This window comes from Malus domestica, chromosome 17 (genome assembly GCF_042453785.1).
Source record: "Malus domestica chromosome 17, GDT2T_hap1".
NCBI classification, from domain to species: Eukaryota; Viridiplantae; Streptophyta; class Magnoliopsida; order Rosales; family Rosaceae; genus Malus; species Malus domestica.
In genome coordinates this window covers 16,444,932-16,517,020 of record NC_091677.1, presented here as the reverse complement: position 1 = coordinate 16,517,020, position 72,089 = coordinate 16,444,932, and the positions used below count along the sequence as shown (strand labels likewise).

General features: G+C 37.2%; 3 protein-coding genes and 2 long non-coding RNA genes across 5 annotated transcripts; 4 read left to right on the top strand and 1 right to left on the bottom strand.

The window, feature by feature from the left end:
* Nucleotides 1-26,636: 26,636 nt before the first annotated feature.
* LOC139193394 (BAG family molecular chaperone regulator 5, mitochondrial-like) lies at nucleotides 26,637-29,195 on the top strand. The gene is made up of 2 exons (XM_070816392.1): nucleotides 26,637-27,312; nucleotides 29,134-29,195. The coding sequence occupies exons 1-2, from the start codon at nucleotides 26,637-26,639 to the stop codon at nucleotides 29,193-29,195; spliced, it is 738 nt and encodes a 245-aa protein (XP_070672493.1).
* Nucleotides 29,196-35,159: 5,964 nt separating this feature from the next.
* LOC103405376 (protein DEEPER ROOTING 1) lies at nucleotides 35,160-38,677 on the top strand. Its single transcript, XM_029097480.2, has 6 exons — nucleotides 35,160-35,368; nucleotides 35,532-35,607; nucleotides 37,186-37,712; nucleotides 37,895-38,072; nucleotides 38,202-38,262; nucleotides 38,367-38,677. Exons 1-5 carry the CDS (start codon nucleotides 35,363-35,365, stop codon nucleotides 38,219-38,221), a joined length of 807 nt encoding a protein of 268 aa, XP_028953313.2. The 5' UTR covers nucleotides 35,160-35,362; the 3' UTR covers nucleotides 38,222-38,262; nucleotides 38,367-38,677.
* A 4,705-nt stretch (nucleotides 38,678-43,382) lies between these two features.
* On the bottom strand, nucleotides 43,383-43,862 carry LOC139193393 (uncharacterized). Its single transcript, XM_070816391.1, has one exon. The coding sequence runs from the start codon at nucleotides 43,860-43,862 to the stop codon at nucleotides 43,383-43,385; it is 480 nt and encodes a 159-aa protein (XP_070672492.1).
* A 10,589-nt stretch (nucleotides 43,863-54,451) lies between these two features.
* LOC114822714 (uncharacterized) lies at nucleotides 54,452-55,955 on the top strand. Its single transcript, XR_003770896.2, has 2 exons — nucleotides 54,452-54,817; nucleotides 55,746-55,955. It is a non-coding gene; the product is annotated as an uncharacterized lncRNA (long non-coding RNA).
* Nucleotides 55,956-63,880: 7,925 nt separating this feature from the next.
* LOC139193667 (uncharacterized) lies at nucleotides 63,881-65,453 on the top strand. The gene is made up of 2 exons (XR_011578027.1): nucleotides 63,881-64,194; nucleotides 64,284-65,453. It is a non-coding gene; the product is annotated as an uncharacterized lncRNA (long non-coding RNA).
* Nucleotides 65,454-72,089: the final 6,636 nt, after the last annotated feature.

The following is a 72,089-nucleotide window of genomic DNA, read 5'->3' as shown; positions in this document are numbered from 1 at the left end:
CACCTGCTTGCGCGAGTGGTAATTGATTCCCTTGTAATTTAATTTAATTTATTTTTTTAAAAAATTGATTTTATAATTTGTTTAATTTAAACGAATTAAAAATTTTTAAGAGTTAAAAGAAGCAAACCACACACAACTAGAGGTGGAAAAAAAACCCAAGAAAACTGAAATCGAACCAGAACCGAAAAAACCGAAACATTCGATACATGAAACCGAACCATAACGGAAACATTTGGTACGAGAATCAGTATGAAATTTTGGTTATTTTGGTAGGATCAAACTGAACCAAATATTATATATGTATATAATTTAATTTAAATATGTAATATAATATAGGATTTTTATCCAAAATGGTCATTGAGATTTGCATAACACATCACTTTGGTCCCTGAGATTGAAAATCAATAGAAATGGTCCCTGAGATTGTCCACCATCCATTATTTTGGTCATTCCATTAAAAACTCCGTTAAGTGTTCCGGAGCTATTGGTCTGAAGTTTGGGCAATTTTCAAAGCTTTGTAACTCAATCGTTTTTTAACCAAATTTGGCCCATAATATATTAAAATGAAGATAGGAAAGTGTAGAACAAGATTATGACATTTGTAAGCCCAATGGTTTCAGGAGATGGCCGAAAAATAGCCTGAAATGTGACTGGTCCGCAGGAAAACTAGAAAACTCGCTGGAAACTGGGTAAACTTTAAACATTCACAACTTCTTCAATACTCAACGAAATCGAGTGATTCAAAAACAAAAATCATACTTCTCGATGAGAAGAAGAGAATGGTACCTTTCTCAAAGGCTAAAGCGCTGTGGTTTGGCCAAAAAAACGGCTCGAAAGTGGCTATCTTGGTCATTGAGTTAGCCACTTTTGAGTCGTTTTCCGGTCAAAACATGGTGAGTTAGCCATCAAGAAAGGTATCATTATCTTTTTCTTGTTGAGAAGTATGATTTTCATTTTTGAATGTTTAAAGTTTACCCAGTTTCTGGCGAGTTTTCCAGTTTTCCCCCGGACCGGTCACCTTTCAGGCTATTTTCCGGCCATCTTTGGCAACCATTGGGCTTCCAAATAGGTATAATCTTATTCTACACTTTTCTATCTTCATTTTGATATATTATGGGTTGAATTTGGTTAAGAAACGATTGAGTTACGAAGCTTTGAAAATTGCCCAAACTTCCGGCCAAGAGCTTCGGGACACTTAACAGAGTTTTTAACGAAAGGACCAAAAGAATGGATGGTGGACAATCTCATGGACCATTTCTATTAATTTGCAACCTCAGGGACCAAAGTGATGTGTTATACAAATCTCAAAGACTATTTTGGCTAAAAGGCCTATAATATATAAGATTCTAAATTATTACAACTGTCGAATTGGTTGAGATTTAATCTCAACTATAACAACCCGTTCCTAATTTTACGGTTCTTATAATTTTAAAGGAGTGATTTTACCAAAATTCCCCTAGGAGCAAAACTCTTCTAATTTCATTTTCTTCTCTCCCTCGCTCATCTCTCTTACTCTTCTTTCCCTCCTTTGTCGTTGCACACACACACCCACACACCCACACACCTAAAACAACAACAAGACAGCACCACCACCGTCCCTTGTACTCCCTGTTAGTCCTTGAACGAGGAAATAAGAGGAAAAACCCTTGAAAGTCCCCTCCCTACATTGCACAATGCGGTTATTGTGCAAGAATTTCTCTAGCAAATTCTCGTCGTTTTCGATGAAGGTAAGCCTTGAACTTGGTCCATATCATTGTAGATCGTGTCTAGGTTTACTATTAGTAATTTTTTGGGTGGTTTTGGTGATCTAGGAACACGGAAAGCACTAGGGAAGTTATTGTGCAATTTCTAGAAAAACTCAAATCGTGGCCATTTGGCCACTTTCAAGTTACTTTTCCAGCCAGCTTTGACCTCTGTTGGATCTTGAAAGGGTATAGATCTCTTCTCCACATTTCTAGCTTTATGTAGGATCTTTAATCACTTGATTTGGACTTGTATCGAGCTCTTGAAGTTGGAGGAAAAATTTCCAGAATCGTGAAGAAGGCGAGTGCAGCGTATACGCGGGTGCGTGGTGCTCCAGTGCTTGGCGCGTGGAGCACAAGCGCCTCCATCGGAGGATGGCGGCGTTGATGACTTTTTTGACTGACTTTCCGGTGACTCAACTCAGCGAGTGCGGTGGTGCATGCCTTCTTGGGCCGTTGTCTTGTGACAGCACGTGGCGGCACATGCGGCGGCACATAAGGGAACCTAAGGTTCCTCTTTAGGTTTTTTGGCATCCCGAATCCGAATTCGATGTTAGTTTTCTCAAATTCAATGGTCTTATTAATGTTTCACTAATTCGTCCTTTGATGTGCTTAGGTGCGTTTGTTGGTGGCGACCATTCTTCTCTAGTTTGAATTGCTCGTTGGCGACAGAGTATCTGTGAGTGGACCCCTTCTCAATTGCATATTTTTTTCATAAAATATTAGGTTTGCATTCATTCTACATTTCATGAATTAATTACGTTTTATGATACATTTCACAGATTTTGAGATTTATGATTTATAAAGAATTTATGATTCATCTTATTTGTTTTATGAAAGATTTACGATTGACTAGTTTAAAGTTTATGAAATTTATGTTCATGGAAATCATGTTTATGGAATTGCTTATGATTTCGGATGTTGAGGTTTTGAATTCTAAGCTTGGTATGAGATTTTAAATTACGTTTTGTGTGCTTAATTAATGGGTATTCATACAACACATACACACAACATGAGTATGTATATGTCTATGGTCATATGACACAGTTGATGAGTAGTGAGATATTTATGACATACTCCCAGCTTCACTGGTGAAACCAGTGTCAGATAGCTTCACTAGTCATGGCTAATGTTGGTGTGTTATGTACCTTTTCTTCTCTAGCGTAACCTAGAGTTGTATAGCTTCACCTTCAGGTGATGGAGCTTACCATATTTCTTCACTGGCGTAACCAAGTGTCGTATAGCTTCACCCTCGGGTGATCGATATGCCTTCGGGTGACTATGATACCTGTAGTTGAGTACATCATTGTTTTGATTTACGAGATCCTTTGGATTTGCCTTCGGGCGTTTTCGATACCACTTTTAGATATGGTTTTATTGTCTATGAACATTTTGGCACATTAGAGTTTATAGAAAAACCTATTATGTAGTATTATATGTGTTTTCAAAATAAGGGGGTTAGTATGTTCGAAAGAAAATTGGTTTTCTTATTACTATTATTATTTATATTAAATTGGTCCACTCACGCTTTGTTTTGCGCCCCCTTCAAGATTTAGAATTGAGGTGTACAATCCCCACATCGAGGCACTCTCGTATCAGTATGTTCGAGTCCTCTTGATGTGGGACCTACTTTCTTTGTAATCTCATTTATTTCATAATATTCCTTCTGCACTTTTTTTGATTAGTTGTATACTCTGAACATGTTCCCGTATTTGCATTTTCCATTATATTTAAATTTACATATTTTATTTATGTTCGTTCTTTCTTTTTAATATGCATGCATGTTAAAATGGCTTCGTTACCCTCATGTGTCGGCCAGCATATGCCCATCCTGGTGTTTAAGAGATAGGTTGATTGGAGCGTGTCATCAACCATTGATGCAAAATCAACGTCTTTGTCTCTCGACCTCGCCTCATTCATTTCCTCTCTCTGTTCTCTGGACTCTTCCACCCACCTGATTCTAGACCTTTACTGCTCCCTAATTCTTCGTCTCTGAAGCTCTCCTCCTCCCTTATTCTTCACATCTGTCAGTCCATGGCGCCATGGGTGTTCTCCATGGCCAAGGCGTATTTGTGTCTCGTGAAGCTATGCTTGAAGCGAATGCCTGTGACTGATGACGATCTTGCCTCTTGGGTTTAAGGAGCTAATCCTAGTTTTATGTGATGGGTTTAGGACCAGTAGGCTCGTTGTCATGGCTAGCAAGTGCAGGTACTTTGCTAATTTCTTAATTAGTTTCAGATCATTTTCTTAATTAAGTTTTAGAATGCATTCCTGATCCCGAACCAACAAATAAAAATAATTTCAGTATTATTGAATTTCAAAAATACTAAATTTTGATTCAGTTTCGGTATTCAACCTTATTTCCCAAAGCATTTTGCAAAGGGTTTCGATTCAGTATTCAAACTGACAATTAAGATTCCAGATCACAAACTGAAGCAGCCTTACCCATAACGCTGGTGGGTTATTTTGAAATTTTTAATTCAAAATCTTTTCAATTCAAAATTTTACTATAATTACTATTTTACCCTTGGTAGTTAAATTCTCATTTTACAAATGCTTAATTAGAGAGGGCATTTTTTTGGTAATGAATGTTTCACCAAATTGCCATTCTCTCTTTATCTATAGAGATAAAAACAGGTTTAAATGTGTATGGTAGGTTGTCTTGAAGAATAAACTCATAAAATATAAAAAATGAAAAAATTGTTGTAGACCTATTTTACTAATGGAAAAGAAAGTGAGAAGGCCGACATCAGAGAGAGAGAGAGAGAGAGAAAGAGAGAGAGAGAGAGAGAGAGAGAGAGAGAGAGAGTAAGTGGATAGAGTAAGTCGAGAGAGTTTGAGGATTTTATGGTGTGATTTCTCACCCTATTGTGCTTTTATTTTTAGTGATAGGACTAGATAATCTTGCTCTCCAAATTACACAAGTACAACAAGGAAACATCTAAAAGATCTCATAGAGAATCCTACATATAATCTACTAGGATTTACACAGTAACACTCTTAATGATATTATGATTGCAACACTCTACCTTGAGTGTGTAAATACTCAAATAGATGGCACATCAGGTCTTCATGTGATGACGTAGAAATAGTTGATGAAGTTGTCGGCACTGTGAGCGAATACGAGTTTCAAAAGAAACGAAAGAATGCATAACTAATAAAACTCACAAAACTTGGCTATGGTAAAATCTAAGGTAGGATAAAACCCATAGTTTAAGGAGAAAAATGAGAAGTTGCATTAAGCCAAAACTAAATGCGTTCATGATGCAAGTAGAAAGCACACAAGAGTATATTTGACTAGCCCATGATAGTTGCCTCATTAAAATCTCGTTAAGTAGGAAAAGCCCTATTGGGAAAAATACTACTTATCGTAAAGAAAAAGAGTACATTAAGATTAAGTAAGTATACTTCTGAATACTGCCCCTGACTTTGACAAAACTTCCAAATGAGAACTACAAGAATTGATAATCAAACAATTTACGCTTACCAATTCCTTGGACAAGCTTATCAAAAGTAAACTTCGGCAATGACTTTGTAAATAGGTCAGAAAGGTTGTCTTGAGATTAGATTTTCTTGACTTCAATCTCCTGATGCTCTTGATGATGATGTAAGAAAAATAATTTCAGCGCAATATACTTGATGTTGTCTAATTTGATGTATCCTTTTTTGATTTGGTCGATACAGGTAGGGACGGACAACGATTATGGTGGGGGTAACCGTGGTTATTTACCTATAACTGTTTAATCTCTTACCTACATAACTGTTTACTCATTGGGTAATTGCATAAACGGTTATACACATACTCATAACCGTTTATAAACGGTTAATCATACCCATAACTGCGTATCCATTTAACCGTAATCGCACACCTGTTTACCTTTTTTTTTCTTTACCTATTTACCCATTTTTTACCCATCTACATGTCAATATATCAATTCCCTTCCAACCACCATATGTTTAACTTTAGCATGCAATGAATGTTAAATAAACTCGAACTTAGATTTAGTAAGATTCCGACCTAAAAATTTATTAATTTAGGTTTTTTTTTTAATTTTATTTTTATTATTTTTTACATATATTAAAATAAGCTTAATCTATGTTTACTACCCTAAAGTTTCGTGGTTTTCAACATTTAGTATATGAAGTTTTTTTTTGTCCCAGAATCATACCTAAATGTTAATTTTGGGACAGTTTCATATATCTGTTAGTCAAACTATTAATTCTCCCATTAAGTGATGACGTGGTGCCCATGTGGACAATTATTGGGCACCACGTGTCATTAAAAAATATTAAAATAATTAATTAAATAAAAGTTAAAAAAAAAAAAAACAGAACCATATCGTCTTCCCCACCTCGACCCCCTCCCTTCTCTGCACCTACCTAACCTCTGCACATCCATCCTAACCCCTACCCTCATCTTCCTCCTCCTTATCCTGCACCGAAACCCCATTTCTCCATTTCCCTTCCTACCTCCTCCAACGAAAACCAACTGGAACTGGGAATGTGCACGACGTCGGCATTGGACCAGATTCATCTCTACGTTCTCCATCTTGGTCTTAGAGCCCATCCCTCTCTCGCTCCGCTCCTCCATTTCCTTTCCCAATCACCTCGCCGATCCGACACACAGCTTGTAAAACACACCCTCACGGCCTTATGATAGGAGCATATATATGCGACTTAGTTAGCTTGTTTTCTTGCATTTTCATAGCTAGTTTCTGTTTATTATAGTGATTTAAGCTATTTTCGTGTGTTTTTAGGTTCAAATGACAAAGTGGGCAAGAAAGGGCAATTTGGAGCAGTTTTAGGCCAAGAATGGATATCATATGAATGGAGCAAGGTGAATGGACATTTTTGAAGTTTAAGTCGGAAGGAATAGGGTTGTACTTGTCTTTGTGGTGACATGAATACTACTTCTGCCCCTGTTCCGTTCGTTCGTGCTGATCCGTCAAAGAACATTGTCCATGTCGGGAAGATGTTGATGTAAAACACCTCATCGTTAGGCAAGTCGTCTGAGATTTTCCAATTGGCTGGGATTGGATGATCGGCAAAGAAGTCTGCCAGTGCTTGTCCATTGACGAGTTTAGCTGGGACGTAGATAATCTCATATTGATTGAGAAGCAACGCCCATTTAGCTAGTCGCCCTGTCAGAATGGGTTTGGACACAACGTACTTGATGGGGTCAGCCTTAGCAACCAAATGGATGGTGTAAGCATGCATGTAGTGTCTTAGCTTTTGAACGGCAAAGACTAGAGTAAGGCACATCTTCTCGATCGGTGAGTAGTTAAGCTCGGCACCAGTAAGAGTTCTACTTAGGTAGTAGAGTGCTCTTTCCTTTTAGTCTGCATTTTCTTGTGCTAAGAGTGCTCCAATAGAACCCTCTTGTGCGGCAATGTATAGGATAAGTGGTTTTCCAGGCATGGGCGCTCCTAAGACAAGTGGGCTTGCCAGGTACATTTTTATGCTTTCGAAGGTATTGCAACATACGTCATCCTATATGAATGAAGTGTCCTTCTTCATGAGTCAACTGAAGGGTTGAAAACGTCTAGCGAGGTTGAAAATGGAGCGTTTGATGAAGGCTAGCCGCCCTTGTAGACTTTTCAGCTCATGTAGATTCCTTGGCTCAGGTATACTTTGAATGGCCTTAATCTTCAATTGGTCCACTTTAATGCCACATTGCTTGACAATGAAGCTGAGGAACTTCCCAAAGGTGACGCCAAATGCACACTTCAACGGGTTCATCTTGAGGTTGTAGTACCATAATTTGTTGAACACCATTCGTAAATCCTTAAAATGATCGAATCTCTTTTTTGTCTTAACAACTACGTCGTTTACATAACATTAAACATTTTTGTGTAGCATGTTGTTAAAGATCTTTTGCATTGCACATTGATATTTAGCCCCAGCGTTCTTCAAGCCAAATGGCATTACTTTGTAGTAGTATATACCTTTTTGGAGTACGGAAGGCTGTTAGTTCCTCATCTTTAGGAGTCATGCGAATTTGATTTTATCCATAAGAGTCATCCATGAATGATAGTGCCTCGTGGCCAGTGGTTGTATCCACCATGATTTCGAGGTCGCAGAAATCTACGCAAACACGTATTTATCCAGATTTCTTAAGGACAATGATGATGTTGAAGATCAATTAGCTTGTCAATGTCGGCCTTAATTTGGGGGATGAGTTCGGATCGATAACGTCTTTGAGTTTGCTTTATAGGTCGTGTTCCAGGCTTGACTGTAAGACGATGCACGGTGATGGTAGGGTCATGGTTGGGCATTTCTTTGTAGGTCCAAGCAAAGACGTCTTTTTACCCCATTAGTAGTTGGTAGTACTTTTTGATCTCGTTTGCATTTAGAAGTGTACTTACGAAGATAGGCTTTGGTTTTTCGCTTGTACCTGAGTTGAACAATTTGAGATCATCAACCGTGGCTTGCCCCCTCATCCTTGAACTGTGGTGGCGTATCAGTGACGTTTTCCTCGGGGATCTCGTCTTCTTTGTCTTTTTAGATTATGATGTGGAAGATGTCTTGGACCTCATCTTCAGTGTCGTTCTTTTGGGCTTGTTGGCATGAAGATTGGCTAGTGTGGATGATGATACACCTCTTTACCTTCAATTGTCCTTTTGTGTCAACTTCCAAGGTTGTTTGGCACTTCATCCTTGAAAGAATCAAGTTTTGAACGTCGTCCTTTGTTGCTAAACCATTGAGCTGTTTTTCTTTTGACGTTGTCTTCCCCTTTCTTAAAGGCTGCTTGGTTTCTTCAAGTCTTTCCAAGGACGATAGTCGTGGAGGAAAGCTAACCGTGTTGATTTGTTTCTTAGGCTTTGACAACCTTTCGAAAACAGAGCTTTGGCGTGTTGGTGTGTTAAGTCTCTTGAAGATGGAAGTTCGGTCTTGACCACCAATGCGATTAAGTGTTGAAATTCTAGGTTTTGAACAATTTAGCCTATTAAAGACTGATGTTTGAGGGGCGGGTTTAGGCTCCTCTTGATTTTGTTCAACATTCACGCTGATGTGTTGAACGCTAACGTTTTTCGCTTTGCTTGAAATCTTTACGGGTGTAATTGGGGTGAAGCGAAGGCCAGCTTTGTTGTTGCCAACTTCGTAACCATGCTCCTTCAACTTCTTTTGAGGCTTGGTAAGGTTGCGTTCTTTGTCGTTGATTGTGTTTGCATTCTTCTTTCTAAGATTTGAAGATGAGGCGAATTTATACCCAGCCTTTGACATATATTTGTAGGTGTTTGGGTCGAAACCTTATTCGGTTCTCTTGGTTGGAAGAATGCTCGTTTTTGCTTCCTTTGGCAAGGATTTTACGAAACATTGCGGTGATTTTGAAATTTTAGCATCACCTAGCTATATTAGAGGTAAAACTGAGTTTGTCTTGAGCAGCTTTACATCGTCCTTGTGCAGCTATGTGTTAGCTTTGCTTGTTCCAGTTTCGAACGGGGATTGCCCATTCTTTCTTCTTAATACTATGATGTATCGGAAGATGGGTGTGTTTGGTCCTTTTGAGGGCGTCACACTCTCTTTGGTTGTTGTGGGTTTAGTAGTCTCATCGTATTTTTTGCTTGAAGATGGCACGGCTTCCCCTTCTTGTTTTTTGGGTACAGCTTGCCACTCTTGTTTCTCAGGTGCAGCTTTGCATGTGGATTTGATTTCCTTTGGAAGAGCTTTGGGCACCATGTCTTCATCCATGTAGAACTTGGCATCCACAAAGTGTGATTCGGCTTCAATGAAGGGCTTGGTGTCGCCTTATATCACATTTACTCCTTCTCGGTAGAACTTTAATCATTGATGAAGGGTTGACGACACTACTCCATTCTCGTGGATCCAAGGCCTTCCTAAGAGCAAGCTGTAGGAAGTTCTTACATTAATCACGTGGAATAAAATGCTTGATTTGAGTTCACCAATGGTCATCTCCACTCGGATTATGCCCATTGCCCTTTGTCCTTCTTGGTTAAAACCTTAGATTAGGAGGCAACATCTGCATAGTTCATCCACCTTGATGCCGATTATGGTCATTGTTAACTCTGGCATGATGTTTATGGCCGACCCACCATCCACAAGTATGCGGTTGATTTTGTTCTCTCTCATGTACCCAGAGACGAAAAGAGGACGGTTGTGAGGCTTTGACCTTAGTAGCAAGTCTTTGATAGTGAATTTGATTGTGTCATGGGGGGCACAATATATGGCATATTCATGTGGCCGAAGCTTCAAGCCTTCGTCCTTGCTTTCTTGCACCTCGTGGTCGTCGGGACTCGTCAATACCACTACTAGTGCTTTTCGCATCTCCTTAGGCAATCGTAATGCTTCCTCGATGTTAAAGTGTGTTGGTAGGCTTTCTTCGAGCATGAGGGTATTCTCTTCCTTGATGACGATAACTTTGCTTTTTGAAGGCTCTTCTATCTCCACTTCAACCATTTGACAGGCAGCGATAGTGCGCTGTTGGAAGAAGTCATTTGGGAAGTACTCGTGCAAAGAGACTGGAATGTGTGACTCTTGCTTTATAGGTTCCCCTATGTACGTTGGCTTAACAGCTCTTACGTTTCTTTTGGGCTTCCTATAGTTGCGGTGGCTATGTTTTCTCCCTTGTTTCACCTTTGGCATTCTGGCTTGTGGTCTTAGCTTCCTTGTCCTTTTGTAGGTCACCAATGTCTATCATTTTTCATCATCGGTAGGCGTATTTTGGTCGCTTGCCCCTAGTGATGGTTGTAAGGAAGGTGCCGTGTAGGTTGAGCATGGACGTGAGTGGTCATGCGTCACATGGAGAGGCACGAGATCGAAGGATCCAAACACAATCCCCATAGTGTGTGTTGCGACCCTGTTTTCAAGGTCGAGTTCAATTTGCCCTTGTTGTGCCAACTTCATGATGAGCTTCTTGAGGATGAAACACTTGCCAACAGGATGACTCATGATACGATGATACTTGCAGTACCTAAGATCGTTAACGCGATTCATCTCTTCGAGGCACTTGCATTCAGGTAACTCAATTACCTTCTTTTCCAACAAGTCGTCTAACATTGCAACCATGTCAGAGTCAGGAAAATGATACGTCTTCTACTCCAGTTCCCTTAAGGTGTTTTTGTACCTATCTTGGGTGCGAGAATGCTCACCTTTCATCTCCTTTATTTTACTTTTGGAGGAGATCTTGATGGGTGCAACAGAGGATTTGATGGGGTAGTATGGATGGCAAAAGCTTCATTGGCGAGCTTTTTCCTAGTCTTGTCTACCTTTGAAGCAAACACCTTATCCTTTTTTAAGTCGATGATCAGCTCTTTCTTCCCATGATTGGCAATACTCAACTCCATGTCATTGGATTGAGTTGCCAATTCTTCAAAAGTTCTTGGTTTTATGCCTTGGAGGATGTAATGTAGCCCCCAGTGCATGCCTTGAATGCACATCTCAATGGCGGAGGTTTCAAAAAGCCAATCTTTGCAATCCATACTTAATGAACGCCGTCTATTAATGTAGTTGATAACAGGTTCATCATTCCACTGCTTCGTACTTGTCAGCTCCAGCATGCTTATGGTGCGACGAGTGCTATAAAAGGAGTTGAGGAATTCCTTTTCAAGCTGATCCCAGCTGTTGTTGGACTCGGGCTTGAGGTCGGTGTACCAGTCAAAGACGTTACCTTTTAGCGAGCGCATGAACTGTTAAACGAGGTAGTCTCCTTCCGTCTGAGCATTATTGCAGGTTTCAATGAAATAGGTAATATGTTGTTTAGGATTGTCTTTTCCATCGAATTGCAAGAATTTGGGTGGTTGATAACCCCTTGTCATCCTTAAGGCATCAATCCTTTTAGAGTATGGCTTTGAGCATAGCACGGAATCATACGAGCTTCCTTCATATTGAGCATTGATCGTGCTTGTGATCATCTCTTGTAACTGTTAGATAGAGAGAGATCCCATGAGTGTCGTAGCTCGATCCATCTCTAGCTTCTCCTCAGCTTTGTCCTTCAGAGGCTCCTCATTTTTGTCAGTTTCCTCTTTTAGTGAATTAACCTTCGGGTTAGCTTTCTCGTCGTGTTGCGCCTTCAAACAGTTGATGAGTGTAGTAATTTGCAAGTCATTTTCCTCTACTGTCCTTGTCAGCCTTGTGGTTGCTTCGCTTATTTGTGCCAACTACTATTCTATTGAAGTCGCACCAGTAGTCATAACCTGCATGGCTACGGGATATGAGCTGCTGCTTGAGTCGGCATCAGAAATTAATGACTCGGAGTACCTCATCTAGCTTTCTTCCATTGGCACCCTTAGCAAGGCCAAGGTGAGCACGAGCTCGTACCTCGGGTGCTCTTGCTTCTTCGACAAAGTTGATGTAGGGGTGGAAGGCACGACAAAGAGAGCTCTTGCCTTGCTATGGGTTGTGAAGCCCAAAGTGCCACCACTTGCAGCAATGATGTTCTTGTTCTTCGTGTTGGTTGGGGAATAGCTTGATCCTTTCTTGATGCCATGTGTGTTTCTCGTGGATTTGAAGACAGAGATGAAAGGCAAAGATGTCCCACTAGGCATGCCAAATTTGTAAACACGAAAATTCTGTAACGAATGAAACGAGAACACATGTACAAAGTAGATTTGCATTGATGAATTTGTACGGTTACAATCTCTGTTTACAATTTTCCTCTATTTAGTCTTCAAATTTGATGTAAATGCATAGGTTGTTGATCCAAGGGTCGCGATGACTTGATCTCTAACAAACGATTGAACGATCGCTTCAAGTTTTGAGGTTGAAACAATGCGTGGATAGTCTTCACCTCTAGGTTTGTGTATAACCCACGACAAAGGTGATGTTGATGTGGGATTTTGTTGATTCAAGGGTCTTAGCAACTTGATCTTGAATTGAACGTCATTACAAGTTCTAAGCTTGCAACAAAGTCTTAAAAGAATCGACACAAGTGCTTGTTGATTCTTCGAGGGAATGCTTCAGCTTTGGTAGAAAGAAAGCTTCGGCTTTGGTTGTACGTTCTTCGAAGAGAGTTTTGGCAGTATATTAGTCCTTAAAGATTTGGCAGAGTTCTCCTTTAGTGCGAATTTCAGCCCTTCAATGTAGAAATTGTCGATCTTTATGCTTGTTTGAGGACCTTGTATTTATAGACTTCTCAAAGCTTGCCTTTGGATGGATTTGACTTTGATTTGTGTCATGATTCGTCCATGGAAGAATTTAGGCCTGTTTTGTATCTTAATTTCAGCCACTTTCCCTTACCTTGGCTGAATTATAAGGCATGTTACCTATTTTGTGAGCAATCTTCAATTCTTGCTTGTTTTATGAAGATGCTTAGCTTTCTTTCCGGTTTTGGGAGCAACTTGGACCCCTTGCCGATTTTAAGAGGGATTTTCTCCCTTTTGCCGACTTTTGGGAACGTTTTGTACTTCCTTTGCTTTATTTGTGCCACATGTCTTTGATGACTTGTGTATTTGTGATGAGTCATATGCCACTTGGAGTTTTGTGATGCATCATTTGTATGCAGCGAAATTTACATGTCTACAATTATTTCTTGAATAATTAATTGAATGAATAGAATTCGAATTTTTCCTTATACATGTGACTGATTCAATTAATTTATTTTTAGCTATGTCTTGTGGGGAAGGTAATTATCTAGTATAATGTTACTAACTTTTTACTTGAAAATTCACCTCTGACAACCTTTTCTGGCCTATCCAACCTGATTGAAGGGTATGGCACTGCTCATATAATGTTGCCCAATGGTACATAATTAACCATTAAAGAGGTCTTTTACTTTCAGAAGAATGTTGTTGAGATTTAAGGATATTTGAAAGGATAATTGTTGGAACCAAATTCGCGCACTGTCGTGAATGGTGGCGGCACAAATTCGAGTAACCTGTAAAACAACAAACAATTGGGAGCAAACCTAAGACCCTAGGGGCAAGCGTTGAAGGGGGTGTGCCGGCTAAAGGCTCTTCTATGGTCAAGTTAGTAAGCCAGTAAGAACTCAAGTAGTGGACAAGAGAATTAGAGTACGATGAATGTGTTACCAGAGACAAACTCTACTGAGTGTATTTATACCAGTCGGGATAAAGACCTTTTTAGGATAAAATCCTTATTTTAAGCCGGGAGAATCCTAAAGGATATTTAGAAGTAGATATTGCATCCTTTTTAGGAGTGTTATTAGTTGCGGCGCACGCCAATTCCTATATTGTAAGAACTCCAAGACATATAGAAAATCCGGCATATTCCATACGGGATCATATCCCTTGTCTTGTGGAACAAGCATGGTCATTCTCAATGAATCGATCGGATTTTTCCCAGTGCTCCAGAACAGAATGATGGTGGCACCATTACTCCGTTAATCCAACTGTGCTTGGAGTTGTTGAGTCAATGACCAGACTATTGAGGTAACTGTATTCTGATCCACTTACTCCGGCTCTAAAGAATCATAGTCCCATAATAACTATCATGCTAAAACCACTAAAGAGAATGGTATGGAATATCCAGGGCCAGCCCAGGTCCAATGCGAGCTAGGTGACCGTCCAGGGCCCAAAAAAATCGGGGGCACCAAAATTATTTCGGTGTTATATTCATATATAATTTCATAAGAGCATAAATTTATAAAATTTTGTTAAATGACCAAGAAATTTAACTAGATCTAGTGGTTTATTTTGTTTAAAATTAGCAAAAAGGTCCTAGGTTCAAATCGATATATATTTATTTACCTTCTAATTTTTACTAATTTTTTGATACGGGTATAAATTTATAAAATATGGTCAAATGATTAAGAAGTTTAACTAGAAATGGTGGTTTATGATGTTTAAAATGAACAAGGAGGTCCGGGTTCAAAATGTTTGTATGTTTTTCGATTTTCTATTTTTTTATGAATTTCTTTTCACAAGAATATAAATTTTTAAAATTTTGGTTAAATGATCAAGAAGTTTAATTAGAAGCAATGGTTTCTATTGTTTAAAATTAACGAAATGTCTTAAGTTTGAAATGCTATGTGCTTTTTTTTATTCTTTCCAATTTTTACCAATTTTTGTTTAGTTGTTAATTTCTTTTAATTGCTAGCTAGTAGCTGTGTGGGTTGCAATTTTTAGACATTCATTCCAATTTAAGTCTAACATTCAACAAAAAGTAATGCGTAGTAGACCAATTTTTTAGACAAAATTTGCAACACATATGACATGTCACTAATAAGAAATAAGAACGTTAATCAACACTTAAGTAATAATCCAATAATCAACAATCACATCCTACAATTTACAAAATTTGGTATCCCTAGCATTAGCATTCAAGAAATTAATGGATGCATGTCTCATTCATTGTCTATATATATCAACTAAAGATTCCAAAATATGATTATTTTTTTTAGTCCCATATTGACAAGGTTAGTAAATAAGAAAAAACACCGCAAGAGTTATATAAGAACACTTTAAAAGTTTAGATAGAAGGTAAACAAAACTCATCATCTATCTACTTGTAAGTTTGGGGTTTTTTGGTTCTCTTCTCTCAATACAATAAATTAGTTTTTTCCATGTCTAAATTATTGAGTTTGGAGTGTTTTTGTAAGTATAATTTTATCGAAGTCTTATGTGTGAAAACAAATAATTTTTTTTAGATGGAGTTAGGGCACATTTTTTGGGTCACCCCAGTCTTAGGACTAGCCCTGGGAATATCTTTGTATCACTCCTATGAATATGAACGGAAGCACATTCCTGAGGAGATGAAATGCCTCCCGAATGGATTGTATATTATAACCATACCAGATGTGGATGTCCACCATGTGGCCGACCAAGAGTCTTTATTCCCAAGAACTTTCTTACTTTAGCGCGATCGTTTGGGACATTCAAGAAGAGATATGATGCGCCGTATTCTCAAAACATCCCATGTGCATCCTCTTACCAGAAGTTCAAAAATAGTACATGGAAATGCATCATGCCAAGCCTGCTCTTTGGGTAAATTATTAACTCAACCCTTATTATAAAGATCATCCATAACCACCCGAAGTTTCTTCATCATATTCAAGGGAATGTTTGTGGACTTATTCAAACCACTTGCATAACATTTAAATATTTTAGGTGTTGGTTAATGTATCGGCAAGTTGGTCACATATTTGCCTATTGTCCACACACACTGATAAATTTGCATAACTCCTAGCACAAATTATTCAAACCGTTTGAGGCCTACCGCCACCCAATAATTTTCACCATTATAGTTGGTTGCTAAGCACGAGCCTGACTTCTTGCACTTACGGGTTTTTTGGTGCACAATTTATATGTCAATAACATCGCCACTACATACCAAAATGGATCCTTAGAGAAGAATAGGAGTCTATGCCAATTATGATTAGCCATCCATAATTCGTTACTTAAAGCCCTTGACAAGCGATCTTTTTACCACACGTTTATCACTTCGATAAGACAATCTTCTCATCGTTAGGGGCAGATAAGAATGTTAACATTCCTGATGAAAGTCGTGAATTGTTGTGGATTAACCCCACCAAGTCTCATTTAGATCCCCGCACCACATGATATGAAATTGAAGTGCACCATATTTGAAATCTAAAGAGTGTTAGTCAAAGCATGTCGAATGCTTTTACTGATCTAGTGAAAGTGAAAATACCACATATTTACAGTTGCAAATGCATCTGCAAGGATACATGTGCCACACATATGTTGAAATATAACCCTAGAAAGACGAGCCACCCCTGGATGACGGTTGGCCGCACCTGTTGTGATGCTTAGTAGACTAGTGGCTACCAATCATCTACTTCTACCCTAAAGTGTGGCAGACCTATTGGTTCAAAGGATTCATAACCCCGGAAGAGGAAGCACACGAAACAACCTATTGAAATTAGGTTGAATCCTACCATCGCTAACCCATTCATTCCAGTGCATGAGATTTTGATCCTTTATGCTAGCTTTGACGAGGTTTGGAACTGTTGACGTAGAACTAATTGGTCAAATTAGAAATAAGCAATCCAGGTTGAACATAAGTCACTTGCGAAACGTAAAGTGTTTGGTCCTTAAGCTCTTACACATCCACATATGAAGTCTGTTTGCTACAAGTGGGTTTTCGTAAAAAAGTATAATGAGAAGAATGAGATAGTCAGATATAAGACATGTTTCGTGGTGCAAGGCTTCTCTCAATGCTCTGGGATTGATTTCAAAGAAACGTATTTCCTCTTAATGGACATCATGACGTTCCGTTAGCTTATCAATTTAGTAGTTTTTGAAAAATTGGATGTGGTAACCCTGTATCTTTATGGTAATCTTGATATGGAAATCTACATTAAAGTTCTTGAAAGACTTACATTGACTGGATTAAATAGTTCTAGACCATGGAACACATTCTCTATTAGATTGAGGCGTTCACTCTACGAATTGAAACAATTTGGACGAATGTGGTATAACCATTTAAGTGAGTATTTGATTAGTCAAGGATATGTGAAAATGAACTATGCCCATGCATACTTATCAAGAAGTCAAATTTTGGATTTTCGATAGTTGTAGTTAATGTCAATGACATGAAGAGCTTGAGAAAACTACCCCGCACCTGAAATCAGAATCTAAGATGAAATATCTAGGGAAAACTCGATATTGTCTCGGCTAGGAAATCAAACATTGTTCAGATGGTATTCTGGTACATCAATTGAACTACACCTAGAAGGTTTTCAGACGCTTTAACAAGGATAAAGCAAAATTTTCATGTACTCTTATGGTCGTTTGAACGTTAGATGCAAAACGAAACCCTTTTCGTCCTAAAGACGATGAATAAGAGGTTTTAGAGCCTAAAGTTTCATATCTGAGTGCAATTGGTGCTTTATTGTACTTAACTTAGTGCACTAGACTCGACATCTCCTTTACTGTTAATCTTTTGGCAAAATATAGCAGCGCGCCTGCCGGTAGACACTGGACTGGTATTAAAGACATCATTCGTTACCTCAAAGGTACTACAAATTTGGGCATTCCTTATGCATCCTTGTACAGCCGCCTCGGTCCTCGAGTTAATTCTTGTTTGTCGGTTATTTTACGCAGGTTATATATGATTCGCACAAGGCACATTCTCAAACGGGTTATGTCTTTATAGTTAGAGATATCACAATATCTTGGAGGTCAACCAAACAAACCTTAGTTGCAACTTCTTCAAACCATGTTGAAATTCTCGCCCTTCATAAAGATGTAAATGCTTCTAGTTGAAAGCCATTGTTGAGCATATTCCAAGCACTTGCTAACTTTCTGCCGTCGTTCTAAGAATCTTGTAAGATTCTTCATGGCTAAGAATTACTTACAAGATTCTTCATGGCTAAGAATCTTGTAAAGGATTCTCTTCGCCATCTTTCTTTGTTGCATTATCCATTTACAACCAACCGGATATGTAAGTGAGATTATATTTAATTGTTTCACTGCGTATTTAATTATTATAAGGCTAAATCGCCAAAATGGTCCCTGAGATTTGCATAACTCATCACTTTGGTCCCTGAGATTCCAAATCGATAAAAGTGGTCCCTGAGATTGTCCACCATCTATCATTTTGGTCCTTCCGTTAAAAACTCCGTAAGTGTCCTGAAGCTCTTGGCAAGAAGTTTGGGCAATTTTCAAAGCTTCGTAATTCAATCGTTTCTTAACCACATGTTTGGACCCGATTTTACACTATCGGCTCGTGCAATCAAGGCCGTTGATGAACATAGTTCTCAACCGTTGGATGAAAAGAAGTGAAGATAATTTTGTAATTATTGAAGGATAATATTGTGATTGTTATCATAATTATCTTTTAATAGTGATTTATTTTATCTTTTTCTACAGAAAGATGGAAAATATATTTCAGGCTGGAAACAAGCGGCACGATTCGAATTGGTTTGAATGTGTGGACATGGTCTTCATGCATGCATAGGAAACTTGCGGATTGGGTGAATTTCAATGGGTAATTGGATAGACATCTGCAACGTGTAGGGCAAATAAGCATTGAGAAAAGCAAGGTGATTGTTTTGAGATTTGAATTACCGTGTGTGGCTTTCCAACTAATGAGGTAATGGGATAAAAGATAAAGTCAAAGGTTGGAATAAAGTAGACACATGCAGAAGTCCCATTTGCCGTCCAGATCCGTGTGGTGTCGTCATTTTGTGTTTCAGAATATTCCATTACCAAGTCTCCAGATGCAATTGAAACGTTCTGCTTATCATCCAGGCCGCGGTAAATACGTACATCAGTCCTATAAATACAGAGGAAGTGCAACATTCTAGACCCCCACAAATCAATACAAAATTGCCCTGCGCAAACTCTCACAACTTGTGATTTTTCTTTTTCCTTTTTCGCTGACACATCTTCCGTTGGCATCAACAGCACTGTGGAAGCAACCGGTGATATCTTAAGTCGGCATAGATAGCTCTGTCACCGTAGAGTCAGTCGGTCTCGCAGTATCTTCCGTTGGCATCAACAGCACTGCGGCGAGAACGATTGATTACCTATCCAAGTCTCGGTCGAGAAGGGTTTCTAAATCCTTATTGGTCGAGGTCATCTTATCAGCCTTCTCGGCGAAGTGAGGTGTTACAGTTATTACATTCGGCACATTGAAAGCCGAATTTGATTTTGAACTTCGTAAGAATAGTAACCTTGTCTTCAGGTTCGAGAACCCAAGAGGCCGAGACGTGTTCCTTTCTCGGCCGCAATCGCAAGACGCAGAAGTCAGTAGCGCGACCCAACGCAACATCAACAAATTTACTCCTCGGCCGAGCTTGGCCGACGAGTTGGCATGCCCCGCATTCACCGAAGGACGTAGTTAGCTCATTAATTACTCGGCCTGCGCGCCACGTAGGCTTTGTAGTTTCTAGGGTCAACATTTTGGCACGCCCAGTGGGACCCAGTGCTATACTACGAAGTTCATATGATATATCAAGATTCCAATCTGGCTCAACGTAGCCGATTGTACGAGCTCCTGGAGGAATTGAAAAAACATAATGAGGAATGTAAAAAATCTTTGGAAGCAGAAAAAGTTCTTCGTGGACATAGAGAGATGCAAAAGACATTCGCTTGCATGTTGAAAATAAAAGCTCCTGTTATCCTACAAGGGCAATGGGTAAATGAAGACAGGGCTCGATTTAATGCCTGGCTAGATGCAGAAAATTTTCCTTACGTTTCTGACTACAGATCAATTCCATTTGAAAAATGGTTAGGCCCAAAGGCCGGGGGGCAATTTTTCACTTCGGCCGTAATCAGACATCGGCCTAAGAAAATTGTTAATTTGGCCGAAGAACAAAAGCCACCTAATTTTTCGGTCGAGACTGAAAGTGTGGTAGGCCTAAAAGAAAAAGTTGAAGTTTCCGAGCCAAAAATCGACTCAAAAAATGATTCGTCAGAAGAGTGCTCCAATGACGAACAGTGCCAAGACATGGTCTTAGATGCCGAAACTATGACAATCGATATGGTTATTGGTGATAAAGCCGATATGGAGAAATCTCATTCGGCTAAGTTGCTCGAGTTAAAAGCCAAAATTGGTGAAATAATTATGCCCGGGGGGCATAATAGTTGTTCAACACATTCAGCAGCCGATGATAAAAAATATTTCGCCAAGTCAAAAATATTTAGAGGAAATTCTTTATTCGGCCTAGAGCGAAATCAATTTGAAGATTTTGTTATTACAAGATCTTGACTTGGAATAAAGCATCGTTGGCCTCCTCCTGACTATGGTTCGGCCACTTTTCTTTTCGTTTGTTAAATATATATATTATTTTCTTAAACATACGGCTATGCAAGCCGATGCGTAAGAAAATAGGGGGGCAATGCCTCGGTAAAAATTTTGGTCGAATAAAAGAAAGTTTGGCCGAGTACGATGAGTTTGGCCGCATATATATATACCAATTCCCCTCAGCCTCGACTTCGGCTCACTTTACAAAATTATAAAAGAGGCGGCCAAAGGATTTTAGTCAGGCGTGGGACCTTTCTGCTTCGGAGCTCATCATTCTTTATTGCATCACCTCAAATTTTCTACCAAGATCATGGAGTTATGTTCCTTGCGTATCAACAGTACAGGCCGAACCAAAATGACGGCCTGATAATCTACAGTTTAGAACAACCAATATGGTCCGTGGAAGGCAAGAGGATTCTGCTCTCAACCATATATATTTTCGACCATAGCTTTGGTCATCAAATTAAGGTGGGTAGTCGTTAAGCCAAAAAATGTGATAAAAATTTGCATGGCCGACAACATTATTCCAAGGCCAAGATTTGATTTTGTGTGTGTGTATATATATATATATATATATATATATATATATGTAGGCATGGCTAATGATGTTGGTCTTCGGCCACTCTAAGACCTCGGCCAACGATGGAGTTCCTCGACCACCAAGCATATAGCTAATGATCTTCGGCCACTCAATAATAGACCTCGGCCAGCGGTGATGTTCCTTGGCCACATTTTTGCCGAGGCATGTTAGCCAAGAGGGTTGGTCAATAACAGATGATGGGGAAATCGCCGAGCTGAGCACAAATGACTAATTTCCTTAACCGTTCGGCTTACGAGCCGAAACTCAAGGAAACTGGGGGGCAATGTTTGGACCCGATTTTACACTATCGGCTCGTGCAATCAAGGCCGTTGATGAACATAGTTCTCAACCGTTGGATGAAAAGAAGTGAAGATAATTTTGTAATTATTGAAGGATAATATTGTGATTGTTATCATAATTATCTTTTAATAGTGATTTATTTTATCTTTTTCTACAGAAAGATGGAAAATATATTTCAGGCTGGAAACAAGCGGCACGATTCGAATTGGTTTGAATGTGTGGACATGGTCTTCATGCATGCATAGGAAACTTGCGGATTGGGTGAATTTCAATGGGTAATTGGATAGACATCTGCAACGTGTAGGGCAAATAAGCATTGAGAAAAGCAAGGTGATTGTTTTGAGATTTGAATTACCGTGTGTGGCTTTCCAACTAATGAGGTAATGGGATAAAAGATAAAGTCAAAGGTTGGAATAAAGTAGACACATGCAGAAGTCCCATTTGCCGTCCAGATCCGTGTGGTGTCGTCATTTTGTGTTTCAGAATATTCCATTACCAAGTCTCCAGATGCAATTGAAACGTTCTGCTTATCATCCAGGCCGCGGTAAATACGTACATCAGTCCTATAAATACAGAGGAAGTGCAACATTCTAGACCCCCACAAATCAATACAAAATTGCCCTGCGCAAACTCTCACAACTTGTGATTTTTCTTTTTCCTTTTTCGCTGACACATCTTCCGTTGGCATCAACAGCACTGTGGAAGCAACCGGTGATATCTTAAGTCGGCATAGATAGCTCTGTCACCGTAGAGTCAGTCGGTCTCGCAGTATCTTCCGTTGGCATCAACAGCACTGCGGCGAGAACGATTGATTACCTATCCAAGTCTCGGTCAAGAAGGGTTTCTAAATCCTTATTGGTCGAGGTCATCTTATCAGCCTTCTCGGCGAAGTGAGGTGTTACAGTTATTACATTCGGCACATTGAAAGCCGAATTTGATTTTGAACTTCGTAAGAATAGTAACCTTGTCTTCAGGTTCGAGAACCCAAGAGGCCGAGACGTGTTCCTTTCTCGGCCGCAATCGCAAGACGCAGAAGTCAGTAGCGCGACCCAACGCAACATCAACAAATTTACTCCTCGGCCTAGCTTGGCCGACGAGTTGGCACGCCCCGCATTCACCGAAGGACGTAGTTAGCTCATTAATTACTCGGCCTGCGCGCCACGTAGGCTTTGTAGTTTCTAGGGTCAACACCACATTCTACCCAAAATATATCAAAATGAAGATAGGAAAATGTAGAATAAGATTATACTATTTGGAAGCCCAATGGTTGTCGGAGATGGCCGGAAAATAGCCTCAAAGTTGACTAGTCCGAGTGAAAACTTGAAAACTCGCCGGAAACTAGGTAACCTCAACGTTCATAACTTCTTCAATACTCAACGAAATCAAGTGATCCAAAAACAAAAATCATAGTTCTTGATGAAACCAAGAGAATGATATCTTTTTTTTTTTACTGCTAACTCGCCATGGTTTGGCCTGAAAACTGCTCGAAAGTGGTTGTCTTGGTCTCGAGTTAGCCACTTTTGAGCCGTTTTTCGGCCAAACCACGGCTATCTATCAGTTGAAAAAGGTATCCTTCTCTTTGTCTCATCGGGAAGTATGATTTTCGTTTTTGAATCACTTGATTTCGTTGAGTATTGAAGAAGTTATGAACGTTTAAAGTTTACCCAGTTTCCAGTGAGTTTTCAAGTTTTCACTCGGACCAGTCAACTTTGTCCAGCCATCTTCAGCAACCATTGGGCTTCCAAATAGGTATAATATTATTCTACACTCTCCTCTCTTCATTTTGATATATTATGGGTCAAATTTGGTTAAGAAACGATTGAGTTACGAAGCTTTGAAAATTGCCCAAACTTCTAGCCAAGAGCTCCGGACACTTAACGGAGTTTTTAACGGAATGACCAAAATGATGGATGGTGGACAATCTCAAGGACCACTTTTATCGATTTGGAATCTCAGGGACCAAAGTGATGAGTTATGCAAATCTTAGGGACCATTTTGGCAATTTATCCTTATTATAATTAAATTAATTCCAATTATATGCTCAAAGACCCAATAATGGGACTTGGGCCACTATTAAATTCAAAATTATTAAAAACAACCTACGAAGCACATGGTAAGTTTCACTTGAAAGAAGTTGAGATTCCACTATAAAACAAATTAACAATATAAGGAGTTGCCTAACTCTTTATAAGCCCATGCAAGGTTTAGTAAACTTCCGATTTGGGACAATTCTTCACATTCTCACATGCTCTTTATGTGTGATGAATTTTCAACCATAGATTTGGTGACATGGAGGAACTTTGACCTTTGAGCTTCACTTGTGGGTGAACCTGATCTTATATCATGATGAAATTAAGGGTCCATCATAAACTCAGTGGTAATATGGAGAGTAACCAAACTCCTTATAAACCTATAGAATGTTTGGTAAGCTTCTAACGTGGGACAATCCTTCACATCTCACGAACAAAATAATGAAGCACAACTTAGAGTTTCATACAAATCAAAGTGAATGTGTACAGCTTGACATCGATGCATGCTAGTATGATACTGGCCTTGAAACTTGTTTCACTCTAATCAAGCATGACCACAACCTACCAAGACAATTCCAACCTATAGCCAGACTATACCAACAAGGTCCTAATTAGCAGCCAAAAATAGGGGGTTTCTCAGTGTTTCTGGTAGACAGATAGGACATAATTTAGTACTTTCATGTCAAATTAGACAATGTATTTTGATTTGGGAGGACCCTAAGGACTTTGTTGCAAGACGAAACATTTTCTTAGTCATGCAAGACACATTGTTTATTAATCTAATTGAAGATCCAATGAAACAGCTAGTGAGTGACTCAATACAATGATGGCACCACACCGAATGGTGGACGGAAGTCCACATCTCACAAGACAGTTTATGTTGGCTAAAGTGTACCAGTTTCCAGATTTAGAAAGCTTAGTCCATACAGTTGCTTAATAGAGCTGGGTTTCTAAACCCTAGACATCTAGTAGATGCATTGCCCACATGGCTTCTTTTCTATTTTACTTTAAAGTTGAATCTTGGTGGGAGTGATTTTTCTTTTGAACTCCCTTTGCATTGCCCCTCGCCCTGCATCTCGAGAAAAAAATTTGGAAACCTGGGCAACTTTCTATGCATAAGACAAACTCGTACTAATTTGGTGATATGCATATTTTGAATATTTTCACTTGAGGGTGTCTTACGAATGCAGTGACGACGCGTGTTGTGGATATTTTCACTTGATTGGTTTTCTCTTGCAACTATGATATAAATTTAGCGTAGTACTGGTCCAAAAGATGTTTGTCACGTGTTAAAAAAGATGCAACACTCTTCCAATAAACGCGTATTAAGTGATGAACGTGTGACGAGAGAATATGTTGAGAGTTGAATATGTGAGGACAATTTGTTCCACACCGGTGATGAATAGACCAATGCAAGGGCTTATAAAATGTTGACTACTTCTCATATTGCCGATTGGTTTTATGGTAGAATTTCAATTTTTTCATGGTATCAAAGCAGATTGTCTCTCGTATGAAAGCCCAAAGGGTCACACGTGCTCACGTGTCACCCAATTGTTGTCCGCCTACACGTGTAGAGGCGTGTTGAGAGTTGATTATGGGGACAGTTTGTCCCACATCAGTGAAAGATATATCAATGCAAGAGTTTATAAGATGTTGAGCTACTCCTCATATTACTAATTGATTTTATTGTGCAACCTTAATTTCTTCGGAATATCTCTCATTTTACTTGCATTTGTATAGTATTCCTTTGAATACAGTATATGCGATCACTGATTCACCTCATAGATTAAGAATTACAATGTGGCTTAGCGGTGTCAATCGTGTATCATAAATATAAACCACAGAACATCTTACACATAACTCATTTAGTTCTTCGACGTGCGAGTAGTAAATCGTACATCTCAGAGGTTGCACAATCTCACATGTTGGTTTGTTTAATTAAGTTAATTGGCACCAATGAAAGGGTTTAGTTTAGCTAAAACTTGCTTTGAAATTAGGGTTTAGGGTTTATTTTATGTGGCATCATGCAATGTGTGAGTGACAGAACACAACACTCAGTCAAGTCAACTTGGTTTAGTCTCAATTTAATCTCCAGGGTTTTCCTAAGATACTGTTTAATTAATTATTATAGTGTAAGCAATCATGCTTAATCATGTTTAATTAATCTAGTGATCTAGAAAGAAGCAAATTATGCAGTAGATTTTTTTCTTTCCCCTTTTTTTCTTTTTTGTTGCCTTTTTGGGAATTCAGGAATGAAATGAATGATGGTAGTTCTGGGAAAAGGATTCGGTGATGATTCTTTTCTTAGGTATCTTAGGAATCTCGTGATTATGATCGTTCATCGTATATCGTGTGGTTAGAAATTATTTTAAAATTTAAATTTTAAAATTAAATATATATATATATATATATATATATATATATATATATATATATATATATATATATATATAGTACCTAATAAAAACTGACTGCACGATGTACGATTAACGATCACGATCACAGAATTTTTAGAAAAAGAATCTTACGAGAATCCTTTTCCGTAGCTTTGATAAAAGTCAACCATCCATCCTTGATACACGTGTTGGCCCGACAATACATGATGGAGTCACTTTGTCGTGACACGTAGCTAACTGCTACAACCTAACTCTTTTCCACACTGGTGATCCACAATAAGTCCATGGGATCTCTTCATTGGATTGGATAATGATACTATAAGAAGAAAATGACATCAGAACACGTATTTTTCTTCTTCCTACTCCCGTTTAATTTAATTTTATTCTTTAATTTTTTTTTAATTATTAGATTAGCATATGCCTACATATTTTGTGTGTGAATATATATATATATATATATATATATATTTTTTTTTTTATAAAGGGAGAGAGTGAGATAACGTGGAAGTAGGGTGGGAAGAGACTTTTATTTTTTAATTTTTTATTCTTTAAATAAAAAATAGGGTAAATTACATAGTAGCCCCTCAGTTTTGTGGTCTATTACAACCTCATACAACAACTTTAAAACATTTCACTTTCATACATCCAGTACCATTTTATTTCAAAATAACACCTCCGTTAGATTTTCCATCTATTAGTCTGTTAAATGCTGACGTGGCTGCCACATTTGTGCTGATGTGGCTGCCATGTGGCAAAAAAATAATTTTTTACTTTTTTAAAAAAAAAACCTAAATCTTCTAAATATTAAAATTAAAAAAAATTAAAAAAAAACTAGAAAAACCCTTCCTTTGTCTCCCTTCCTTCCCCCCACCCTTCTGCAACTCCCAAAATCCTTTATTCTCCCCGCAACCCCCAAACCCATATCCCTCATCTTCATCTTCTTCCCTGCAATCCAGAAATGATAACCCCTCCCCCACCCCACCCGAGTCCCCCACCCCAAAACCAGAAACCCAGAACACCCCCACCCCCCCCCCCACCCGCGACCCTCCCTCCCTCCGCACCCACCCTCTTTCCTTCTCTACACACCCCCCACCCTTTTTCACTCACTCAAATTCACCAGGGCTTAGCCAAAGATGATGAAACCTTCTCACAGTTGCAGACCCCTCCCACCACCACCGAAATTCCCATCCAGTCCTCGAACGCCCCAATTCCCATCACCCTTCACTTACCGCAATCCACCGCAGCCATCAAAATTCAATCGGCCTACCGGGCCCACCTCATCCGCACCCACTTCAAAACAATCGCAGCCGTCCACTCCGAGGCCGACGAGTTCCAGCGCCTGATCCAACGGCAAGAAACTGTTGATTCCGTCAGGACAAGCGAGCGCGAGAAGCTGAGGATGAACGAGTCCCTGATGCGACTGCTGCTGAAGCTGGACTCGGACCCCACGGTGAGGGAAGCAAGGAGAAAGGTGAGCCGTCGGATCGTGGACGCAATCATATCGGAAGACGTGGATGGCTTCTGGGGTGGCAGAGACGATGGGTTTGGGAGGAACTGGGACGACATCCTTGCGGAGATGAAGGAGGAGGCGTGCAGGGACAAAGGAGGGGAAGAGATGGAGAGGTTTTGCGCCAGTATATGGGGGTTTTCTAGTTTTTTTTTTTAATTTTTTTTAATTTTAATATTTAGAAGATTTAGGTTTTTTTAAAAAAAATTAAAAAATTATTTTTTTTGCCATGTGGCAGCCACATCAGCACAAATGTGGTAGCCACGTCAGCATTTAACAGACTAATGGATGGAAAATCTAACGAATGTGTTATTTTGAAATAAAATGGTACTGGAGGTATGAAAGTGAAATGTTTTAAAGTTGTTGTATGAGGTTGTAATAGACTTCAAACCTGAGGGGCTACTATGTAATTTATCCTAAAAAATATATTAGCATCACATGTGTACCATTATATACAATATTCAACATTGCTTTTAGTCCATTTTCTTTCATCATGTCTTTGGCGAAGCAAATTTTGTAACTTATGTTTTTGCCTCGATTGGTCAAGCTTCTTTTGATGGGCAACTTTAGTTGAATTCGTTGCCCCCAGGAGCGCTTGGGTGTGGGAGTTTCTTTCGTCTATTTGCCCTAGGGGCTTTGTCTTTTAATTTATCTTTTCCTAATAAATAAAAACATCACTTTCTTAAAAAAAAAAAAAAAAAAAAAAAAAAAAAAAAAAAAAAAACACTCACGGTTTTATCAATTTTGCGAGTCAATGGGGATGTTTAAGTAGGAATCTTTGAAAATGGGCAGTCATCAGATTGTTTGGTATGTTCGATTCCAAACCAATTATGTCTCCATATAGGAGAGATTTGTTCTGCTCATGTTTCAATGAGATTCTCTCTAACATGTTCTTTTTCATCTTAATAGTGTATTTCCTGCATATCTTGTGACGGTGGTCAAAAGATGAGATAATACTTGAAATATCTCTTTTTGGGGGGGGGGGTTTAAATTTCCAAATCATTCTAATAACTTGACCAACAAGACTGTAGCATGTGTGGTATATTATTTGTCGCTATGTTTTTCGTGTATGAGACTGAAAAATGTATGTTTTCATTGCTAATAATAAAACTTGAAATTATTATATTTACTGCACAATGCAAATTTATCTTTTTGATGCAAATATATCATGGGTACTGCTAGGAAAACTAAATGTGTATATTAAATTTTGTAAATTAAATGACATGGAAGTTGATGATTAGATTATTATTTAAGTGTTGATTAACGTGTTTATTTCTTATTAGTAACACATCATTTAATTTGTAAATTTAGTCTACAAATTTAGTTTACCTAACATGTGACAACCCGTCCCGATTAATTTTATGGGTTTTACGAAACGGGAGGTTAGTTTCGTATTTTCACTTTGGTTTTAAAGATTTTTTTTAAAGGGGTTTGTTTTGGTTCATAAACGTTGTGCCCAAGGTGAGTTCCTACTTCCTCTGACATGGAAAATGAACTTGGATCATTTACCCAGATTCCAACGAGGAAACTATGACATTCCCGGCCACGACTAGACCTAATTATGGTGTGTTTATTAGCGACGATTCCGTCATTCCTTTTTCGCATGGCTCTTCAATGACGGAGTATCTATGAGTGGAGCCCTTCTAAAATGCATGTTTTAATAATAGAAATGCATACATGAAAAGCATGATTTAATGGTTACGTTTTATGAGTAAATTAGATTTACAATTTATGATTATCATGCTTTACTGAGAATATTTTGGAATACCATACTTTATCGAATTTATGTTCTTGTAATATATATGATGGATGACTATATGCTATTTATGAACATGTTTTTAAACTCTTTGTAGTATATATGATGGATGACTATATAATATGGATATGTTTTGAGATATATGTACCTATGTTTGGAAAGAGTATATTCAATGTTTTTGTGCTTATCTAGTGGTCATTGTTCTGCCTACGGGCGAAGATACTTGTATGTTGGCTTCGGGCCAGGAGACATAGTTATTGGCTTCGGGTCGGGAGATTTTAGTACTACGGGTGACTATGATACCACTACTTAGCACACTATATATGATATATGTTTTTGAAAGGTTATATGGCATGCTAGGGTTTTCAAAAAACCTACTACTTATTATGCTATGAGTTTTCATAAACTTTGGGGATTAGTACGTTGAATAACTGTTTCAGTACTATTTATATATTAACTTCGTCCACACATGTTTTGTTTTAAGCCCCCTCAGGACTTAGAATCGAGGCGTACAATCCCGACGTTAAGGCACTTCCGCATCGGCACCTTCGAGTTTTCTCAGTGTAAGACTCGTTCCTTTATTCATTCAATTTTGTATTATTTCTTTTTAGTGCTCTAGATTAGTAGTATGCTCTAAACACGTTCCTTAATTGCATATTTGTTATATTTAAATTCATAACTTTTAGTTATGTTGTTATTTCTCATGCATGTCAGTATGGCTTTGTCACCTTCGGGTGTCGGCCAACGCGTGTCAACCCTGGCGTTTGGAAAATATCAAGGTTGAGCGTGTTAATTTAGTATCAAAGCGTGGTTGTTCAAAGCATACTTAGGATCTTCTGTTACTCTGGTAGTGTATCGGTCATGACATCATTTGGATGTCATGACTTCAAGATTTGTTGTCTTTCGACACGGTTATGCAACCCTATTCTACATGAATAGTCATATCTTATTGAAGATTGAGAATTTTCATGTCGGGATTATGCCTCATCGATGATGTAATGGATTGTTGGACGACTTTGAACATCAGACCGATACTCTGCAACATTGATTCCCTATGAATGGCGGGCAGAGTCGTATCTACAGTGAAACGAAAAATTCTAGGAATGGATGGCAGAGTTGTATCTACAGTGAAATGAAAAATTCTATGTGGTAGTTTGGTGGGATCGAATCAATGTCCTCTGACTCGTTCCCGCTGAGGAAATTCACTTAGATCCTTAGGACAATTCTTGGTGTTTATTCTATTGATAACCTTCTTGCTTATTCCAACAATGAAGTCAAGTTCACTAACCATCAATTGTCAGTTGTACGTCAAATTCTTCGAACGTTGTTTTTCTCTAGAGTAAATACTTTTCTTGGGAGTTTCTTTGGTAGCAGAAGTTATTCTTACCAAATCCAAGGTTGTGTCAGTTGAAAATTAAGAATCTTCTTGAGTGTCAAGAATTACGAGATATCATTGGTCTTGTCAATTTCTATTGACAGTTGCCCACAATTCTTCAACCATAACCTAAACCCTCATCTTCGGCTAAGGAATAAATCAGTTTTGTACAAGATGTTGTCTCACCCTACCATTGTTCATAAACTCCTCGATGACACCAATTAATTTTGAATTTGTCGGTGATATCTTACTGAAGGTGTCATTGTGCACTGGGGCAACATATTGAATGACGCTTTTACTTTTCGACAATTGGGACCACCTGATGCAAACCGTCATATTCCCGACCTAGAGTCTACAATTATTGTTTTGACTTGAAAATCTAAGGACACCCTGACCGTGGTGAAACGCATAAGATCTTTATCAACCTCGCAAAACTTCATAGTTAGATTCTCAGTCGAAATGAGCTAAGTCTTTGGCAACGGTGATTGATAGAGTATATGAATGTCTACGACTGCACCATTGTGTACCACCTCAATTGTGCAACCATAGTGTGCAATCAACTCCATCCGACAACTCGTGAAATAATTGACGTTTTGAACCTCCTGACAAATTTATATGATTTCAGTAGATTCACCCATTCATCTTTTCCAATCCAATACGCAATCCATTCTATCAGATTACATTAGACCACCACTGAGTCGAGTCTACACTCAACCATCTCGACTTACCACTGGATCAAGCTAGGTACTTGTATGAACTCAAGCATCAGAGTTGTATATTCAAATCCAGATATCTTGTACTCTAGATTCGATGGACTTGTTTTGACCTTTAAATTCTTGAGTGTTCTTTTAGCCTTCTCGACATGGTTTCTCATTTAATCCGTAAGGATTTCACGAGGGATTGACTCAGCTGAAGTGTGCCCCTAGTTCTTATCGATTCGAACAGGAACACTAGGAGTATAACCTTTTCACAAGCTTACCAAGGAGAGTTCCACATGGGTGTGAGGTTTGAGCTGTCTTTTAGTAAAAGTTTGATGAATGTTGTAGTACATGTGGTCAGCGGAATACATCATCAATCACTATCTTCACACATAAATGAATAGTCACCTCTCATTATCTTGCTACAATTCATAAACATCATATCATACTCTAGTAGTTCTTTTCCAACGATATGTGTTCGTCTCAACGCATTTTTCCACTGCTTCACTCCAAGACCTTATTGTTCGTGAGTACGTGGATGTTTATTGAGATAACAATGTGTTGTTGATATTGCAGGCTATAGACTGTGATATCGATGGCTTATTCGTTTGGTTCGTTAAGCGAGTGGGCAAGTAAACCCGTCTAGGATAGTGGTTACTGTTTAGTTATTGTTGGGGCTCGACCCAAAAACACATCTATTCTCGAGTACGTGACGTTTCGAATGCTTGGGCAAGACCCACGTTCATTTTCGATTTTCATTTTTAGTACAAGTATTTCAACTCACCTTATTTTAGTTATATTTGTACTTTTGACGTTACAAATGTTTGGTCAAATCAATTCCACTTTCACTGTTGAGTTCAATACGAGTTTTCGACCTATATGTTATTACATATATATTTTGACATTATTGCATATTACGTACATACTTTCGACCTTACGTTATTATATGTTTTCGACTTTATATCCTTATAAAGTGTGTTTCTACTTTTACACTGATGGGGGAAGAAGGTGTGATCCTGGAGGCACGAAAGATGGAATCATTGCAACCAGATCGTGACGGTGTGGCATTTTTCCCTTTTGTGCAACCACTCTGACTTGATTCTTCTATATAGATATATTTTTCTTCTTCCTATTTTTATAGTATTTCAGTGTAGCAAGTTATTTCAAATTTTGGGATGAAATTTTATTTAACGGGGGTAGATTGTGACAACCCGTCCCAATTAATTTTACAGGTTTTATGGAACGGAAGGTTAGTTTCGTATTTTCACTTTGGTTTTAAAGATATTTTTTTTTAAAAGGGGTTTGTTTTGGTTCTTAAATGGTGTGCCCAAGGTGGGGCCAACCCTATTTTGGTCCCTTGGTTCCCCTTTCTTCCTTGGCTGCCACATGGCAGCTCATCCCCTCTTCTCTTCCCTGAGCTCACTCTCCCTCCCGGTTCACTCTATCTCTCGCACAACCCTCTCTCCCTCAGCCCTCTCTCCCCCGAAAACCAACCACACACCCACACCTCCACACCACATCACGAGGTTAATGAAAAAAAAAAGTGAGACAAATCTATATGTCGATATGCACATTAATTTGAGAAGCATAAGAGAAGAGGAATCATGTCATATCATAGTTGGAGAAGACAAGGTCATGTTAGCAAAATTGTCCGCAACAACATTTCTTTCGCAATATATGTGAGAGGCGTAGAAAGTTATTTTCCGAATACGGTCCAAATAAATAGACCATTATGTACGAAGAGGCTAAGGAGGATCAAAATTAGTCGATTCAATAGTAGAAATAATGGGTCCCTTTTCCGACCAAAGACAGTGTCAAGCCCGTTGATACGCAAACTTTACATCAATAATAATTGTTGATAATTCTGTAAAGAGAGAGTTGTGATGGCCAATCCCTTGGCATAAACCACCAAGAAATTGACCATGGCAAGCCTTGAAAACTCTTCCACAAGGAGCAAGACCAGAATTTCCTTTGGACAAACTATATGTATTAAGTTTAATCTAGGGAAACGAAGGACAAGACCAAAATATAGGAAGAATAGTTGGCGCCTTGCGAGGGATAAGCTGGATCCCTAAAGAAGAAATGATACGAGTGTCAAACCCTTGAGAATAACCAGGAATAAACTTTCCACCATGAATAATCTCATAATTGATAGACATGCAAAGACGATAAAAATAGATTGGGATACCCAAAAAAACAAAAAAAAAACCTATTTCAAGCTATCCAAACAGCCGAAATAGTAGAAAATCCGCAAAAATTTAGAAATTGTGCAACCATTTGAAAAAGGGCTTACATAATTGAAGAATCTGTCTATCTCTCCGCATGCACGTTCATAATGGATTTGCACCAATTCCATTGCATTTTTGTGCCTCTCCACATGCATCCTTCGTTGCATGTCTCTATCTCGCTTATATTCGGATAACTTAAGTTTTTGGAGTCTAATGGTTGTCTTACATTTTTTTTTTCCTAAAACAAAAATTAAGATAAAAACAACCATTAATTGCCGAAAAGGGTCCATGGGATCCTCTATTTGGCCAAAAGGGTCCATGCAGGGAATTATAAGAGAGTTTTCTGTGCCCTACAATATTTGAGGCAGGTAAGATAATGAGGCGGCAGTCCGGTCAGTGAGGGACATTCCCACGCTAATTTGAGATCTTTAATGGCCTATTATTTATGACCCCATACCCCTCCCGTCACCTTTATTCTAATCTAACATAATATATACTGCTAATCCTGCATGCTGCCCATCCCTTCAAGTTACTACTTATAAGTCTAAACTGTTTGTCTTGATCTGCCATTAGTTTTTCAATTTATCCTCATCCATATGGTAGGCTCCAACTGTTATCTTCTGGGATCCTGAAATTTGTTATATATAGGACTCAAAACTGAATTATGTTATAGCCGAGAAAAAAAGCACTTTAAGACGAAGGAAGAATTTGAGTGACAAAAGCTAGCATTGTAATTTGTTACGTTTATAGACTGGACTTAAAACTGCATTATCATAATAAGATGCTCTTTTTTTGGAGGAAATTTACCCCATTTGTCAATCTGTGAGAAAATGCAAGCATAAACAGCAAAAGCACTGCTGGAAACAAGAGTAAACGGTAGACCAACTATTTATACTAAATTTTCAAACTATATGATGTATCACCAATAAGAAATAAACATGTTAATCAACATTTAAGTAATATCGAATCATCAACACCCACGTATATGGTTTACAAAATTTGGACTAAGTATTTGATCACCAAAACAATAGACTACACATATATATGCTGCAATCCGATGCAAATGGATTGGCAACATGCGAAATTGTAGAAATTTTTAATTCAAAGTACGACTAATGTGCATGTATTTAGGTTAGAAGAAGAAGCTTGTGGAATAGGTGGTAAAAACCATGTAGTATTAAAAAGGGTTCCATTAGTGCACAAGTAGATAAAATGAAAACTTGTTTAGCAACGACCCATGTATTTGGAAAAAAAAAAATAATAATACTTGACAGTCGGACTAGATAGATTGTGTAACCCTCCTCAAAAAGAAAATGACTTATCTGTATTTAGATACAGCTCGCTTGTAGGTTATTCTAATGCAAGAGTTCCACTCTTTTGTGAGTGGATAACACGAGAATTTCTCCTGTATTCAGTACAATTTGGCCATTTAGATGACTCTCAATACATGAATCCCACCTTTTTCAAAGTTACTTGACTAACTAAGTAATCAGGTAACTCTAACGTAATTTTTCTCATATGACACACTACAAGAATTGTAGAGAGATAGGTTTCAACGTTTAAATGAGAGGCTAAAAAGGCTTTCATGTCGAGCAGATGTTCCAGAATAATGGATCCGCAAAATCAGATTGACCAATGTGTCATTAAGTATGTGTACGGATTAAATTAGATAAGTAAGGAACTTTTTTTTTTGGACAAAAGATGAGTAAAGAACTAAACAGAATGTTTTACAGTATATATATTTATAAATATATATGTGTGTGTGCGCGTTAGTGGGTTATGGGAGTTTGAGTTTATATAAGAGAGAAAAAGGTGGGAAAAGATAGGCTAGATACAGAGATATAAAGCCACCCTTGTGTTTTAGGAACTTGAACCAATAGATTTAGTTAAACAACCTTCTCATCTATTCTTATGTGATCAGCGTGGCCATGAAATTCAACAAATCCGAAGTTGTTTAGTTTTATAATCCCAAAGCTCAATTCTTATTGGCTTTTAAGATCTACCATCCACACCTCGCTTCTGCAAACAAGTTAACTTCCTCCAACTCTCCTCCTCCTCCAACCATCTCATCCACCCCCTTTCTATCAGAGGAGTCCAACCACACACTTGTATCTTAGAAAATGAAGGTGAATCTTTGTTTATGTTACATACTTTCATGTGTACTGTTTATGTTTGTGTGTTAGAGAGAGAGAGAGAGGTTGGTCTTCTGTTCTTTGAGCTGAAACATGCTCGGGAAGGCTGAAAAGTGAGGTTCTCTAATGTTGGTGGTTTTCGGTTTTTTTATTGCAGCTTTTTGGTTGGATGCAAAATAAGATCAATGGGAAGCAAGGAAACAAGAAACCAAATACAGTTTCTACTACAACCCGTAAGCATTTTTCTTCTAACCAATAAATTCTTTACGTTTGTTACTTTAAATGCCATGGTTTTCGTTTTAATCTGAATGATATGATTTGCTTCCTATATAAGCAGGATTTTTTCTTCAAGAAGCTATGCATCTTATAGTATCTTTAGTTATTTCAGTCCAAAAAGAATCTTTGTTAAAGAGCTGCACTATGGAGAGCCGGCTCATGTGTGTTACATGAGTTGGGGATTCTATAAAGAACGTTACTAAATTGACATGTATCATTGGGGTACTGACATTTTACTTCAATAAATCAAATTACAATAAAAAGGAAAAATTAAAATCAACTAAGGTCACGTTAATAAAGCTGACATGTATTAGATTTATAAAAAAAAAAATGTAAGATCAGGTTTCATTAGTTATATATTAAAATAGATCTATTGTCTTTACAAAATAAAAAGAAATAAATAAAGCTGCACTATTTTCAATATGTTCCTTAGGGGTGTAGTCAATTTGAATTTCAGATGATTTTAAAAGATTTTTACAAATGACAGATTTCAAAGGATTTTAATAGATTCTATGATTTTATATGGATTTTGGCAGATTTATATAAATTTGTATTATAGATTTCCATGAATTTTTATGGATTTCTTTCATGGATTTCTTAGGATTTCAAAAGATTTTAACCTATACAGACTCCTGCCAAATGTTGCTGTAGAGAAGAAAATGACCAAGTTTTGCTATCGTGAAAATTGTTCTAATTCATGGCCCAAGTTTTGATTACAATTTGGTAAGAACCATCAGCTCAAATATAATCGTTTGAAAGCGACAAGGCAGAAAAGTACTCATGGCAGGGAAGAAAAGTATTCATTGCAGGAATGCATTCTTGGTCTTGTCTTGTTTAGGTAAAGAATCAAATAAAGAGAGAATGGCGGAGGAAATGGAAATAAAATCCAGAAACTTAAACAACTTCCATTAAAGCAAAGAAAAAGTCAGCTATGACTACTCTAACGAAAAAAAAATGGAAGAGTGAGATTCTGCCATCTTCTATCTTACTCTTCAAAAATTGTTTATGTTTGAGACTGTTCTTTTCACATTCATAGCTGACTCTTGATGCAGATTTCTGATGAATGTGAAAAGAATTCGGTTGATGCCATCTTGAAAACTGTTCTTCTGTTTGAGACTGTTCCTCTTCTATCTATGAACGTGAAAAGAAATCATAGGGGGTAGAGTGAGATTCTTTATGCAATTTGGTATTTATGCCACCCACCTTGAAATCCATCAAAATCCCTCTACAATTAAAATCCTAACAAATCTCTAGTATTTTGACTACCCCTAAACTTGTACTGATTTTTTTTTTAAATCATATTTGACTACCCATGGATTTTGTTGTATTCTTTAAAATCCTACCAAATCTTAATTTGACTACATTATAATTTCAAAATCCTTTAAAATCATCTTATAAAATCCTGATTGACTACCTTTAGATTTTAAAGTCTATTAAAATCCTACCAAATCCTAATTTGACTACACCCCCTTAATTTCTTTACTTCTAAATATCATTTTGGGATTTTGTTATTTAATTATGTATGCATTGTGTAGATCATGCAAAACAAGAGCCACGTGAAGAATTTAGTGACTGGCCTCATGGATTACTAGCGATTGGAACTTTTGGAAACAATGAATTGAAAGAAAATAATGCTGCTCAAAGCCCAGATATTCAGGAAGATCCGTCTTCATCCGAAGAAATCCTAGATAATTTCACACCAGAGGAAGTTGGTAAATTGCATAAAGAGTTGACAAAACTCTTAACGCGAAAACCAGACATCGAAAAGAAAATCGCAGATCTTCCATTGGACAGATTTCTAAATTGCCCATCGAGCTTGGAGGTTGATCGGAGAACCAGCAATGTGCTTTGCTCCGATTCATCAAATGATCACAAGGATGAAGATATTGAGAAAACTATTAGTGTCATACTTGGTAGATGCAAAGACATATGTGCAGACAATAAGAAGGCAATTGGGAAGAAATCAATTTCTTTTCTTCTTAAGAAGATGTTTGTTTGTAGAAGTGGGTTTGCACCAGCACCAAGTTTGAGAGACACACTTCAAGAGTCAAGGATGGAGAAGGTATGTGCAAACTTGCATAAACATATATGTAAATGCACCCAAGTTCGATTCCCTCTCTTTGCAATTCAGAATAATTAAAAAATAATAATCATAACATGCATAGTAAATTACGTTATTAACTAGATTACTTAGTTCCATTAACATCTTGATTGATCATATCCATTACACAATTTGGCTTTCAGCTTCTTAGGGTAATGCTTAACAAGAAGATCATCAATCCGCAAGGCACTCCTCGAGCATCATCGATGAAGAAATACCTTGAGGACGGACAGAATCCAACAAAAAGGGAAAATCACAATGAAGATGATACAAAAGAGAAGATTAATGATGGATGTAAATGGGTCAAGACAGATTCTGAATGTAAGTTCGTTCTTCAATTTTTTCAATGGCTTGATTTATAATATGCTCACACTTTTGGGGGAAAAAATAATTAAGGGAACCAAACTGCACAAAATCTGGATCTGATGGTTGCCTGTTTTTCCATTGCAGATATAGTACTAGAAATTTGAGGTGCCTCTACGTTACTGCCATTCTTACTAGTTATTACCAGGTAAGAGAAAACCTGTTTGAGCATGCAAGTTTATTGTGTATTATCTTCCTAAATTATGAACACCACCTTAATATCTGCTAATACATTTTTTTTTTTTTTTGCAGCTTCATAAATTATGAACTCAAATACTCGAAATTTCAGAGGGTCAACAACGAATCATCAATAAGTTCATCGCCGTGGCTTCCGAGATAACCACAAAAAAAATGCATGTATGATTGAGACGGCTTTTCTATTTTGGTGCCGTTGTTGATTCCCTTTTTTTTCATGGTTGCCTGTGGAAACACAGTGCAATGCCATGTTATGAAATTCCAAGGGGACAAAGGGATTTTCTGTAGTCTGTGCTGGCAAATTAAGCTAGACAATATCTACATTTTTCATCCTATTTTCTACACATTTATCTGTGTTGAATTTTGGATGTATATTTCATGTGTATCATTTACAAGGTTGAAGCATAAATATAAGAAAGGGACGAAAAGGGAAAGGGAGCAGCTGGAAAGCAAGCTAGAAAGCAACACCCAATCAGTCCTTAAATCACTCCTTAAAAGGGCTACCAACTATTTACAATAATCAAGGAAACACAATCCCTTAATTCTAGGCTAAAGCAAGCTAGAAACAATATCTTGAATAAAACCCTAGCCTTAGCCGAGAGTTCCATATTGAACAAAAGATATGACTGGATTGATTTGCTGCAATTGGACCTCCAAGCCTTAGCTGCTTCCTGCTTCTTCCAATACTCCCCCTCAAGCTGGATCAAGGGGGTTCGTTGATCCAAGCTTGAATAATAAACGCTGAAATTGAGTAGTAAGGAGGTATTTCGTAAAAATATTAGCCAACTGATCATGGCTGCATGTGTAATGAGTGTTAATAACCTTCGATTGAACTTGTGCTCGAATGTAATGACAATCAACCTCGATATGTTCAGTCCTCTCGTGAAAAACTGGATTGGAAGCAATGTGCATAGCAGCTTGATTGTCACAAAACAAGGACATAGGCTGATTGCTTGGAAACCCTAAATCTGAGAGAAAACCTTTTAGCCAAATGAGCTCACAAGCAATGGATGCCATTTCTCGATACTCAGCCTCAGCAATGGATCGAGCTATGACGCTTTGTTTTTTGCTTCTCCATGTAACCAAATTTCCACCCACAAATGTGCAAAATCCAGTGGTTGACTTACGATCAAAAGAGTTGCCAGCCCAATCAGCGTCTGTGTACCCCATGATGGTGGTGTTACCATTCCTTTTCATCAATATACCTCAACCAAACGAGCCTTTGAGATAACGAAGTATTCTTTTAACAACGCATAAATGAGTGATGGTGGGCGCATGCATGAACTAACTGGCAATGCATGAACTAATTGTGAGGTAAATCAACTTCCCAACTAACTTTTGATAGTCAGTGAGATTGGTGGGAGCCTTACTTTGCATGTCGAGCTGGAGTTTACTGTCAAGGGAAGTTCGAGCAAGCTTACAATCCACCATATCAGCATCTTTTAGAAGGTCAAGAACGTACTTCCTTTGATTTAGAAAGAGTCCTTTTTGAGATGTGGCCATTTCAATGCCAAGAAAATACTTGAGAGTTCCCAAATCTTTTAGAGCAAACCGGACTCGAAGGGCATGCTTGAGAGAATTAATTTCCTCAATATTATCACTTGTCACTATGAGGTCATCAACATAAATCAAAACAACCAATTTGCCCACTGAACCAATTCGAACAAAAAGTGAGGAATCAACATTGCTTCTGTGAAAGCCAACTTATTCAAGTACTGAGCTTATTTTTGAATACCATGCTCGTAGAGATTGCTTTAAACCATAGATAGATTTATGAAGTTTGTACACCATGTCAGGATCATGGAATTGAGGGTGACATGGGGGAAACTTCATGTACACTTCCTCTTCTAGCTCACCATGCAAAAATGCATTCTTCACATCCATTTGATATAAAGGCCAAGATTGATTAATTGCAACGAACAACAATACTCTCACTATGTTCATCTTGGCAACTGGAGCAAAAGTCTCTTTATAATCTACTACATATGTCTGAGTAAAACCACGAGCCACCAAGCGAGCTTTGTGTCTCTCAATAGTTCCATCAGAGTTGAACTTTGTTTTATATACCCAATGACAGCCCACTGCCTTTTTTCCTTGAGGAAGCTTAATAACACTCCAGGTTCCATTGTCATAGAGCGCTTGAAGTTCATTTTTCATAGCAGTTTTCCAAATATCATGTTCATTTGCTTCTTGAAAGATTTATGGATCATGAGTACCATCTAGGGCACTGAGAAAAATAGCATGAGAGGATGAACATTTTTTGTAAGTGACAAAATCTGCAAGGGGATATCTTGTAGTATAGGTAACATAATCAACAAGCCTAGATGGAGGATGGCGATCTCTTGTGGGATTTCTCTGAGTTTAAACTTGTGGTGGAGGTAGTGGCTCAGGGCTTGTTTGGTATTCTATTTGAGTTCAACTTTTTTAACTCAAAAACATTTTTTGAGTTTTAGATTTTGAATTCTTGTTTGGCAGAACTCTTTTTAAAAATTGGATTCAAAACTAACTTAAAAACATAAGCTATTTCTTAAAAACACTAAAAGTGAGTTTTTAGAGTTTTTCTACTCTCTCCTCAACATCTTCTTTTGCTCCTTCGTAACCCTCTCTTTTTTCTCTCTCAACCCTCTCTTTCTTCTCTCCCCACGTCACACCTTGTTTTTTTTCTCTTCTCAGCCTTTGTCTTGTCTCTCTCTCATTACACTCTCTTTCTTCTCACTCCTCATCTCCTCACCGTAATTTTTTGCTTTCCCTATCCTCCTCGTCCTCTCCCTGTCTTTCTCTCCCCTCACCAACTATTTCCTCTCTCTTTTCTCTTTCCCAATTCTTTCTCTCCTCCAATTTTTGTTCAAGGAAGTTTGAATTCAAACTAAAAACATTATTTTTAAAAATTCAACCAAACAGATTTTTGAAATTTTGAGACTTAAAAAGAATATTATTTTTAAGTGATGTTATTTGAAAATTATTTTTAGGAACAACCAAAGTTTTTGGGTAGGATACCAAACAGGCCCTCAGAGACTTGAGATAAAGACTCTGTATGTGAGCTTAGAGTGTCATTCCCTGTTTCTTTTTCTTGATAAGAAGGGATGTTAGGTAATGGAAAGAAATCATGCAGAGACTCCCCCTGATTTGTATCAACCAATTTATGTGTAAAGTTGGGAGTTGACTCATCGAATCTAACATCTCTAGAGACTACAAGCTTCTTAGTGACTGGATCATAACACTTATAACCTTTTTGTGTAGATGAATAACCCATGAACACGCACGTATTAGCCCGAGGATCAAGTTTGTCACGATGAGTAGGTTGAGTGTGAACAAAGCATACACACCTAAAGACCTTTAAGTGAGATAGATCAATCTTTCTCTCCTTCAACACTTCATAAGGAGATTTGAAACCTAACACTTTACTAGGGAGTCGGTTGATGAGGTATGTAGCTGTAAGTACCCCTTGTGACCAAAACTTCTTAGGTACATGCATATGAATCATGAGAGCTCTTGTCTTCTCAAGAAGGTCTCAATTTTTTCTCTCGGCAACCCCGTTTTGTTGGGGAGTACCGACACAACTTGTTTAGTGAAGAATGTCATGGTTGCTCAGATATTGTGACATATTATTGGACATATATTCAGTGCCATTATCGGATCTTAATATATGAATATTGGATGAGAATTGAGTGCTAACAAGTTTATGGAAATCTTGAAACACACTTGCAAATTCACTTTTAAACTTTAAAAGGTACAACCAAGAGGTCCTTGTAAAATCATCCATAAAGGTTACAAAATACCTATATCCATCAAATGACTTGACAACTGGCCCTCAAATATCTGAATGAATGATTTCAAAAAGATTACTAGCCCTAGACAAGGATGAATCAAGGGGTAATCTGACAGATTTCGACAAGTGACAAATATCACATTGAATCTTGTCCTTACACAGGTTTGGAAACAAAAAAGACATCACTTTTTCAAAGGGGTGAGCCAACCGTTAGTGCCAAAGATGTTGGTCTTGTAGTATACTGGAGCTAGCTTGAAAAACCTTGGAAGTCTTGAAATCTTTGGCTAGGTAATAAAGTCCATTTAAAAGGAAACCTTCACCAATTGTCTTCTTGGTGATGATATCTTGAAAAACAACATTGTGAGGGGAGAAAATGGCTAGGCAATTTAAAGATTTTGTGAGGGTTCCAAAGGATAACAGTTGACAAGGAAATGAAAGAACATAAAGTGCTACTGACTCTATGTGATCTGAAAGAAGATTGATTTTTCCTTTTCCTACAACTGAGGCTCCTTTCCCATTGGCCACTGACACTTGAGATGGAATGGACATTATTTTAAAATCATGCAGTTTGGTGAGTTGATTTGTCATATGATATGTAGCTCCTGAATCTATAATCCAATAATCATGCACACGACTAGCATTAAGAGCAGTTGAGAAAGAACTTAAGATACCTGGAATATCACTTTGTGGAACACAGTCAGTCTCTGCAAGAAATCTAGCAAACTTTCCCAATAAAGCAGTGTGATTTTTGCTTTCAAACATAGAGGTTTCCAAACAGTCATTGTGCAACTGTTTCTTGTGAAGATAGGTTGCGAACTCGTTGATCAATACGACGAAATTTGTTGTAAAGTTTATCATTCCCTCAGTTGAAGAACCAAATGCATGGTTGGCCCGGTGAGAGGAATGATTCAAGCTTTTTTAGGGCCCTTATTATCCTTTAATGAGCTTGGCTTCAGCTTTGGATGAAGAATCCAGCATCTATCTCGAGTGTGCCTCACAACATCACAATAGTTGCATTTCAAGTCAGGCCTTTTACCTTTATAAGGCCTTCCTTCAATGCGACTATGATTAGAAACATAAGCCCTAGTTTTAGGCATATTTAACTTGGTCTCCAAGTTCATCACTTTCTTCTTTACTTCTTCTCTTTGAATGATAGCACATACACCTGTGAAAGATGGCAGCTCGGAATTCATAAGTACATGACTTCTAAGATCTTCAAACTCTGGGCCCAAGCTTGCCAAAAGTTGAAAGATCTTATCCTCCTCAACTCTCTTTATTAGGACAAAAGCATCAGTGGTATGAGGTCAATAAACATCAAGTTCATTCCACATACTCGTCAAGCTACCAAGGTGTTGAACAAACGACTTGCCTTTTTGTTGTAGATTTGCAATGTCTTTCTTAAGCTGAAAAACACTAGCAGTGTTGTTTTGATTCTCATACATTTCCTTAACTTGATCCCATATATGCATGGATGATTCTGAATAACTAAAAATTTCAACAGTTCTACGCTCCATAAAATTAAGTAACCAGAACATAACTAGTTGATCTTTACATAGCCATGACTCAAATGTAGGAGACGTGGCTGCAAGCGCCTGTATAGCACCATTGACATACCCAAGCTTAGATCTTCTTCCCAGTGCAAGAGATACGGCTCTAGCCCATGGAAGATAGTTGAATTCATTCAACAAGACAGAATTGAGATGTTGGTTTAGATTAACCTCAACGTCTGAACCTGCTACAATAGCCAAAGAACTTTTAGCTTCAAAGGAATTGTCTTCTGCCATCGTAGCGTGAAGAAAAAAATGCAACGGAAAAAAATTCAGAGTCAGGATTTTAGAATTCCTGCTCTAATACCATGTTGAATTTTGGATGTATATATCATGTGTATCATTTACAAGGTTGAAGCATAAATATAAGAAAGGGACGAAAAGGGAAAGGGAGCAGCTGGAAAGCAACACCCAATCAGTCCTTAAATCACCCCTTAAAAAGGCTACCAACTATTTACAATAATCAAGGAAACACAATCCCTTAATTCTAGGCTAAAGCAAGCTAGAAACAATATCTTGAATAAAACCCTAGCCTTAGCCGAGAGTTCCATATTGAACAAAAGATATGACTTGATTGATTTGCTGCAGTTTGACCTCCAAGCCTTAGCTGCTTCCTGGTTCTTCCAATAATCTGTCTTTTCTTTTCTTTTTTTGGCTGAATTGCTTTCTTTGTAATATAACTTGAGGTATGATAGGATTTTTACCACTTGTAAAAGTAGGGATAAAAATACTTATAAGAGAACAAGGTAGTTGTAGTATAAACGACTTAAGCAATGTTGTTCTCCACGGAGATTGAATGAATAATTTGTATTTAAATAAATTCTTAATTAACTATTTTTGAAATTTAAACTAATAAAAACAATTTTAAAAGGTCAATAAGAAAAATAAATTAAAAGAAAACGGTTTTGAAAATCAATTTAAACACTAAGGTTTCGCCGTCGCCATTAACAATCTTATGCAATTTACCAATTACTTATGAATATCCACATACATGCTTTGAAGGTTAGGTTTTCCTAATGTATAGTTTCCTCATGATGTTCAAGCGAAAACATATATCTAACATGCAATCTGTATGTGATGTCCAGATCAAATATAAACATGCAAGACTCATTAAGCTTTATGAAAACCCTTTGAAAAACTATGCAACCCTTAAGAGCGTGATGTTCACCTTAAGTGAACTTACAATTACTAATCACAAGAAACCCTACTCAATTTTAGGGTGATATTCCAACAAAAAAAAATTATATAAGGCAGGGCTTAGAAGCAAGCTACCAGCGCCTATCAGCGAGAACTAGGCTTGGTTAGTAGTGCCCACCCATTATGTCTTGTCCGCTTGTGGGCCCATGAATTCTTCAGATCGGGCCAGCATGCAGGGTGGATGGGGACCGTCAAAGAAGTGCCTCAACACACCGCAGCCACTACTTTGACTCCTTTTATGCAATAATGAACTTCATGAAACTTTCTCAATTCCAAGCATCATATTATTTGTCTAAATACCCTAATGATTGTGAATCATTAAGACAATTAGATAGTTTAAATACGGTGACCAATAATTCAAAACAAGCATGCATCCCTTCATAAGCAAATTAATAAAATCACATATTCATGCTAAGGCTTGTGACCTCACCCTAGCAAAAGGACTAGTTACGTATAATCATAAAGAAAAATATTATTAAAAACATGGATAGAAAACATCTTGTAAATAAACTTGAATCATCAAAGGCTCTCTAAGCCAAATTCTCCAAAACAATGCGTGGCAAACCCTAATGGCTAAATAGCCTTATTTATATTACTAAAAAATAAAATCCTTCCTAGAAAAGTTTTTCTAAAAATTAGGAAATGTAATAAGTTAAGAGAAACAAGGAAACATAATCCTAACCAAACATGGAAAATTTGCCCAGCCGAGAATTAGCCAAGTTTCTTGACCTTCAGGACCCCAAAACAGGCCCAAAATAACTTGAATTAAAGATTAGGCCCTCCTCTTCAAGTTTTAAGAAGAGCCCAAGTCCAAAATCCATCATCTTCAAGCCCAAAAATCACGAATAAATTCTGCAACCCAATCTGCCAGTACTGTGCGCTGGGCGTAAATTAATTCGCCATGGTCAGATGCTTTTGGATAAAATTATGAAATTTTGATACAACCTTCTTGACATACTCACGAACCCGGTCCAATAAGAATCACTCAAAAATTTCACCATTTGACTACTTGATGCCCAAAATAGACTTGCATGTCCTACATTGAAAATACATGACAAATCATCAAAATTTCACCAAAACAATAACCAAAACATACCAAGAGTAGGAAAAATATATAATATAAAATCGACTCATCAAGGTGAATAAATATTAGATTGACAAGAACTTATATTAAGATTTTGTTCATTATCAAACAACATCAATGTTTTAAAAGGCAAAGGCATGGGCAAGCCATTTCACAGATAGCCTGCCTAGGCGAAAGCCTTGAGGCTCGCCTCACGAGACCTGAATTTATATATATATAATAAACAATTATTTATAATATATAAAAACTATATAATACATTGTAGAGTCTTAAGTAATCACATCACGAACAAGTTTAACCAAGCAATCAAATTAATCAAACAAATAGAGTGGAAATCAGACATCTCACTACGAGAAGTTTGGGGTTGCCCTTCGAAATGTTGCCAAATGGAAAAAAATCTGGCACCTAAATCTTATTTACCCGATGAAATCGTTTGTTTGTTGGGTTAATCTAGTCAACATTTTTTGTTTACTCAAAATCTTTGTGAGACGGCAATGTTTCGTAAGGTTAGTAACCAAGAGTCAGGAAAAAATTGGCGCCAAGGGAATAATTTGGCGTGCAATTTAATGAGTTTCACGAAGCAGATGGGTCATTCGTCAAGTAAATAGTAATTTCCTGATGGATTGTTCTGTCGGACAGAAGCATCAGGTCATCTAGAAAAATTCAACACTAACGTGTGAAAAAAGAAGGGAAAACAAAGTTAGGGGACAAGGTTTTTAAGTTATTGCGAAGAATGCTTATGTCGTGTAATCAATATGTAACATTTTAGCTCAGTGCATGCTGCCATCTCCCCCATTTTCCCCCTAATTTCCTTTTTCGTTTCTCTGCTTCTTGCAGTTCTCCCTCCCCATCCCCTATTGCTTCTCCCTACATCTCTCTTTGTTACACACAGTGACACACCCCGACCCGGAATGTCCACTTGGACTCCAAATCGAGCTGTATTGGCCAACACCTGGAAGGTGACGAAGCCATAAAGTGTAGCGAGGTGGAAAATGTGAATAAATTTAAACCTATAATTAAATGTAAGAGTGCGCATGTGAGAGGGATTGAACCTAATTCACACGTAATGTCAAAGTATAAGTACAATACAATAAAATTAGGATAAGAATTATACCATCGAATGTACTCTTCTATACCCACATTTGCCAACAATCATCGCCAACATGAAAGCTCTACTACTAAAACCTGGAGTGGCAAAAAACAAGGGTGAGTGACCCTAAAAATAAAGCTTCATAAAAACCTTTTCAAAAATATAATAACTCATCGCCGTAAAACAAGTATAGTTTCCAAAATACCATACTAAAAATAGTAAGAAAATACTTACCGTAAACCGTAATATCTCGAGCATGCAATATTTCACAATATCTCATAAATAAGCACATAACATCTGATAATCACAACATCTTGCATAAACGAATATATCATATCAAGTGCTCATTGACATATGCTGACACACGAGTTCATACAGAGATATTCTGATATGAACATAACTAGGTGTAATCATGATTTAAGCTCTAGTACTACAATCACGTTAAGACTAGTGTTATGTGCATCACATACGAGTCCTAATTTCCTATAGCAATCTAGGACAGGACTGGCACCTACAATAGATCCAAAGTGAGCGTACAGTACGATGTGAACATACACGTGAAGACTGGCCATGGCCCGGGTAAGTACAAACACCAATGTAGTACACGATGAGCAGATAATGTAAATATAGTCATGCCACAGTGATTCGATAATTCTAGTCAACATAATACTATTCATAGTTGTAAATCTAATTAAGGCATCTCGTAGAATTTATAATGATTTTCTAATTCTCATCATTACGATATTTCATATAAACATTAATTTAATTATGGCATCACATAGAAAATGCGTTGTTAATATATGTATGGAAAGTCAAATAATAAATATACTATATAAAAGAAAAGACCTACTCACAGATACTTGTGAAGTCATAGCATTTTAAACGAGGGAAGCCAGAGTCTCCGATAGTAGTCACACCTAAGCATAATATTGGGACTCAGTAGTAAAACTCAACTAAAGTGATTAAATTTGGGGAAACATAGTGCAAATTTGGAATCAGGGTGTCGAAATACGTTAAGAAGGGTCCTAGACAATTTTTGTAAAAAGTCAATAGTCAACCCTAAAAAGTCAACCGAGCTTCCCCGACAATCAATTATATTAAAACTTTGGAATTTCACTAAATGGATGCCAAAAACAAACTCAGGATGTTGAAATTAGCCTATGAGGGTTTTTGAGAAAATTTCAAAAACGTCAACTAACAGTCAACAGTTAACTTTAACGGAATATTATGTTAAGGTTAATTGGGAGTTAACAAAATATTCTAAGAGAATATTCCTTCCAGATTCCTAAATGGGTCTGGGTCGAATCCAGGTTGGATTTGGGTTTAGGCCGGTTTGGAAACGGGTTTGGGTGACGAAGCCATGTGCAACTCGACTTGAAGTCCAAGTGGACATTCCGTGTCGGAGTGTGTCTCACAGGCACTCTCCTCCATCTCTTCCTCCCCCAATTATTTGAAGGTTTATTTTTAGTTAGTTATTAATTTTTCCTTCGAATGTGTTATTCCTGATTAGTTTTTAGTATGAAGCATGAATTTATTTACTTGTGATATTTGTATATGTTGAATTGTGTATAATGTGGAATTTTTAGTTTTTGTTTTAGAAATATATGTAGATTATGCGAATTTAATTTATGCAGCATGAGTGTAGGAATTCGTGATGTGAAATATGTTAAAATTTTATAACCGTTTATAGGAAGTTAATTACGCTGATTAAATTCATATAATAAAATCAAAAACTACCTTAGACTCGTTTGAGACAATGTTGGACACGCGTGTAGACGCAGTATGTGGCTCCGTGATCTAACATAATGTTGAATTGTCCAGTTCTGACTCTTTGGAAGTGCACTAGTATATGTTTAGGGTTTGCGATGAATTTGGCTAAGTTTTGTTTGTGGAAAATTTGGTTCTATCCTCCTATTGTTCTTCGAGTGCATAGTGGATATTTGTCTGTAATATCTACGTTGTGCACTTGGGGAACCTTGGGGAGATGCTGCCAAATTGTTTACAACCGAAAATAGTTTGGTGATTTGTAAGCCGCAACATAAAAAGTACACTTTCAAATGTGATAGGATCATCACCAGAGGCATAAGGGGGCGATGAAGCGTATTTTAAATCATTTTGTTCATGCAAACCTTTTAATACAAGAGTAACGAACAAGAAGTGGATCAAATTACAAAATCGAAGTTCTGTCTGATATATGGATGGGATCAACAATTTTATTAATTTTGCAAAGAATCATGTCAGTGTGTGGATGACAATGGACGCAACCCAATATCACTTGTATTCAAATAGGATGGTACACACTTACTGCAATTGGACTTATCATGGGGAATCAAACATTACAATGTCAACGTCTTCTGATGGTGGGACAGTTTCACATAAACCTTCTACATCTGGTCGTGTTGATGATGGCCAAGTGATGGACATATTAAATGATGCTTTTCCTAATGCTTCACTTAATATGGAAGAGAAGCGGTTCATGGACCCCGAGAAGTATGATAAATTGTTGAAGGAAACTGAGCGAGAATTGTACCCTAGTTGTGAAGATTTTTCCGTTCTAACATCCGTTGTAGAGCTGATGCACAAAACAATGTAATATGACCAATCAGAACTACGATATGATGATGGAAATTTTTAAACGTATGCTTCAACAAAAAATGTAATATGACAAGATCTATACATGCACGAACAATTATATATTTTTCTACCATTAGTTCGAGAAGTTAGACAAATGTCATAAGTGCAATAACCCTTGATATTGAAAGAACAAGATTCCAAATAAGTAGTTGCGTTACTTTCCTTTACACCAAGATTACAGAAATTGTACACGTGACCCATACTGCACGTGATATGAGGTGGCATAAAAATGCACGGGTTCACTTTGAGAGTTTTAGTAATGTGGACAATTTATGATTTCCCTACTTATGGGACGTTGTCAGGTTGGAGCCCTAAAGGGTATACGACAATGCCCAACATGTGGCGAGGACACATCATCCTTTTGGCACATTGAAAATGTATGCTACTTGGGTCACCGAAGATGGCTCCTCTAAAATCACGAGTGGCATGACAAGCCTAAAATATTTGATGGGATAACAAAGTATCGAACTAGACCAAGAGAATTATCTGGAGATGAAATGTTGGCCAAGTCGAATATGCTGCAATTTGAGGAAGACTCAAGACTAGTGGAACATCTTAATTGGACCAAAACGAGTACATTCTTTGACTTGGAATATTGGTCGAATTTGAAAACCAGACATATTGGGATCCCATGCATATTGAGAAAAATGTATGCAACAATGTGTTGGGTACGACTCTAAATATTAAGGAAAAATCAAATGACACAATGAAGACTCGTATTGGCATGCAAGAAATGGGGATAAGGCCCAACATGTGGCCTATATTGGAAAATGGTAAATACAAAACGTCAATTTTACTTACAAATCGGTTGCCAGGAAGGAATTCTTCAAGTAGCTACAAGGTGTGAAACTTCCAAACGAGTGCACTAGCAGTATAGCATGACATGTTAAAATGGACACTGAAATACTGTTGGGTTTGAAAAGTCATGATTGTCATGTCTTACTCCAACGGCTACTTCCAATTGGTATTCCGCCATACTTGAACAGCGAGGTTGTTAAGACGATAACATATTTGTGTTAATTCTTTTAGCAAATATGTTGTACAACTTTGCGCAAGTTTGATGTAGCTAATATGGACGAAGAAATTATGTACATCCTATGTTGACTAGAGCAAATATATCAACCAGCATTTTTCAAGAATATGGTTCACGTAATGATACATTTGTCAAATGAGGCCAAGCTTGCTGGCCCGGTGCATAATCGTTAATTGAGAGGCAATCTTGTCAATACGTTAATTTGTTAATATTATTTATCAAGTGCTTCAAATTGTAATTTTCACACTACTTTATAATTTTTTAGACTGCTGGGTGGTTACAAGCGGTTCATTTACACCAGGGCACAACCTGAATGATCCATTGTAGAGGCGGTCAATGTACAAGAATCCTTCACTTTTTGATCGAGGTACTTGCAAAATGTTGAAACTTCGTACAACAAGCGTTCGGGCATTTTTTATAGGGGTGAGCGGATGGAAAAGTTAACTATCTTTGCACAACTTGCATGCCCATTCGGCAAATGACCTTCATTTGAGCTTGTCACTGAATCCGACTTAGAGGTGGCTCACTGGTTCATATTAAATAATTGCGATGAAGTCGAGCCATTCATTGAACGACAAGTATTTATGAAGACCCGTTGTCCATCAACTTGCTTGAAATGCACAGACAGTTATTTCCAAATTGGTTTGAAGAACCTGCAAAGTTTTCATTTTGCTTAAATTGAAATTGTTTGTATTGTGGAAAAAAAAATTATGTATTAAGGGTGTTTGTACTATACTAGATGAGACAGTTAAAAGAAGTCAAATCATCTATGTTTGACGAAGAATTATTCTAGCTAGCATGTTAGTGCCGAAACATAAGCTGGTTGTCACGTGAATGGAATTAAATTTTTTACAGCAGCACGAGACAATAAATTGTGCACTCAAAACATTGGCATTTATGTCCCAAAGGTAAATGAGAAAACTTTGTTTTTCAGTAAACTATTGAGTGTGGTTCAATTGTTATACACAAACCGTAAGAAAGTCATATTGCTCAAGTGTCATTGGTATTATACGAACCCTAACAAACCAAATAGTGTCATTGAAGATGTTTTTGTTATCCGTTAACACAACACCCGGTGGTTTGAAAGTGATCCCTACATTCTCGCCAATACGGCGAAACTAGTACTCTACTTGGATGATCCAAAGCTTAAGGGTGGTTAGAAAGCAGTCCAATTTTTATTAAATATAAACATTTGGAACTGGCAAGTTCAGGATGACGATTTTGAAGATGTTCACGACGAGGGTTCTTTTTGAATCACCTGAAATCGTTCTCAAGTATAGAGCAACCACATTGTTGAACAACCATTCCAGCTAGAAGGTGTCCTCGAATTTGAAACAAATGCATTATCTATTTACCTTGGACGCCCACCATCAACTCAGCGAAATTCCTTGGTACAAGAAAGCAGCGATGATTCAAGCATTAAAAGCGACATTGAGAGGGACACGATGGAAGCACATAGGTAGACCGACAGTGATTGAGAGTTTATCAATGTACAATTGCTGTAATAAACTTAATGTAACTGTTTTTAAAAAAAAATTCATATGTTTACGCGACGGACGTGATTTCGTATGTTAATCAAAGATTACCCGACGGAATATTCATCGAAAGAATCCCATTAGTGTTAGGGTTTAGGGTTTAGGGTTTAGGGTATTTGTTGAGCATGCATTTGTAGTCTTTTCGCGATGGAGATTCCATCGTATAAGTATACAGCCTTATTTAACATATCCAAATCCATGTACGATTTTTGGAATCCATAAAATTCATTTTGACAATCCAACCATCAATATTATTCATATAAACTATGACATCATATACGCCAAAAATTAAACAAAAATGATTTCGACATTAGGTAACGTGACGAAATTATTCAACAGTTACAAACTTAAATGTAATTTTCAATGGTCATTTTGTCTCCGAACTTTCCCATTTTTTACAAAAACAATACCCAACCCCAAAATAATACAATGAACGGACCCAATCATGAAATAAAAATACTTACAATATTGATTAGAACAAAATGATACATTACACCTAATAGTGTTAATGATGAAAACACCAAGTGTTGGTTAAATCAATTGTGTTGTGGGGAGTCAAACTCCACAAACATTTTTTCGACCGATCCAACCTTCAAACTTGTTTGAACATAGCACAAGTTCGTATACATTGAAAATTATGACAAATAATCTTGCATGGACTAGGGATCAATTCAAAATGTTGGACGGTTACATACTTAGCATCCCGATCAAACAACTACATTACTCTTGATTTCGGTTATTTTTTCCAAAATATACTATTTGCGGGTTGAAACACACGTTCAACCACCTGATCTTAGAAATCGATTAACGGTAACCATAATAGATTTAAAAAAAAATTGGGTTTACTGACGGAATAGAAATTCGTAGGGTGAACTTACTCCTTCCGTCGTCTAACGCTACTTTTTTTGTTGGTCAAACATTCAAAATTCCCCCATTGATTTCCCAAAAATTCAAACGTCCCTCCAAAATTTGGTTTTACCCGACGGCTGTTGATGTGTTCCGTCGGCCAAGATTTTTTCACACGTTTTTTACTAGTGAAAACGTTTTTTTTTTTTTGTTTTTTTGGTCGAACCTAGTCAAAACGTTTCAATTCGATAATTTTAATGCTTTTATTTAACCAACGGAAGTGTCCGCTTCCGTCGGGTAAACATCACAAGCAGACACATGTAAAAAATATATGGTTTTAGCGGACGAAACTTACGTCGATTCAATCCTGCTTCTCCTTTATTAGACCGAGGGCCCTCTATTTTTGCAATTCCTTGGAAATTTCAGTCTCACTCTCTCCAAAATCATCTTTCTCTTCCCAAATCTCTTCATCTCTCAATGGCCCAAAAAGGTACATGACATTTATTTTCAATAATTTTAGAGTTGTTATACTTTGGAATTGCATTGTTCGAACTTATTTTATATTCTCAATTTAATATACATTGTAAATTTGTTACTACGTTTTCTGATAATTTTGTTTTACTACTTGAGAGATTTTGATGTAATGGGTGTGGGTGGGTGTGAGATGGGTAGGTACAGACGAGGAAGAGAGGAGGATAGGTGTGGGGAGGGGTACAGCTGGGAGGGGATGGGTGGGGAGGTAGAAGGGGGAGGGAATGGATGGGGAGGCAGAAAGGGAAGGGGAGGGGGCAGGTTTTGTCACACCCTGGACCCGGGTAGAAAATAAAAACTCGAACTCGAACTCGAATCTGAAACGTGAGTTAAAAACTAAATAATTAAAAGGAAATTGAAACAGGTTGGAAAATAAATTCCTCTTATAAAAATAACTCATGATTCTTAAACAAATCAAGAATTCTTTACAACCTACAATAAATAGATGAATAAACTTTCTATTCTCCAATCTAATCCGATCTCATCTAGCCTACTATCTTGAATGTAGTTTTGCTCACCCTATACATTTTAAACCTTGCAGGTTCAATACAAGATTAAAGAAGGGTGCTAGACGAGCTAAGGTTGTGTTAGAGGAGAGATTTAAGGATTTTGGAGTATATTTTTATAAGATAAGTTTATCTTTTTGTTTTTCGTTTTTACTTTTACTTTTACTCGCGCGCCGGGCGTGAGGTCATGTTTTTCCACCAACCCCGGGTCTAGGGCGTGACAGGTTTAGGGAGGAGTACAATTGGGAGGGGTGGGTGGGGACGCAAACGGGGAAGAGGAGAGGGATGGGTTTGGGGAGGGGTGGGTTGGGAAGGGGGAAGGGGAAGGGTTTTGGGAGGGGGCGGTGGGGAGGGGGAAGGTGACGGGTATGGGTACGGGGAAGGGAACCTTAAATTATTCTTCAGGATTAACGAAAAATTGTTGTTATAATCTTATGTTTTTGTTTTATTATAATTTGTTGTGTATATTATAAATTTTTCTAGACATAGGAGGTATATTTAGAAAAGTACAAATTTTTTTTATTTTTTAAAATAGATGCCTAGGCACAACACTCGCTCTAATCAACGAGTAAGTGTTGAATATGACGAACGATGTGGGTGTCCGGCATCCCCTTGAGTTCAGGCATTGTTGAATCACTCGATAGGTGTACTCATTTGTACTAAGTGCCCTATGACTACCCACAAATGGAAGTACGTCACCCACAATACAACACCCGACCTAATGGAAGAACTCTCGGTCAGTGTTTTATTTTTTAGAAAACTTCATTTTAATCCTTGGCAAAGATGACTTTTTGATTAAAACCATGAGTAAGATCAAAATCTAATTTTAGTCCCTTGATACATTAATAACCTCATTTATTAATTATATTTTTATTTTTTAATTATTTATCTTTTTCTTTCTAATTTTTAATGTATTAATTTTATTTCATTATAATTTTTATTTTCATTTCATTCATCGTAATATATTTTGTTGTGAACCTTTAGATAAACTAATTTTTGTCATACAATATATTTTGATGTACTTTATCTTCTTCATTTAGGTATATTAAATTCATTATAATATATTCCGGTGCATACATTTAGGTACACACATTTTGGTACATACATTTCGATACAAACATTTAGGTACATTAATTCAATATAATACATTTTCGGTACTAACATTTCAGTGCATACATTTCGGTACATACATTTAGGTACATTCATTTAATATTATTACATTTCGGTGCATATATTTAGGTACATACATTTCAGTACTAACATTTAAATATATTAGTTTAATATAATATATTTCGGTACTAACATTTAGATACATTAATTGAGTCTTTCAAGTTTGAAGAATGTTAAATAAAATTAATAAATTAAAAAACTCTTTTTTGGTCAAAAAATAAATTAAAATTTGTGTATTAATAAATTTAAATATTTAATGGGAGACATTAAATAAAATGCACACTAATTATTTTCAATTAAGGACACATTAGGGACTAAAATCAATATTTAATCTAACACCATGCTTTTTTTAAATTTTAATTTTCTTGAGGGATTAAAGTTCAAAAACCCCTTTATTTTTTCATATAATATTTTTATTAATTTTAATTATTATGTATATAATTACTAATTTATTATTTTCTTATAACTAACATTTGTTTTTTTGTCTATTTCAGACCGAGTTTAAAATTAACATGAGTATACCGCTTACCTCTGACTATGTTGATTGGCTATGGACAATAAAATTTAAAGAGTGGTTGTTCGAGCTACACACCTACTATTTTGAATACGGATGTCATGAAGAAGCTCTAAATCATCTGCCTAATGAACTTCAGATTTATAAGTGTAGTTTTTTTATTACTTTTATGAAAATTTTTTGAGGATTATTACTTCAATTAAATAAATGTCATTGGTATTTTAATATTAATATAATTTTTTTTTCAAATTAATATAATAATGTCTCATTAAATGGAGATTAAAAAAATAAACAAATTAATTAATCCAACATTAATATATTAATGTTGGATTAATTAATTTGTTTATTTTTTAAAATATTTTAATAAAATATTGCCCTACGAACCGTTCCATTGGCTATAATTGTGCTAAATCGACGAAAATGGAAGCAACGTATTAAATGTTAATTTTTTATATCCAACGAGAGTGGCCGCCGGGGACTAACTTAACCGATGAACATGTTGTCGGCCAATTCTTACATAATTTATTGAAATTTAAGATCAGTGAAATTGGCATTAGGAGAAATATCTTGTATAAAAAAAAAATATAATCGGCTGGATTGACTAGTCAAGTCCGCTAGTCAATTAAAATATATTTATTAGTTAATAAATCAAAGATTTAATAACCAATTTCAAATACCAAAAATTATCCTAGTCAGCAAGGCTTCAGTTCGTTCCAAGTTATTAATGTGTCAAGTGAGTATGATTGTGAGCACATACTAATTAAATATTCAAGTGATACATGTCGCATGTATACGTATGTGAGATATTTGACACAATATATATTACTTTGGGCACAAGATATTTTTGGCCGGAAAAACCCACCTTTTGGTTAAAAAAACTGGGGACTCTCCATTGAGTCCAATCAACTAGTATAAACAAGATTCTTACAAAGTACCACACATAGCTCAATTCTTAGACCTAGTCTACGGAGTAGCTTTACCTTTATACAACCTTGCCTTACATGAGATAGATTCCTTCGGTCTTCACGAAGTGGTAGCTTCTCCTGAGCTATTCACCTTGTGGCACCGAAAATGTGTTGTTTCCAATCTTCACAAGATGACAGCTCCTCTTGAACTTTTTTCTTGTGGCACCTAGACCAACACACAAACTATGCATATGATGATATGACAATGAGGCCATCTCCAACCAAAAGGGAGCCGAAGGGCCATTTTTAGCCCTATAGCCCTGCAAGATTTTTTTTTTTTTTAATGAACAGTGTCAGACCATATTTTATACCATTTTGAACCGAGGAGGCCAAAGGGTTATAGGCCAAAATATAGCCTTTTGACAAAAAAACTCATCTCCAACCGAATGGGACTATTTTTTAATATGTTCTATAATGAAAAGACCTTTGAACAATAACCAACCAATAATAAAAAAAGGTTGTACCCAGGGGTGGATGCATTAAGGGGCAAGGAGGGTCAGCTGACCCTCCGAACTCTTGTGAATCTCTATAGATAACTTGGGTGCTTCCCTTTTGAAGGTTGGAATTACCTTTCACACATTCGACAAAATTGGCAATTTATCGGCCAAAACATAATCCAAAGTCTAAAATTGGAAAAAAAAAATTTCTTGTATTTCACTGAGATCACCGTCAGTTACTGGGTTGCAGTCTTGCAGAGTATGAGGCCTTGTGCGATTCGAAAAGGACAACCTGAAACCCTATTTTTCTATTTTGGGAAGGACGTCATCTTGTATTATTTTGATACGTGGCATAATCTGTTGAGTCTAGAATCCTATCAGCACATTGAATGCAAGGCCTAATCGGATAAATAGTCCCTGTAGTGACAAGATAATCGGAAGATAGCCCTTATTTAAACCCTCGTGGTGCTAGTCTGTTAGCAAATTTAGTCCAAAAGTAATTTGTCCGATAAATGTTTGTTAATTAAAGGGTAAACATGTAATTTAACTTGTGCTCCTTTTTCTTTCTCGCCTCTCTAGTCTCTCTGTTACATACACTCTGCGGGATCAAACATACATTGTTTCTTCCACATTTACATTTCTTCAAGCACCACCCAAGAGAGAGAGACCTTACTGAAGAAACAGTCTCCAATCCGTCACTTCCCCTAATACTTTTCGAGTGGCATCTGCTATGAGTACCTAAAGCTCTCAACATTTCGAACCCTTTACCACAAACTTCGAGTGCCCTGAAATTTTCCAGGACTTTTTCGGGTTGACTCGTAATCCATAACCAGCGTAATCATCGTTTTCAACCTCAGAATGTGCTCTGCACATTTTGATATTTTTCTCAGTTTTAGCCGATTTCTTTGCTCCATGGCACCTCATGTGACCTCCCCAGACTCTGCCGCTCAAGAAGCCCTTTTTGCAAAGCTTGCACACATGCTCCATCGTCCTAACCAGAAAAGCAAACGAACCCAAATCCCAAAACCAAGGACTCCAATTTTCCGAGAAAGTTTGAATCTTTCCACCACATTCCAGAAAAACAAATATCAGAAAAAAGCTCAAGAAACAGAGGATGTTGAAAACCTAGATCAGAGATGAAGCTTTCTTGCTTCTTTCAAAAGTGATTGGAGAAGAATCACTTATTCTGGGTTTTGTAGAATTTGTGAGCAAGAGCAAGATCTGGGTCCCTAATCAAAACCTCTCTCTCCTGGGGAAGAAACGATTCAGATTTCAAGGTTTTGGTTTGAGCAGTAATGTCTCTCTCTCTCTCTCTTGGGTGGTGCGTGAAGAAATGTAAATGTTTGATCCCGCATGTAACAGAGAAACTAGAGAGGTGAGGAAGAAGAAGGTGCACAAGTTAAAGTACATGTTTACCCTTTAATCAACAGACATTTAATGGAAAGATTATTTTTGGACTAAATTTGCTAACAAACTAGCACCACAAGGGTTTAAATCCTAAGTTTTTTACTACGAGGGCTATCTTCCGATTACCTTGTCACCACAGGGACCATTTATCCTATTAGGCCTTGAATGCAATTACTCTTTCTTTTTTTCCTTTTTTATGTAGAAAGAATAATAATATTCATCCTTTTTGTAATTATATTTCAACAAATAATATACACTATGTTTTTTTAGTTGCTTGACTTTATGTTTTGTAGCTCCATTTCAATTTGTGTTGATAAATTGATGAAAGTTTTTATCTGAATGAGTTGAGTTTTGTGTGAGGAGTTGGTTTGTATGAATTTATAATCATGCGTATTTGCTAATTACATTGGTTTTGGTTATACTTGTTGCTACTGCTTCAGCCTTCAATGGAGAAAGCATTTTTCGCTATGAATATTTTGAAAGTCCATTGCGATATCGAATGGAAGATCAGTGGTTGAATCATAATGGTTTATATCGAGAGCAATGTTTTTTCTTCCATTGATAATGAAGGATAATTATAACTTGTATTGTTATTTGTTGCATAAATTACGAATGATGGAAACATAGTTTAATTTTAAGGTTATATGTCTAAGAAATATTTGTGAAGTTTTACATGTGACCCTCCAAATATTTTTTTTCTTGATCCGCCACTGATTGTACCAAAATCAATGTAACTAAATAGTTTAATGTTAGGTTTATCAAATAAATTAAACTTAATTACGTATATATGCAACATTCCACTGGACCAACCCCAACGATATTTTGGCTCTTGGTTGCATTATTAATTTTTTTTTTAAGCCCAACTTAAGGTTTAATTGTTAGTCCGTCGACATGCATGGTATAATTCTTTTTGCAAAAAGTACATAAGATAATATACTAAAAAAAGTACATAATATAAAAAAATAATAATATATATATATATATATGATATTTTAATAGGCAATACTGGGGATGGGATTACTTGCAAAATATGCAACTAAAATGTTTATTTTGTGTACGAAAAGAAGAGATAATTAATTAATTAACTCTTTGCTAAATCTGCTTTAATTAATTAAGTTGATGCATCACTTAAGAAGAGGTTCTGCTGCAATGTGATTAAGCATGGAACTTGTCTGGTTTATGGGCCGCTGCATCAGGTTGGCTGGCTGGTTCATTTAAGCCAGACTGCTGGCCTGGTGTCTAATTTTTGGTCGGATGGCGCCTACAAATCTTTTGGCATAACCCTCAGTTGGAGAAGATGTTCATGTCAAAATAGACTATATTTTAGCCTATGTCCTTTTGGCCTTGTCAATTGGAGATGGCCTGATATGCAGATCTGGATTCAAATGTTCAGTCAGTTTCTCCAGTCAAACTGTTGAAGGAAGAAACTAGCAAGAATACAAAAATGGGTCAGTTTAAGGATTTTAAACTTAAATAACTTGACCACAAATTTAATGCAAAACAACAAAGACAATGCAACCCTATTCTTCAATGATTGGGTGTTTAATGCATGAAAAAATGGTTTTGCAACTAGGGTTTCATAAAAGAAGAAAAAAGAGGAAGGTGAAACCCCAGAAAAAATTAAAATTAACCCAACTAGGGATCTTAACGCCATAAGCTTTGGTTCGTTTTTCAACCCACAAAGGACACTTGTTAGGCTTCAAAACGATTTGAAAATATCAAGGGTGAAAAACAAACATTCCGCAAAAAGTTGTTAGTTAGCCCATGTGGGCATGTCTTAAATTGTGTGCACAACTTGCTAGAAATCTGCATGCACGACTGACTAAACAACTATGCTAATCAGAATGTAACATGAATGTAGACATCAAATGCACATGCATGAACAAACCTTTTGAAGTGAGATGTGCCACATCCTTGAACATTTCTTTCTGGCATACAAAGCTCATAAACAGAGAAAGCCTAAGCTAAGATTGAGCATGTGGTACAATTAACAATGTTGACAAGGAAAGTCAAACCTAAAAGTCTAGACTTCACATTTAGGTTTTGCACGACCACCGACCTTTCGTCGATTGAAAAGTGTTTCGTCGGCCAAACGATGATCAACTCAATTTTTCCCTCCTGAATGTCATTATAATATTCGTCGGGCTAAATATTTTTAACCGAAAAAAGCTTATCTTCGTCGGGAAAAATCATTTACGACAGTATTGACACGACAATTCTTCCCGACGGAAGTTCATCGGGTTGCATATTTCGTGACGAGTGTTAGCTTTGGGGAACTATTCTTGTTCGTCTCTTGAGTTATTTTTTCAAGTAGTGTCTTGAGTCTTGAGGAAGTGCATATTTGTATGTATATGAGAGTTTTGAGTTATATTTGAGTGAGTTAAGTAGTCTTAAACAAAATAAATAAGGATAATATAATGTTTCTTTTAAGCAAATAATATAATGTTAAAATAAAAACTAAAAGAAGTTTATCTTCTTTTCTTGCTAGCAGAATAGTCAGGAAAATATGCTTCTTTATCTTAAAAAAATAATGAAAACTAAAATTAAAAATAAAATATGTTTATCTATCTTGTATATGAGAACAAAATAATATACAAATCAAAAAGTGAACATAAAGGAAGATAATGGGGAAAATTAATGTCAGCAAAGTGGGGTCATTTTAAATTTTAAAGAGAAAAAAAAAAATATATATATATATATATATATAAAGAAAAAGTTGCAACAAAAAGCCCTCGCGACTAGGGCTGGGTTCGGTTCTTATCGGTTCGGTTTTTTGCCAAAACCGAAACCAAACCGAAATTTCGGTTCGGTTCGGTTCGGCCCAAATTTTTTTCGGTTTTTTTCGGTTCGGTTTTTTTTTCGGTTCGGTTTTTTCGGTTCGGTTTCGGTTTTTTTTCGGTTTTTTTTTTTCCTCCAAAAAATGCAAAACAGCCACAACAAATCCAGGCTTCAGCATCAGCATACCCAAAACAAATTAATCAAACCGTATGTACTCTCACAAATTAATCAAACCTCAACAAATAGTCTAATAGTGTTCATAAATGAAGTTACCTAACCAAATCCAGCATACCCAAAACAAATTGCAAAACCATGAAATTTAGAAGCTACAGATCAAATTCATCAGAAGTTCAGAACCAACGAAATTGAAAAAAAAAATCTGCAAACGAAAATTAACCAATAACACAACACAAAAACAAAGAACCATGGATCATGGATCTGCAACGATTAATGACTGCCCTCGTCCGCCGTCAACTGCCCATCAGTCCCATGTTGTGCCACTGGACTGCTCCACTGCCACTGTGGTTTGGCTCTCCTCTTTGCTACCGTCAAAATCCACAAAGAGAGATAGTGATTTGGAGGAAGAGAGGAAGGGAGAGAAAGAGAGAGAGAGAGAGGCAGAGAGGAAATAGCGGAGGGGAGAGAGTGCTTGAGAAAAGGGAAAACCGAAATGGGATTGGGAGAGTGACGGCTAGGGTTTTTAATCTTAAGAAATTTTATAAAGCATTAAATATTAGAAACCTATAAATATATTACTGGTACAATTATAACAACACAAAGCCTACAGTCAAGTTGGCTTGAAGGAATTATCCCCCCTGGACGGAAGGGGTTCGATTCCTCACAGCAGCAGGTTTTAAGTATTTATATTTAATTTTAAGTTAAAAGGTTGTTGATTGCTCAAAAAAACTAAAAAACTTTTCTGAAACCCTGGAGGCATGAGGATTCGAACCCATGCACAGGGGCTTGAAAAGTTTCAAGCAAACCAACTTGGTAACAGGTTAAGTCTTGTTATGATTGTATCACTAAATTATTTATAATATTGAAAACAAAATTAAATATATATATGTTCGGTTCGGTTCGGTTTGGTTCGGTTTCCGAACCTTAAAAACCGAAACCGAACCAGCCAGATTCGGTTCGGTTCGGTTTGGCAGTTTCGGTTCGGTTTTTTTTCGGTTCGGTTTTTTCGGCCTCGGTTCGGTTTGGTTTTCGGTTTTTTTCGGTTTTCGGTTATTTGAACCCACCCCTACTCGCGACTTCATTTTCTTCACTGGGAAGACAGACGCCCTTGAAATTAGAAAATTTCACATCTGGGCAGCTCAAAAAAAAAAAAAACACCTACTGAACACTTTAGATGCGCCTCAGCCATAAGGTGCCCCCGACGAAGTTTAGGCGAGTTTTTCGCTAACTCTCACAAAACAGAGGCGATTTTACCCCACCCTGCCTCCAAACCGCATAGACACGCCTTAGGGCGAGTTTTTTAAAACATTGAACAACATATGCAAGGACTGAGTTTTTTGTGTTCTGCTAATATGGATGAAAAAAAATCCATGCATGAATATATAGACTGTTAGTTGTAATGCTTTCTTTACATTATCCATACAAATTGCTATGATTTTCTTTGTTAAAAAAAATACTAGGATTTTCCCATCAGTAGGGTGCAGATATGACATATTTGTTGAGTAGGCATCCTTGCATTCGAATGACACCTTTGAAGTGATAGAATCTACAAGACAATCAATCGGGATATAATCCTTTTGTCTACAGTCTTCACATATACTTGAATTTACACATGACAAGTATTGTAGACACAAGAAACTCACTTCAGTGACTAAACAGATAATCTCCGGCAATTAGATACATCAAATGAAAAATAATTGAGATTGTCAAATTGTTGATGACTGAGTGAGAACACTCGGCATTTGCCTAGAAATTGGCCGCAAAGAAAACTTGTTTTCTTTCTGGGAAAATTTAAGCTTCATTGAAAAAGGAAGATTGCAACATAGAAGTAAGAACTGACTACCTCGCCCTTCGAATTTGACGTCTCTCTCTCTCTCTGAAAGGTAGGAAATTTGATTGGTTCAGCTATGTTGCTAGTTTTATAAAAACTGTGATGTTAACATTAGTTCAATAGTTAGGTTGCCCATTCACCATTGTGTGGCTTAGCCGAACTCTTCCCTCATCTTAGTATAAAATATATCGTTGTACTAAAAAAATAAAAAAAAATAAAAACATTAGTTCAATAGCAATTTGAGGTCAAATTTAACCAAACTTGGCAACGTTCACTAGTACAAAAAATTATTTGAATGACGAAAGTTTACACGACACACATAATTTTGTCGCGCAACAAAATAAGGGAATCGTTGCGCAAAAACATCTTGACAAAAAATAATAATAAAAACCTTATGTGATGAAGAGTTTCATCCCTCAAAAGGCATTTGCATGACAAAACAAAATGTGTGTCGCACAAAGACTGAGAAAAAACGCAGGGAGGGAGAACTTTGGCACAAACATCTCGCGAGACAAACATTTTCTTGCGAAAACCTTGTGCCACGAGGTGTCTGTCGCGGAAGTGATCTGAAATGGTTGGTGAGACTTTAAGGTGAAGTAATTACTGCAAGCTTTGGGCGACAGAAGCTTTGTCACGCAAAGGTCTCATGGTTCTATAAAATCACAAATTCATTCTCCTTTTTTCTCACATAATTTCCCCCAAAACCCTCAAGTTCCCCACATTTTCTTCTTTCCCAAACCTCTCATATCCCAATTCTTGTTTTATTTGTCTGCATGATGGCCGATTCCACTGGAGCTCCAAGTAAGGGATGTGAAAGAGAAGGATTTTGGAAAGGTAATACCAAATTTTGAGTGGATTTAATATATATTTTTTAATTTATTGGATTAATTAGTTTAATTATGAAGATTTTAATTTTTCCATAGAGAAAAAAAACAAGATAATGTATGGGCGAATCAACTATAATGATTTCGGGGGATCTGAGAGGGAGTCGCACACATGCTTGCGCACGATGTTGGGGTCGTATTGCGGAACAAACAAAGAAACAACAATCACCACAAGCAATCAATGATTAAAAATGAAAAAAGAACGGGGTATAGGATATCGAGGCAGAATTTATGAATTTCATAATAATAGAATACATGTCCTATCGAGACAAAATTTGTAACTTTCTATTATCTTACCTAGCAGGCAAGGATTTACCTTCGTGGAAAGGATAATTCATTCGGATCGACGTGAGAGTCCAATTACATTGCATTGCCAGAATCCATGTTGTATGTTGTTGGAGGACTCTGCAAGGGTCCTACCACCTTCTTGATTTACTATAATTGAGTCTTTGGAGTACTTTGAGATTATATTCCGCGCTAAGGATTTGTGCTTGTGGGCTAGGGTGAATATTGTAGACCAACGGATCTAGTGGTCAACAATCGTTTAAAGAAATGATTCATCAATAATGAATCACCATTGATATCGACACATCTGAGATCGTCAAATGTTCGAGAGTCCTCTATTTAATCCTTTCAAGAGAAAAATAGCTCGGATCACCAGCTAAGGTCTTAAATGACCATTCAGTGATAAAGGATGTAGGGGTGCAGAAACAACCAGGAAGTTTGCTTATAAGCAGCCACCCTTGAAAGAGTGCGTGATAACTCACTGATCGAACGCTCTTGCATTGAAGATGAACGAGGCTAAGCAATCTACCGAAGCTGTGGGATGTTAAAATGCATTGGTAGGGGAGCGTTCTGCCTAAATAGAGTCCACTCCTTCACCAGACTACCATTAAAGCAACCCAAGTGAGATTTGCTATATCCATGTAGCATTGTAAGCAAACCCAAATACCTCGGGACGGATGAGACTTTATTGATCATGAGCATAATTTGTGTTGGAAAATAGTTATTTATTTTATTGTTTGAATTTGGGCTTAGCCCATTAGTATTAGGGTTTCGTTTTCTTGCTTATTAGGGTTATGTTAGTTCTCTATATATATGGTGCTTTGTAGCTCGTAGAATATTAAGTTATTCACAATGTAATCTCTTAGGGTTTTGTAGCCGTTCCGGCATTCTCGGTTGTTTAATAATATTTCTATTATTTTGTTAGTCTTATTCGTTGCGCACTCTGATATTTAACTTAGTATCAGAGCAGGTTTTATTCTTCGGGATTGAATCTGTTCTTGGTAGCTTGTTTGTTTTCTAGTTTGCTCGGTATTAGTTTTGATAAGGTTTTGTTTTTAGAAAAAGGTTTGCGTCTATTTGCCCAGCCTGCTAGTACCCAGTGGCGGAGCCAGAATTCTGAATGAGGAGGGGCATTTCACAAATATGTGTATATATATATATATATATATATATATATATATATATATATATATATATATATGAGTGTGTGTAAAAAGTTGAATTCATAACATGTTGATATATGCAATTTGTGTAATCCTCACAAAACTGAAAAAAAATTCTCTTAAATTCAATACTAAGAAGAAGAAAAATGTAAAAACCCAGACAACCAAGTAAGAGGTAGGTTGTGGAAGGCTAAAGAAAATACAAAGAAGTAGAAAAAGAAGGAAAAGGGGGAGAGGTCTGCAAATAAAGAAGGTGGGTTGCTTTAGAAAATTATAGTGTATATATTACTGTTAGGTGAGAGAATCGAACCAGAAGTGAGGTTGCTTTTTCCATTTAAAATTGCACATCTCTTTTAAAACTCTCATGCCAAACTTATTGTTTCATTAGACAGCCAAAAAGATTTAAAATCAAAATAGCTTAACGACGTCGTTTGCTTCATCTTCTTCCATGGGGTTCACACCTAAGATGAAGTTAGGATGGGCCGGGACTACCCTAGTCCCTTGGTGGCTCCGCCCCTGCTAGTACCATCGGTGCTGCTCAACCCGCACCAGCCTGTCCACTACTAGATCGACCCACACCAGTTTTTTGGTTGCCGTTGCCATCCCCGACTCCAGATGCTTCATTCCCTGCATCGCTACTGCTCGACCCGATAACCACAAACTCGAATTGAGTTTGTCCTCGCCCTGTCTTCGCACCGCCACTACATCCCGTCTCTGCCTCATCAGATCACCACCATGCTACCACTGGAACCACCCGCTGCAGATCCACTACATCTGCACCAGTTCGACTCGCCCTGCACGCTTGCACAAACCCAACCAAATCCCCTACAGTCTCCCACCGCCGCACCAAACCACGATCGAGTCGCTGCTCACTGCACTCTCTCGGCCTCACTAATCTTCTGCACCATCCCATCGTCTCCTGTGCTTGTTTTGCAGGTATGAAGAAGACCAGACCTCCTGAAAGGGAGTAAGAAAAAAAAAAGAAAAAAAAAGAAAGGAAAATAAAAGCAAAGGAAGTGAAGGAAAAAAATATATAAATTGGTTGTTTGCTGTTGCTTTAGGCCCACTCAGGCAAAGACAAAAAATGGTTAAGTTTGTTTTAGGTCCACACGAGTTGTTGGCTATTTGGAATTGTGTTTATGACGGTCATTTGAGTACTTGGAATTGTGACCACTCGAGTGATGGTATTTGTGTTTGTTTGTTCGTTGCTACAATTGAGATATGAAAATCTCGTCCGTTTAGTGACGGGTTCTTTCCATACTCTCAACACTAGCCAGTTTGAACCTGAACCAGTTTGCCAGCTAGAATCAAGAATCAAGTCAAGTCAAGAATAAAGAACTAGTTTGCCAGTCAAGTCAAGTCAAGAATCAAGTCAAGTTTGCCAATTCACAAGTCAAGTCAAGTTAAGTTAAGTCAAGTCCAGTCAAGTTTGCATGTCTGCCAGTCCTCCTAACGGAGCCAGTCCGCATCTGCTTGTTTGCAAACCCATGTCGTATACCGCCATGAGTTTGACGGGGGGTGTTGGAAAATAGTTATTTAATTTATTGTTTGAATTTGGGCTTAGCCCATTAGTATTAGGGTTTCGTTTTCTTGCTTATTAGAGTTATGTTAGTTCTCTATATATATGGTGCTTTGTAGCTCGTAGAATATTAAGTTATTCACAATGTAGTATCTTAGGGTTTTGTAGCCGTTCCGGCATTCTCGGTTGTTTAATAATATTTCTATTATTTTGTTAGTCTTGTTCGTTGCGCACTCTGATATTCAACGATGGTAGTAAGTGTTCATCATAATGCACCATACCTTCCCAAGTAGCCTCACGATCTAATACAGAGACAGTACTGAATGAATATAAGATTTATTTAATATGGTCAGACTGGGACAACGCACTCTAACTAGTTGATAACTTCCATCAAAATCTTTTCCGACAGGAGTATCGTCTTTGAACAAATCTACAGCGTTGGCTGTAGAAAACTCTAACTAGTTGATAACTTCCATCAAAATCTTTTCCGACAGGAGTATCGTCTTTGAACAAATCTACAGCGTTGGCTGTAGAAAATGTTGCACGATATACAGATAGCTTGACATTGGAGAAACCTTTCTCTCGACGGGAAATCATTTCACCTTCGGCCGCCACAAATGATTTTAGCTTTCTAGTCTTATCACCATCTAAAAATTCATTGCTATCAATTTTACGTTTTGAGCTTCTCAAATCTTGAGCCCCTCCCATGCCTTCATCTGGCAAGCATGGAGAAATTGAATATTCTCCAAAAGAAACTAGAGCAAACAAATAGACTATGTCCCTACACTGTAAATATATAGGGAGATCAATCCCCATCCCATAAGATCTTTTTCTCTTTCATGGAACCAATGCGCGAATTTATTAGCTCTCTTCTCAGAATTAGTAGGAAAGGGTGACAGAGAAATATTATCCTACATAAATTAGAAATACAGGAGATATATGGGAACATAAAAAAATTCGATAGGAAACACGACAGAAATGAAAATATTGTAGTAAATAAAAAGGAATTTTCGTAAACCTTCACGTTCTTTCCCTAATACTACAAGAATAAGATGAGCATGCAAAATTAACAAAACTTTAGGATCTACCATAATTTTTCTCTCTCTTAGATAGTTGAAAGCTGCAAACAGATCACACTCTGAGTAACGCCCCATAACTTTTGTGAGTAGATTTAGCACTTCTGGTGCTGTTGAAAACAAGCTTAAAGAGCTCTACGGCATTAGAAAAAGCCAGTGATTTCGAGACTTGTGTACGGTTGATAATGAGTTTCATATTGATGAAAGGAGGAACCTTGCATAGGCTTATAAGAGGTTGGGTTACACCCCATATTGCCAATAAGTTTTAAAGTAGAACCTTAATTAACTTTATTCATGGTATCAGAGCAAGTTGTCCCACGTGTGAAGCCAAACTGCCACACGCGCTCCACGGCACCCGTTGTGTTATCCACGTGTTAGGCTTGAAAATTCGCCACACGTGAGGGGATGTGTTGAGAATGAGTCTCACATTGATGAAAGGAAAGACCTTGCATGAGCTTATAAGAGGTTGGGCTACTCCTCATATTGTCAATTGGTTTTATGATGGAACCTCAACTTTCTTCATATACTACCATTAACACCATTTAAAAGATTAAATAACTTTGGCCTAATTGGATTAATAGTTTTCATGGTGATAAGGTAGTTGGAAGATAGCTCATGTGATACAAAAAAATTAGAATTTAAGCTCATGTGGTGAAGTGTTGGAAGATAGCCCATGTGATACAAAAAAATTAGAATTTAAGCTCATGTGGTGAAATCCTCCCAAAAGTGAAAATTCGGTCGCCTTCGGTTAATTATTAGCACATGAGGCTCACATGCTATCTTCCACTAATAAACTCCATCAAACTAATCACATAGGTTTCACCTACTGAACATCAAAGGATCAGTCTAACCACCCAAGTCGATCGAGAACAATCATTTTTGGCTTCTGATTCTGACAGTTTCTTTTGCAGATACAAGGTTAATTCCTGAGGCCAAGGAACCCTAATTGTTTTTCTGTTGTTGTGAAAAAGCTGTTGCTATTATGATTTTAACTAATAAACTTATTTATTAAAAGACTGATCAATAATTGGTAATGACAGCTGAAACGCGTCATATAGCTTCTGTTGTCTTATCTCATGTTCTTAGTAACTTCTAATTAAGACATTATTTAAGTTGGCCAACGAATGTATTGTGGAATTATCAGAAAGACGGGTCGAAGGTCCACTCTAACAACATCGATATTGTTCCTAACTGATATTAGTTGGAGTTGAATTAGGGTATTTAAACTCTTAATTCTCATAGATATGGTCTTTTAGACCCAAAAGTGAAATTTCGGTCAACTTCTGTTAATTATTAGTACATGAGGCTCACGTGTTATCTTCCAACGATCCTATCACCATGGGAACTATTAATCAATTAAGCCAAAAACTTTTGATTAAGTTGTGGCCAAGTTGATCTCCGTGAAGAAATTTTCAATAATCTTCCACGATGGTTCTAAGCATCCTCATACGGAGTAGCTGATGCAATAAATTCAGATTTATGGGATCCTAAACCCTCTTTTTTTTTTTTTTAAATATTGTATTTAGTTTCTCGTTTTGCAAACTAACAATTCTATTTATTTGTTTAACCAAGTAAAATTTGTGAATCTATTTTCCTAAAAATAAATTGTACATTGTTCAATGTACTTGTTGACCCTAAAAATTACATAGCTGGCGCGCAAGCCGGAGTAACTAAGATCTAACTATGTCATTCGGTGGCATGAATGCTGATACGGGCATGCCAACTCACTACCAAACTCGCTCGGGCGAATTACTCTTGATGCAGTGATGTGGTAAAATGCGCTATTGAATCCTAAACAGAGTGACTTTGATCGATGAAGAACACTCTCGACCTTGGATTCTATAACTTGAAGACAAGGTTATGCCAATCATTGTGAAGTTCTAGGTTTTCTGTAGTAGGTTCAGCATATTCAACTTATTGGTGAAGATATAGGTTCACCGAATCAGAATCAAACTATACTGATAAAGATACTCAAAGGAGATGAGCGTCTTAATCTTCAAAATGGTTTAGTCGTTTGTATGCCGAACTCTGAATTTCACCTGAGAGTAACCAATCATAGAACAACTCACTTCGCCAAGAAGGCTGCTGAAGTGACCTCTTTCGACGACAAAATCAGACTCTTTGCCTGCAGAGACTTGAGTTAAACATGCAGTCAAACTTGAGAGAGTCCCCGTCAAACCAGACAGCCAGACTCCTAACGCAAATTGACTCTACAACTCCGGCCTTGTTTCTCCAGTCGGTCGCCTTTGGTGGTTACTTTTGGAAAACTCCGTATATCCAGTCAATTGTCGTCCATCGGCAGCCAACCCAAACTTGTCTATCCAGTCAAAATTTATGCTGATAGTTAGAAACAAGTTAGTTTTCTCAAAAGGTATGAGAGATTCCACATAAAGCGCTGATTTGTGTGTTTAGTTGAAGGTTCTCTATGCGTTGCAAATCCCGCTGTATTTATATAAGGGGTATGCCTTCGTTGATAAGTTCCTGAACCAATTCGTATTCCACCATGCTACTAGAACTTTGTCCATTGTTATCCGGAGATGACCACCTGTTAATCATAACTACGTGAAATGGATGAGGAATATGGAGATAATATGGACATTATCACATCTTTTATCCCATATGGGATACTTCATCCCTTCTTGGTTAATTCTCGGCTAAATTAGATCCAAGATAATTACTACGATAATTAAGGGGGGTGTATTCAATTGAGAATGTGAGAGATTTTAATGGATTTTTATGGAGTTTAATTGATTTGTAGATATTCCATATAAAATTTTGATTCAATTCCCTTGAAATCTCATAGGAAGAGGTGAGATTTGTAGATGCTTAAAATACACTACTAAATCTCTCTAATTCTCTCTAATTCCTCAACTTTCTCAAATTCTTTAAAATCAATTTCTAATTGAATACACCTGGAATGTTATAAACTTCTTTAAAATTCTAATTGAATACACCCAGATTTCTAAGGATTTTAATAAACTATCTTAAAATTCTAATTGAATACACCTAAAATTTCAGAGAATCACTTGAAATCCTGATTGAATACCCCTAGATTCATTAAAAGAATTAAAATCCCTTAAAATCCCAATTGAATACACCCCCCTAAGACCGGTAGTAATATTTAGTAAAAAATATATTAATTCATACAAGAATCTCAATTACATGGGCCCATGGTAGACCTGGCATTCGTGTCATGTTTTCTGTGTTCGTATCTTTTTCGTGTTATACCCAATATCTTAACGGGTTGTGTTGTGTAACACTCGTTAAAGTAAACGGATAATATAACCCGACCCGAAATCGACATGTTAATATTATTAGGTAATATGACCCGACTCATTACTCGCTAAAGAAAATATATTTTAAATCAATAAATAATGAAAATGAAAAACATAGTTTGACCAAAAATATATGCATACCATTTGTCATATAAATATTACTTCAAAACAGTAAAAAAAAATTGTCTTTCAAGTATTACATACTCGAAAATTAGAGCCTAATGAAAAAACATTAGTACATTACTATAAAATACCAAATGTTTAAGAATATGCAAAATGAAAAGAGTTGCGTTTCAAGGTTGAGGAACCTTGCACATTTATATATGCTTTCACATTTTTTAGACTTAACTTTAATGATTATGAATTTTATTTATTTTGAACCCCCTTAAAAATACTATTTATGAGGGTTTGTATGGTTTTAAAAAATTCAAACGATGATGTATCCATACTCAAAGCGTAGAGGATGCGTTCACGAGCCTCTACATATTTTTTCACATCTTTTGCACTTGTAAATTAATTATTATATT

Bases quoted from the DNA above. Each gene is read 5' to 3' on its own strand.
- LOC139193394 (XM_070816392.1), top strand. From the start codon at position 26,637: ATGATAACCCCTCCCCCACCCCACCCGAGTCCCCCACCCCAAAACCAG. The intron at 27,313-29,133 runs GTATATGGGGGT...GTGCTTATCTAG, and splicing joins GATGGAGAGGTTTTGCGCCA to TGGTCATTGTTCTGCCTACG.
- LOC103405376 (XM_029097480.2), top strand. The intron at 35,608-37,185 runs GTAAGCATTTTT...TGCATTGTGTAG, and splicing joins TACAGTTTCTACTACAACCC to ATCATGCAAAACAAGAGCCA. The intron at 37,713-37,894 runs GTATGTGCAAAC...TTTGGCTTTCAG, and splicing joins AAGAGTCAAGGATGGAGAAG to CTTCTTAGGGTAATGCTTAA.
- LOC139193393 (XM_070816391.1), bottom strand. From the start codon at position 43,862: ATGGCAGAAGACAATTCCTTTGAAGCTAAAAGTTCTTTGGCTATTGTA.